Below are 72,089 nucleotides of genomic sequence, written 5' to 3' on the forward strand. Positions count from 1 at the left end.
TAGTGGAGCACAAATTGTAAACGGGTGAAGAACAGCGGCCACCTGGCTTGACAGGGATTTAGTCGTTGAGCGGACTGAAGGTAGGTGAGGTTCATGTGGTCGGTGTAGATTAGGATGGGGTGAGCTGCGCCCTCCAGCAGATGTCTCCACTTCTCCAGAGCCAATTTGATGGCCAGTAGCTCCTGATCCCCAACAGAGTAAATGCGCTCTGCAGAAGAAAAAAGTCTCGAGTAGTAGCCACATACTACTGCCTTTCCTTTGGGGCTCCTCTGGAACAGAAGTGCGCCTGCACCAACATAAGAGGCGTCCACCTCCAAAGAAAACTGTATATATACGTCAGGATGATAGAGGATTGAGGCAGAAGTAAAGGCTTTTTTGAGACTAAAAAATGTGGACTCTGCCTCTGGGGTCCACACCTTGGCGTTCACACCGTTCTTGGTAAGGGTGGAAATAGGAGATGTCAGTGATGAGACGTTTGGGATAAACTGCCGGTAGAAATTGGCAAATCCCAGGAAACGCTGTATGGACCTCAGACCTTGAGGACGTGGCCACTCCAGGACAGCTCTCACTTTCTCAGGATCCATCTTGAGACCTTGATCCGATATGATGTAGCCCAGGAAGTGCAGAGAACTCCTCTCAAAGACGCACTTCTCCAGCTTGGCGTATAAATGATTCTCCCTTAATCGTAGTAGAACTTGACGGACATGCCTCCGATGAGTCGTCGGATCTGGGGAGAAAATCAAAATATCATCGAGATAAACAACAACACAGATATAGAGGAGATCTTGGAAGATATCATTAACGAGTTCCTGAAACACTGCAGGAGCGTTACACAGTCCGAAGGGCATCACTACGTATTCGTAGTGCCCGTCACGGGTGTTAAATGCCGTCTTCCATTCGTCACCCTGGCGGACCGGAGCGGAAGTGAGATGGGGACCAGCGCTCACAGATCCATGGCTGTGGGCGTCAGGAGGTGAGTGGAACCGACGGCCCGCGGCCATAGATGCTACATGTGAGTAAACTCGCTAATATACATTCCCGTCCCCCTTGGTGCTGTTTCTGAGATTTTCATAGATTTTTATAGCGCTGATGAGGAACCGGAAGTCTAGTTGTACAGTCTTCTTTGGTGACGACACGACTCTTCGTCATGTGATCGGCCCCGCTGTACTCTATGTACTCGCTGTACTACTGCTCCTGCAGTATACGGAGCACAGCGCCGCACTCTGAGAGGTTCCTCTGAGAGGTTCCTGTTGTTTCTCCTTTGCTTTATCCAATGCTAAAAACTAATAATGATTTTTTTTTTTTTTTAAATGCAAGCCCCTCAGTTGGAGTCACTGGGACCCAACACTAGAATTTCATCTGATTTGACAGATTATGGCACAATTTTCTATGGGGAATTTATGGTGGTTATTTTGATATTCCCATACTGTTCTTTGACACAGACCACCTACCTAAACATTGCTACAGACAAATCCACCTCTTCATGGTAAAGGTATTCTCTAATGTCAGTGCTGTCTTACAGCAGGATAATGCCCCCGCCACACTGCAAAAATCGTTCAGGACTGATGTGAGGAACATGACAAAGAGTTCAAGGTGTTGACCTGGCCTCCATATTCTTAATTCAATCGATCATCTGTGAGATGTGCTGCAAAAACAAATCCAATCCATGGAGACCCCTACTCACAACTTACAGGACTTAACCCCTTAATGACGAAGCCTAGGTTGGGCCTTAAGGCTCAGAGCCCATTTGTCTAATCTGACATTATCTAAGGGGAGACATTTCCTCTACCTGTTGCAGGAAAAAAATTTTGGGCCAGTTTGTGGAAGACCCAACTAGAGGTGAAGCTCTGTTGGATCTGGTCATTTCTAATAATGCAGAGTTTGTTGGGAACGTCAATGTTCGTGAAAACCTCGGTAACAGTGATCACAATATAGTTACATTTTACCTATACTGTAAAAAACAAGACAAACGCAGGCTGGGAGGGCAAAAACATTTAATTTCCCCAGGATGAAGGCGGCAATTCAGGATATAGACTGGGTAGAACTAATGTCAAATAATGGGACAAATGATAAATGGGAGATTTTCAAATCTACTTTGGGTTATTATAGTGCAAAATGTATTCCTATAGGTAACAAGTATAAACGACTAAAATTTAATCCCACATGGCTTACACCTTCTGTGAAATGGGCAATACATGACAAAAAAAATCTGAGGGTACATCTGAAGCCTTTGTAAAATATAAAGAGCTTAATTAAATCTGTAAAAATGTAATAAAATTAGCAAAAATACAAAATGAAAGGCAGGTAGCCAAGGATAGTAAAACAAATCCCAAAAAATTCTTCAAGTATATAAATGCTAAAAAGCCAAGGTCTGAACATGTAGGACCCCTAGATAGTGGTAATGGGGAGTTGGTCACAGGGGATCAAGAGAAGGCAGAGTTACTAAATGGGTTCTTTAGCTCTGTATATACAACTGAAGAAAGAGCAGCTGATGTAGCCGGTGCCAGTGCTGTTAATATATCAGTTGATATATTGAATTGGATGAATGTAGATATGGTCCAAGCTAAATTAAATAAAATAAATGTGCACAAGTCCCCGGGACCAAATGGGATACACGCTAGAATTCTTAAAGAGCTTAGTTCAGTTATTTCTGTCCCCCTTTTCATAATATTCAGGGAATCTCTAGTGACTGGAATAGTGCGAAGGGACTGGCGCAGGGCAAATGTGGTGCCTATTTTCAAAAAGGGCTCTAGGTCTTCCCCGGGTAATTATAGGCCAGTAAGCTTAACATCCATTGTGGGAAAAATGTTTGAGGGGCTATTGAGGGACTATATACAGGATTATGTGACAAAAAATAGTATTATAAGTGACAGCCAGCACGGTTTTACTAAGGACAGAAGTTGTCAAACTAACCTAATGTAAAGGATCTGCCAGGCACAGCTTCGGGGTTAACGCCCATAGGTAATCAGTCTTCACCTGAGTCTATGTCTCTGAGACTGACTCCAGCTTCCACCACTCAGGCTGGCAGGCTTAGGAGTGGGAGAGCCTATCGCAGCCTGGCCAGACTCAGCTAGCTCCCGCCCTCTGTCTATTTATACCTGCCTTTCCTGTTCCTCCTTTGCTTGTGATTCTTCTCGTGTGGTTTCCTGGCCCAGCTACAGCTTCTGACTATTTGATCCTGCTCCATATTGACCCCGGCTTACTGACTACTCTCCTGCTCTGCGTTTGGTACCTCGTACACTCCTGGTTTGACTCGGCTCGTTCACCTCTCTTGTTGCTCACGGTGTTGCCGTGGGCAACTGCCCCTTTTCCCTTAGCTTTGTGTACCCTTGTCTGTTTGTCTCGTGCACTTACTGAGCGTAGGGACTGTCGCCCAGTTGTACACCATCGCCTAGGGCGGGTCGTTGCAAGTAGGCAGGGACAGAGTGGCGGGTATATTAGGGCTCACTTGTCCGTTTCCCTACCCCTATCACTACAGGTATGCTGTGTAAAATAACCATTAGCAAGAGGAGTGGAGTCGATACCCACTACCGGGACAGGTTTAGGCAAATCAATCAAAGGCATAGCTAGAGACATAGCAAATTCCACAGACATGATATTAGCAGAAGACCCTGAATCCACGAAGGCACTGCCGGTAGCAGACCTACCACCAAAAGAGACCTGAAAGGGAAGCAAGATTTTATTACGTTTCATATTTATGGGAAATACCTGTGCGCCCAAGTGACCTCCCCGATGATCACTTAGGCGCGGAAGTTCTCCGGCTGCATTCTTACGCTTAGGACAGTTGTTCACTTGATGCTTGACATCCCCACAGTAGAAGCAGAGACCATTCTTCCTGCGGAAATCTCTACGTTGTTGGGGGGACTCGAAGGCCCCGAGTTGCATAGGTACCTCTGAGTCTTCCGGGGAGGAACGAAGCAACGGAACCTCGGGAGGCCTCATGGGGGAGTCAGAGGAGAAAACATCAAGACGTTCAAGTCGTCGTTCCCTGAGACGTCGGTCAAGTCGTACCGCTAAAGCCATAACCTGGTCTAGGGAGTCAGAAGAGGGATAACTAACTAGCACATCTTTCAGGGCGTTCGACAGACCCAACCTAAACTGGCACCTTAAGGCAGGGTCATTCCACCGAGAAGCTACGCACCACTTAATAAAGTCAGAGCAATACTCCTCAACAGGTCTCTTACCCTGACGTAAGGTCACCAGCTGACTCTCGGCAAAAGCAGTCTTGTCAGTCTCGTCATAGAGGAGTCCGAGAGCAGAAAAGAAAAGATCAACGGAGGAAATTTCAGGGGCGTCAGGAGCCAAGGAGAAGGCCCATTCTTGGGACCCTTCCTGGAGCCGGGACATAATTATACCAACCCGCTGGCTCTCAGAACCTGAGGAGTGGGGCTTCAAACGAAAATAGAGCCTACAACTCTCCCGAAAGGAGAGAAAAGACTTCCGGTCCCCTGAGAACCGGTCGGGCAACTTGAGGTGGGGTTCAAGAGGTGAGGTGAGGGGGACTACCATGGTAGCATCAGGCTGGTTGACCCTCTGAGCCAGGGCCTGGACCTGTAGGGAGAGACCCTGCATTTGCTGAGCCAGGGTCTCCAGGGGGTCCATAGTGGTGTCAGGGACAAGGGTAGACTAGGTATGGCTTGTGATTATGTAATGACGGGGGTGGGGAGACAGACAAGTGAGCCCTAATCTACCCGCCACTCAGTCCCTGCCTACTTGCAACGACCCGCCCTAGGCGACGGGGTACAACTGGGCGATGGTCCTTACGCTCAATAAGTGCACGACAGACAAACAGACAAGGGTACACAGAGCTAGGGGGAGAAAGGGGCAGTTGCCCACAGCAACACCGTGAGCAACAAGAGAAGTGAACAAGCCGAGTCAAACCAGGAGAGTACGAGGTGCCAAACGCAGAGCAGAAGAGTAGTAAACAACCGGAGTCAAACCAGGAGTGTACGAGGTACCAAACGCAGAGCAGGAGAGTAGTCAGCAAGCCGGGGTCAATATGAAGCAAGGACAATAGTACAAGAAGCTGCAGCAGGGGCAGGAAACCAAACAAGAAGAATCACAAGCAAGGAGGAACAGGAAAGGCAGGTATAAATAGACAGAGGGCGGGAGCTAGCTCCGTCTGGCCAGGCTGTGATAGGTTCTCCCACTCCTAAGCCTGCCACCCTGAGTGGTGGAAGATGGAGTCAGTCTCACAGACATAGAAGCAGGTGCAGACTGATTATCTATGGGCGTTAACCCCGAAGCTGTGCCGGCAGATCCTTTACACCTTTCCAGAACACCTGTGGCATCTACAGGTCGTGTTGGAACGAATGGGAAAGTATGGACTCAAACTAAAACCCAGTAAATGCCGCCGGCAGATCAAGTACCTAGGCCATGTCGTGAATGCAGCAGGAATTGCACCTGACCCAGATAAGATCAAAGCCGTACAGGAGAGGCCCATTCCGCAGAACACCACGGAAATACGAGCTTATCTCGGATTGGTCGGTTACTATCGGAGATACATCCGAGACTTCGCAAAAATTGCGAGTCCCTTGAATCAGCTCCTCTGTGGACAACCCACACAAAAGAAGGGGAGTCGAAGCCCCAGGGTGGGGGACCATAGGCAAGAGCCACAACAAGCGGCATTCGAAGCGTTGAAGACTCGGCTGGTGACAGCACCCATCCTCGCGTTTGCAGACTTCACCCAGCCATTCCGACTGTACACTGACGCAAGTCTAAAGGGACTGGGAGCGGTCTTGGCCCAGCAGCAAGGAGATGTGGGGCGCGTTATCGCCTATGGTAGCCGTAGTTTGCGACTGTCAGAACGCAATCCGACCAATTACAGCTCATTCAGGCTCAAGTTGTTGGCCATCATGTGGCCTGTTACCGAACGGTTTGCCGAATACCTGGTCGGGACTCCAGTGGAAATCTACACGGATAACAATCCTCTGGCGTATCTTGGCACGGCAAAACTGGGGGCGATGGAACAACGATGGATGGCCCGACTGGCTCGATTCAACTATACCATTCGTTACAAACCCGGTAAGAACCATACCAACGCCGATGCACTCTCCCGACAGCCGTGTGAGACCCCGGGCGGAGAGGTGGACGATGAACGGGTGGAAGTAGAGATACCCCCACTACGCGTGGTTCATCCCCCAGTGCAGCAGCAACCGGTAGTGACAGCCATACAAGGGATTGGAGATTTGACTGAAATGTATGGTAGGGCCAAGTGGAAGAAGCGGCAACATCAAGATCCAGACATCCAACTAGTCGATGAGTGGGTGTGTCGACCGGGAAGGCCTACGGCAGCAGAGCGAAGCAGGTTGTCAGCACCAGCTAAAGCATTGGTTCGGCAGTTGGAACGACTAAAACACCATGATGGAGTGTTGTATAGAAGAGTGTGGGCCCCATGGGAACATCGTGACATATGGCAATTGGTCTTACCCATAGCAGACGTGAAGCCAGTGTGTAAGTGGATGCACGAGAACCAAGGTCATTTTGCAGTGGAAAAGACTGTACAGATCATCAGGAATCACTTCTATGTTCCAAACCTGGAATAAGTAATGAGAGATGTCTACAAGGAATGCACCGAGTGCGTCCTACACAAGGCAACAGTACAGTCGGAGAGACCCATGACCATTGTGACGGGTGAGCCACTAGAACTACTGACGGTAGACTTCTTAACAGTCCAGGAAGTTACCTCGGGGCACGGATATGCGTTAGTATGCTTGGACCATTTTCAAAATTTGCCGTGGTGATACCTACGTGGGATCAGACCGCTCCGATGACCGCAGCTGTGTTCTGGAAGCATGTTATCCGTCCGTATAGGTGCCCCAGACGCATCTTGTCAGATCAAGGACCGAATTTTGAGTCGGATCTCTTCCGTGAGCTGTGTATTTTACACGGAATTCGAAAATCCAGAACGACTCCGTATCACCCACAAGGGAATGGGGCTTGTGAGCGGTTCAATCGCACCTTGCTCGGACTATTAAAGACCATGGGGGACGAACGGCAAGAACGGTGGCCTGAATATGTAGACGACCTGGTATGGGCCTATAACAACACTGTGCATAGAGCTACCGGGTATACACCATATAAATTGATGTTCGGCCGACCCAGCTGGGTTCCTTTGGATCTTTTGTTAGAGACGCCGGAGGTGGAAGTCAACCGTTCCCCATCGCAATGGGTACAGGAACACCAACGGCGGTTGAGTGCAGCGAAGGGCGTCATGGAAAGAGCTAGGCCCACGGAGAGCCTGCCCCCTATGGAAGAACGCCAGCGAGCATTTCATACTGGGGACCGAGTGTTGGTGCGGAATCGCAGGGCAGTACTTGGCTGTAAGCTGGAGCCCCAATGTGAGAGGGAACCATATGTGGTGATAAACCGCGTCGATCCCGGGCTTCCTGTGTATGAAGCGCAACCAGAGAGTGACCAGGGACCGAGCCGGAGGCTGCATCGCAACCTGTTGCGGCCATGTACCTTTCTGACACCAGAAGCAGTTATGTCAGCAAGACAAGAAGACCCGCAGAATACGCCACCGACAGATACTGACGGAGATTGGTGGTTGATGGTTCCATCCAACGGCCCTAGTGTAATCTGCGAACCACTACCGACAGAGACAGGCCGTCCAACGGAGTGGGCGGAGATCCCTGCAACGGAAGTGAATCGTGAATTGCGTTACCCTCAGAGGTGTAACCGCAACCGACAACCGGACTATTTGCAAGACTATGAAGTTTAGTGCAGAGAAATGCACTTGATAACCAGGGGGGAAGTGTAAGGGTGCACCTGTACTTACCTCTCCCCGGGGGCCAAAGCAGGGACACGGGCTTGCCAGGTGGCTCGGGAGTTTGGCTCCGGAGCGGACGAGCGTCTTGGGCGTCATGGCGACGGCCGCACTGCCGACAGCCATGACGCATGCGCCCAGCAGTGAAGCAGGGCGAAGTCTCGCGATGCCGGGACTTGGGGAGGAGGAGGAGACCGGATGAAGAGAGAGGACGGGAGAGGCGAGCGGAAGTTAGGGAGCGCGGCTGGAGAGAGTGTGGAGGAAGGAGCAGGGGAAGCCAGAGCGAGAACGCTAAAAGGGGGAAAGTAAGGTCAGGTGACCGACCCCAGCCGAACGAGCAGAGGGGAACCCACAGCGTGGATACAAGAGGCAGAACCACAGAGGGCTGCCGGATCAGCGACAGCAAGGAGGGAAATCAGTGTGGCAGCAGCAGAGGACCGACAGGAGGAACGTGTAAACAACTGTAACATTTGCATGGAACTGTTGTTGATGAATCACCGCCTGTTACATTTGCATGGAACTGTTGTTGATGAATCTTGTTGGATCAGAAGCAGACAGAAGGAACGATCGGGTTAACGGGACTTTATTGGACTATTAGCTGGACTTTGTGAAACCTTAGCGTCAACCCGCAGGTACAGTTGCGTCCTAGGGGGTCCACCGTTTGGACCGCCGACTGAGGAGAGAGAGGGTTTGTCGCGAAAGGTAGCGGATAGCTCCGCAAGCACCCGTGACGGTGCCAGTAGGTACGGGTAGTACACTGATTCCCACAACGCGACCCATGGGCCGGGGGTGTGACTCTTACCCTGGTAGCTCCCACCGTGACTGACAGCGGCGTGACCGTAGCCAAGCCTGGCAACGTGGGGTCAGGCACAACCTCTCTCCGGGGGACTTCCAGCGGGATCGAAAGTCCTCAACCTCAGGATTCCTGTCTGCTCCATACAAGAGAAATTCCTGTTACCTGTTCATTGCAGTAAAGAAGTTGAACAAAAGAAGTTGTGTCTCTTGCATTGCGTACCGACAGTGGTAATTCCTCCTACGCGTGTCCCAAAAGAGGGATAACGCAGAAAAAAAGAGAGTCTCCAGGGGCGCTGCTGCACTAAAGAACGTAAATAGGCATGGAATGCAAATGGTATAATGGATGATTTATTAGGTACAAGAGGCTACGCGTTTCAATGCCGCACCGGCATCTTCATCAGGCCATTGAAACGCGTAGCCTCTTGTACCTAATAAATCATCCATTATACCATTTGCATTCCAAGCCTATTTACGTTCTTTAGTGCAGCAGCGCCCCTGGAGACTCTCTTTTTTTCTGCAGCATCAGCACACCTTCTGCGGTTTTCCCTGGAATACCGGCGCAGAGTCCTGGCAGCAGCAGCAACCATTCTCTCAACTGTTTGTCGTCCACATACCCTAGGTGAGCACCAATTTGGACATTTGGTATTTTGCACCTCTGTTGCCCGGTTAATCTACACTATGTGGCGCTGTGTTTTCTATCTCCTATCTGCAAAAGAGGGATAAGAAAGGACACCATCTATCAGTGAGACACATGCCCGAAAATACCTGACCTGTCCATAAAGGATTCCGTCATAGCGTACCACACACATCTATGTATTATCCTGGTGCTGATAGCGTGCCACTGCCTTCTAAAATAGACATCATGGACCGCTTGTTAAAAAGCCATTGCTTTTTCCGATACTATCGTGTGTGTATAAACACCGTCAGGCATCACCGCCAAAAAGGGATCATTTTTGGACCGTTTTATTTAAGTTTAAAAAGCATAAAATATATGACAGTACAATGTTTTAAAACAGGCTGTTATTACCACCGGCTACCAGTCATTTACCCATAGCCATATACTGTGTGTTGCTGTCACATTGATGTCACTAATGCTGCCTTGGCATTGAACAGCTCGATAGAGGTTGGATATGATCCTAATTGACCTTTCAGAGAAATCGTGGCACAATCGATTTGAGACAAATTTATTCTGATCTAATCGAATCTGACGGCCAGTTTGATACGGGAAATTCACTCATTACCGCTCACAAGTTTTTACTAAATAACAGCCCTCGTATGCAGACATGCAAAATATATATAAGAAAAAATTATATATTTTATAGCAGCCAAAATAAAAAAAAATTACGTTGATGTAAGACAATTTTAAAGTTTTGCAATTTAACAAACAAAAAACAAGAGTATTTTGCAATATTATTCTGAAAGAAAATGGACTACTGATGGCAGTTGTCAGAAGGCTCATATCAGCAAATTTTTAATTGCTTAATCTTTTAGTCTCTTGCACAAGGTTTGTTGACAATGCATTTCTGAAATCTACAGAATTTCATTAAATTTTACATAATCTAAATTTTTTGCAATGAGGAAAAGCAGACACTATAAAGGAAATCTATATAAAAAGGGAAGAACATACAAACTCAGTGGGGGTTAAATGGGTTGTCTCTGGATTTGACGCCTCATTTTCAAATAACGGCGCGTAAAAAGAAGCCCCGTAAAAAGAAGTGTATGTCACTTCTTGAGCCGTTTTGTTTGTTTGTGTAGCATACCCACAGAAGCAGCACAGACAACATCATACAGCAGTAATGAGCAGTGTAGCTGTGAATAAAACAGGGGGAGGGTAAAAGTGGCTCATAAGTGCAGAAAGAGGCAGTTTTCCCTAATAAGACATATTACAAAGTCTCTAATATTTGCTTGTACTATTGATTTATGCAAACATTGTTCATACTACAGTGACCATCTAAATCAGAATTTTACATTTTTGTAGATGAAAAAACAAGTAATTTCAACACTAAACACAATTTTTGGGAATTAAAGTGGTTTTCCTCGCATTTAAATAAATAACCCCTTAATGACATGCCACGTACATGTACGTGACAGCCGTTAAAGGGAAGTATGGAGCGGGCTCACGGGCTGAACGCGCTCTATACTTAACAGGTGAAGGCTGTGTAATACAGCCAAAACCTCACTGCAACGGGCGGAGTCAAAGATCACTATGATTTTGCCCGTTTAACATCTTATGTGGGACACGGTCAATCGCAACCACAGCATTTAAATAGATAGATTCACAGGGGCGTCTCCCTCCAACATGCCATCGCCCCGCCCCCCGCATGATGCATGTTATGGCAGCCTGGGGGCCCCCTGCTCTGCCATCTTTTTACTCCTTTGAAGCCCTGCCTCTTGCAGGGCTTTAAAGGAGACTGTCAGTATAGCGATATACTGCAATACATTAGTATTGCAGTATATCATGCAAGCGATCCAATGATTGCTGGTTTAAGTCCTCTAGGGGGACTAATAAAAAAAATAAAAAAAAGTTTTTCTTAATGTTGCAAAAAAAAAAATGTTTAATGTTCAAACACTCCCTTTTTCCCATTTTTTCCATAAAGCAATGTTAAAAAAAATTAAAGTTAACATAACTAGTGTCGCGGCGTCCGTAAAAAGTCTAATATAGCAGTAAATAAATATTCGGCACACAATGTGATGATTTTAGCTAATCTTTCGGTTTTATTTTATCAAAACTTAATGCCAGAGGTTTAGTGTGACGTTTCGGTCGTATATTAGACCTTCATCAGGCGCTTGTACTTCCTGGTGTCTGGTTCATCCAGTCGTTGGCGCTGCGTATATTAGTAGCAGTTTACTGCTTTCTTATGGCTCTACTAATATACGCAGCGCCAACGACTGGATAAACCAGACACCAGGAGGTACAAGTGCCTGATGAAGGTCTAATATACAACCGAAATGTCACACTAAACCTCTGGCATCAAGTTTTGATAAAATAAAACCGAAAGATTTGCTAAAATCATCACCTTGTGTGCCGAATATTTCTTTACTACGTAATTGGGTTGGGACCCTATTCGTGCACCTACCGGATCTTGTGCGCTCGGAACCACTACATATCATAATATAGCGTTGGTGAAAGCAGTAAAAAAAATATATATATACAAATATATAAAATATAAAAAGCAAATTGCTGTTTTTTGGTCACCTTAGCGCTCCAAACAAATAGAATAAAAAGTGATCAAAAAGTCGCTTGCACCCCAAAATGGTATAGGTGAAAACTACAGCTCGCCCCACAAAATGTAAGCCCTCACACCGGTATAGTGACGGAAAAATAAAAAAAGTTATGGCTCTCAGAATAAGGTGACAGAAAACATTATTTTTCTTTAGCAAATAGTTTTATTTTTTCTAAAAGTGGTAAAACGTAAAACAAAACATAACAATGTGGTATCGCTGTAATCGTATCAACCTGTAGAATAAGTTAAACATGTAGTTTTTTACCGCCTGATGGACGCCGTTAAAACAAAACCCCCCAAAAAATGGCGTAATTGATGTTTTTTGCCTATTTGACATCAGAAATATTTTTGATTCAGCTTCCCAGTATATTATGCTGTAGAATAAATGGTGCCATGAAAAACTACAACTTGTCCCGCAAAACACAAGCCCTCATATGGCTACGTCGACGAAAAAATACCAAAAAAGTTATGGCTTTTGGAAGGCGGGAAGGAAAAGGCTAAAATGAAAAAACTCAAATTGGTCGTGTTCTTAAGGGGTAAAAGTTTATTCAGTAGGGGGCGGAGCTTGCCGAGCAAGGTGATGGACGTGTAATCCCGGCGCTCCACACTACATCCACCGATTCCTCAGGTTATTGCCCACTTTTTCTGCTACAATGGTGAAGACAGGTCGGGACAAGACTAAGGACCATACAGGTACCCCCAGATCCCATAAACAGTCGTCCGACATGGACAAATACTACGGCAAAAAGCTGACGCCTGTAGAGGGCAGATCCAAGATGGCGCCGGCATCCTCTCACTGTGAGCAGGGAGAGGACCCAGACAGCTCATGTGCGCCTTCAGACTCGGCGGGGGATGCAGACTCTGTACCGATATCTAGGGCTTATCTGAAGAAAACACTGCTCCAGGCACTTATGCCTGTGATGAAGGACTTATCGGACATCAAATCCGATATGCATCACATTGGCCACAGAGTAATGGCGCTGGAGGAAGCTCACATTTCTACTGTTAAATTTGGCGCTTCAGTTCATCAGGAGCTCTCTGCTCATCACATGCATTTGAATAATCTATATCTTCACATGGAAGATCAAGAAAACCGTAGTAGACGGAGGAATGTCTGCCTACGGGGTATTCCCGAAACGATTGACCATGATGCCTTACCTGCTGTGGTGGAATCTATTTTTCGCCCATTAGTGGGATCCGAGCTGGCTTTGGATATCACAGTTGAAAGGGTGCATCGAGCCCTTCGTCCCAGGCCTGGGGATGGTGAACCTCCGTGTGACGTCATTTGTGGGATTTTGAGCTATGTCCACACGGCGGCCATTTTAAGAGCTGCAAGAGATGCTCCGGAAGTAGTGTATGAAGGGACTAAGATCTTACTCTTCCAAGACCTGGCTGCGAGCACATTGGCCAAACGCCGTATTCTGAAGCCGGTTACAGAGGCTCTTCGTGCTAAGAAATTACCTGTTCGTTGGCTTTACCCATTTGGCCTTGCTACGATGAAAGATGGTCGGCAGATCACCATCCGCACACCTGAAGATCTGGATACCGCATGGAATAAGCTTGGGATAGAGCCTATAGAGATTCCGTCCTGGATGCCAGTGTCGCTGGATCTGGAAATGCCTTCAGTGCAGGAACCGTGGCACCCTACTCCCAAGCCCAAGTCTCCGAGAGGCAAGAAGACGCGTATGGCAGAGGACACTTGAATGATGTCTTAAAGTTATTTATATAAGTTTCAATTTCTTCACAGAAATGTTGCGATCGTTTGTACATGTTGGGGCATTATATTTTCTTCATGTAAACCCAATACATTGTGGCAAACTCACCGTGATAAGGGGGAGGAAGGTGGGTTATTGTTATATTGAGGGGTTGGAAAAGATTGTTATATAGTGGGTAGGTGAATAATTTTGGCCATTACTTATACCCCCTATGTACAGTGAAGGAAATAAGTATTTGATCCCTTGCTGATTTTGTAAGTTTGCCCACTGTCAAAGACATGAACAGTCTAGAATTTTTAGGCTAGGTTAATTTTACCAGTGAGAGATAGATTATATTTAAAAAAAAACTGAAAATCACATTGTCAAAATTATATATATTTATTTGCATTGTGCACAGAGAAATAAGTATTTGATCCCTTTGGCAAACAAGACTTAATACTTGGTGGCAAAACCCTTGTTGGCAAGTACAGCAGTCAGACGTTTTTTGTAGTTGATGATGAAGTTTGCACACATGTTAGATGGAATTTTGGCCCACTCCGCTTTGCAGATCATCTGTAAATCATTAAGATTTCGAGGCTGTCGCTTGGCAACTCGGATCTTCAGCTCCCTCCTTAAGTTTTCGATGGTATTAAGGTCTGGAGACTGGCTAGGCCACTCCATGACCTTAATGTGCTTCTTTTTGAGCCATTCCTTTGTTGCCTTGGCTGTATGTTTCGGGTCATTGTCGTGCTGGAAGACCCAACCACGAGCCATTTTTAATGTCCTGGTGGAGGGAAGGAGGTTGTCACTCAGGATTTGACGGTACATGGCTCCATCCATTCTCCCATTGATGCGGTGAAGTAGTCCTGTGCCCTTAGCAGAAAAAACACCCCCAAAACATAATGTTTCCACCTCCATGCTTGACAGTGGGGACGGTGTTCTTTGGTTCATAGGCAGCATTTCGCTTTCTCCAAACACGGCGAGTTGAGTAAATGCCAAAGAGCTCAATTTTAGTCTCATCTAACCACAGCACCTTCTCCCAATCACTCTCAGAATCATCCAGATGTTCATTTGCAAACTTCAGACGGGCCTGTACATGTGCCTTCTTGAGCAAGGGGACCTTGCTGGCACTGCAGGATTTTAATCCATTACGGCGTAATGTGTTACCATTGGTTTTCTTGGTGACTGTGGTCCCAGCTGCCTTGAGATCATTAACAAGTTCCCCCGTGTAGTTTTCGGCTGAGCTCTCACCTTCCTCAGGATCAAGGATACCCCACGAGGTGAGATTTTGCATGGAGCCCCAGATCGATGTCGATTAACAGTCATTTTGTATGTCTTCCATTTTCTTACTATTGCACCAACAGTTGTCTCCTTCTCACCCAGCGTCTTACTTATGGTTTAGTAGCCCATTCCAGCCTTGTGCAGGTCTATGATCTTGTCCCTGACATCCTTAGAAAGCTCTTTGGTCTTGCCCATGTTGTAGAGGTTAGAGTCAGACTGATTAAATGAGTCTGTGGACAGGAGTCTTTTATACAGGTGACCATATTAGACAGCTGTCTTTAATGCAGGCACCAAGTTGATTTGGAGCGTGTAACTGATCTGGAGGAGGCTGAACTCTTAATGGTTGGTAGGGGATCAAATACTTATTTCTCTGTGCACAATGCAAATAAATATATATAATTTTGACTATGTGATTTTCTTTTTTTTTTTTTTTTTATATAATCTATCTCTCACTGGTAAAATTAACCTAGACTAAAAATTCTAGACTGTTCATGACTTTGACAGTGGGCAAACTTACAAAATCAGCAAGGGATCAAATACTTATTTCCTTCACTGTATATGTATTTCTCCCAACTCTCTAATATATCCATGAGGTGACTCAGTTTAGTATTAATATGTGGATCAGTATTGGGTTTATGTCTTACGAGTTATGAAGAATTGGTGCAATGTTTTGTACAAAATGGCAATTTTCTTCTCCCCCCCGCCCCCCCTCTGGCAGGGGATCTGTTGGATGCTTAGTTGCATCATGATAGCACCTCCTATTTCCGGGATAATATGGAGGTTTGCTTTTGATACCATTTCTTATTGTTTTGTTACTAGTCGTTTTATTGTTAATTTTGTCTTATCTCCCTGGTGGTGGCACTTAGCAAACGTACCTGCGGTCCGATTGGTTCTAAATGTAAAATATCATGGGTAGACTACGTATTTGTTCCTTCAATGTGAAGGGGTTGAATTCTCCCCAAAAGAGGTCTCGTATTTTTAATTCCTTAAGGTTTAATACTCCAGATGTCTTAATGTTGCAAGAAACTAATTTCAGGCCTACACATATTCCAAACTTGTCTACACAACCATATACACAATGGTTTCATAGCACTTACTCCTCTAAATCGAGGGGGGTTTCTATTGCTATACACAAAGACACTCCATTTAGAGTAGAAGCTTCTTTGCTAGATCCTATGGGAAGGTATGTTTTCTTGAAGGGACACATCTCCAACACAAAGTTTACGATTGCAGCTGTATACGCACCTAATGTTGGACAATTGACGTCGTTGCGTAAAACTCTTTGCTCTCTTAAAATGTTTAGTGAGGGATATCTTGTTTTTGGGGGAGACCTTAATGTATCTTTGGACTTCGCTTTGGATTCTACCTCTTCTAGTACGAGGTTTTCCATATCTGCTATGCGTCGCCTTAAACTTATCTTGTCACAACTAGGTATAGTAGATGCCTGGCGTGTTAAGAATCCGTCCTTAAAAGACTTTACTTTTTACTGTAAACCACACGAGACATCATAGAATTGACTATATATTCATTCCTATGGTCCTTGTTCCCTCATTACTTCAAGCGGATATAGGAAGTATTACAGTTTCAGACTATGCTCCGATCTCGCTTTCCTTAGAATTGTTTAATTTACCTCGTAGGGAATGGACCTGGAGATTGAACGATACCATTATTGCATAGTCAAGCACTTGCCCTAAAACTAGAGGAATTCTATGGCTTTAATGATAATCCGCAAATTTCTAGACCCATTCTCTAGGAGACGCAAAAAGCCTTTATGAGAGGAGAACTTATTGCAACAAATGAATGCTCAAATTCTAGACTTACTCCATAAAATAACCCAAATGGAATTATCGCATAAAAACTCTAACTTGACTGAGGATTATAGGGAATTATGTCAGTTACGGCAGGAACTTAAGGACCATATGAATGTAAAAGCGGCTAAGGCTTTTTTGGCTGCTCAAAGTCACATGTATCTTCATGGAGACAAAGGCTCTAAATTGATGACCCGTCTGATCCGACAAAAACAGTCCAAAACATTTATAGAGACCATAAAAGATGACAAAGGGGCAAGGGTGACTACCACCCCGCTTATAGCAAAGACCTTTCAATCCTTTTATTCTTCTCTATATAATTTGGGTGACTCGGTGGGGAATTTGGGGTTGACGCCTCAGGAGAAGACGAGCAAAATAGGGAGTTTTTTAGATTCTACCTCGGTACCTGGCCTTTCTGAGTTGGACTGTGGAGTGCTCCTGGCGCCTATCACTAAAGAGGAGGTTGAGAAAGTATTGCATTCAATACCGTCTGGGAAGAGCCCGGGGCCGGATGGTCTCCCTATTTCGTTCTATAAAAAATTTAGTCAGCAATTAATACCGAAGTTTGTGGAAGTATGCAGTTCTCTGATGAAGGGTGCTTTATTACCTAAGCAAGCATTGGAAGCTTTTATAACTATTCTTCCTAAAGAGGGGAAGGATCTGGAATGCTGTGGGAGCTATAGGCCTATCTCGCTTTTGAATTGTTATGTGAAGTGGTGGGCTAAAATTCTGTCTCTCCGCATTCAACCACTATTGCCGAAACTAATAAATGAAGAGCAGGTGGGATTTGTGAAGGGACGGGAAGGTAGGCACAATGTGAGTAGGGTATTGCATGCTATATGTCAAATAAGGCGCCGGGGGCATTCTATGATCCTCCTTGGTACTGATGCAGAGAAGGCGTTTGATAGGGTCTGTTGGGAGTACATGAGAGCTAAGTTTAATTTTCCTCCTGTGTTTATTAATGCTATATTTTCTCTGTATACCTCCCCATCTGCTAGAATTCAAGTGAATGGTTCTTTGTCAGATTACTTTTCTATTACAAATGGAACTCGTCAAGGTTGCCCTTTGTCCCCGTCTCTGTTTTGTATGGTGATGGAGACATTACTTGCGAAATTACGACAGACCGTTGAGATTGAAGGACTGAGGATGGGGAGTTATACTCATAAGCTGGCAGCCTTTGCAGATGATTTGCTATTGATGGTTACGAATCCACTTGAGGCCTTTCCAAAAATAATAGACGTCTTTAATAAATTTGGAGAGATATCTCATTTTAAAATTAATTATGATAAGTCGGAGGCCTTAGGCATTAATGTACCGGTTGGTCAGCTTTTGGTTTTTAAATCTATGTCGCCCTTTAAATGGCCTTCGCATGCTATTAAGTACTTGGGGATAATGATTTCAGCTGATGTGTCCCAGCTTTTCGTACTTAATTTTAAACCCCTCCTCTCCAAGATTCATAGATATATATCCCAATTGAACATACCTTATGTCTCTTGGATAGGACGGAAAAATTTATTGGCGACTTATGTGCTCCCACAGATCCTATACATGCTGCAGAGTCTGCCTATTGAGCTGCCAAATAGCTTTTTCAACAGTTTCAAGAGCCTTTTTGTTAAGTTCTTGTGGAAGGAGAAGCATTCCCGGTTGGCTTATCGGCTCCTTACTCTTAAAAAAGTGCAAGGAGGGATGGCATTACCTGATTTAAAGACATATTATGAAGCGGTCCAACTGTCTCACTGGTCACAATTAGCCAATTTGTCTATGGGGGCTCTTCATCTGGATATGGAAAGAGCGTTCCTCTCGGAGGACTTAGCTCACTTGTTGTGGGTGAAATTACCATTACCTCCGCCAAAGGCATTAATTAGTGTACTGACTAGGGAAATGCTTAAAGTTTGTCAGAAATCGGGCGCTCTGGCCATGTCTAGTGGAAATCTCTCTTCATTGGCTCCGCTGGCTGTTCTACCACATTATGTCAATAAAATGCTAACTGTGAGTTCTTCGATGTGGCAGACACTTAAAACATATAAGGTAGCGGAGATATTAGATTCAGCAGCTCTACCTGATTTGGAGGCTCTTAGGACAAGACTTAGAACGCTTCTCTTCATAAGGTTAGGGTCTCCTTTCTACATCAATTTAATTTTAAATTAGTATGTCGTAAATTTTTGTCGGCTAATCCAAGCTCGTATCCGGACCCCACGTGGCTTGAAAATTATTCTCTTTTACCCAGTACCCCAACTAAGCCTCTGTCTAAGATACATTCTGGTCTCCTCCTACAACGAGCTCCATCTAAACCACACTTCATTAGAGAATGGGAAGTTGAGCTGGGCTCTACCTTTTCGCAGACAGAGATTGATCTGATACTATATCACTCTCATGGGTTCTCTAGATGTGTGCAGTACCAGGAAAATTTGTACAAATTGGTGACAAGATGGTATAGGACACCTGCTTATCTTTATAGAATACATCTAGTTAGCACAGACGTTTGTTGGAGATGTGGCCTAGAGACAGGGACGCTCGCACACATATGGTGGTTTTGCCCTAAAATTAAGAATTTCTGGAGGGAGGTGGAAATAGCAATAGGCAAGATCACAGGAAATAATATCCGGTTGACCCCGGAGCTGGTTTTGTTGTGGTTACCAGTGAAAGATTTTACGCCTTCGAAAAAGAATTTGATTACTTTCCTGGTGTCCACTGCAAAACTTCTAATTCCCTTGTATTGGAGGAAAACAGATCCCCCTACGATAGAGGTTTGGTGGTCTAAAATGCATCAACTATATAGACTTGAGGAGTTGGTGGGCTGGAATACTTTCACAAGGGACAGCTTTCTTAAAACATGGCAACTTTGGAAACAATATTTAGAACAATTATCCAGTAACAATATATTGACAGGGGACTAGCTAGAGATAGGCATATCTCAAGAAGCCCTTTCTAAATTAGGTAAACTAGTATCTAGGGGATTAGGGTATGAATAATTTCTATCTCATGACACTTGATTTATTTTGAAGGACGAGATCAGGGACGTTATAAGGTGCTGACATTCCATACTTTCCCACCACCAGGGAGACTGTATCTTTTGTACTGTATCTACCCTTTTATGTAATTATTATTTTCTTTCCTTCCCTTTGTGTTCTTTTACGAATACAGTAGGTTACTGATATTTGATCCTCGATGAGAGGGTTTTCGTTCATCAGGTTATAATATAGGGAAGTGAACCCCCTGGCCCACTCTCTGTAATGCATGTCTTTATTTTTCTTTCACACTTTATTTCATGCCGTTATGTCGGGATTTATCCCATTCGCTCTTAGACAAATTTTCTAAGGACATTTGATTTACGTAGCCTGCTGATACATTGTAAGAATGTTATTACGATGGATGTAAGTTTTGTTTTTCTTGTTGTTTTGTATGTTAAAACCTTTAATAAAAGAGAATTTATAAAAAAAATAAATAAAAAAAAAAAGTTTATTCAGTATACAGTAAACATTTCTACAACTTTCTAATATACTTTGTGTTTCATTGTTCGGTCATTTAGAGGCTAAAAATCTGTGACAGGATCCATCAGGCCGTCGTGGGAACGGGTAAGGTGAGTTTTCTTTTTACTGGTGCAAAGGGGGCCTAACTTATCTATGGTAAAACACAGGGGGCCTAACTTATCTATGGTAAAACACAGGGCGCCTAACTTATCTATGGTAAAACACAGGGGCCTAACTTATCTATGGTAAAACACAAGGGGCCTAACTTCTCTATGGTAAAACACAGGGTGCCTTACTTATCTATGGTAAAACACAGGGGACCTAACTTATCTATAGTAAAACACAGGGGCCTAACTTATCTATGGTAAAACACAGGGGCCTAACTTATCTATGGTAAAACACAGGGGGGCCTAATTTATCTATGGTAAAACACAGGGGGGCCTAACTTATCTATGGTAAAACACAGGGGGGCCTAACTTATCTATGGTAAAACACAGGGGGCCTAATTTATCTATGGTAAAACACAGGGGGCCTAACCAGGGCCGGCCCTAGGATAGATGGCGCCCTTTGCAAAATGATCTTTCGGCGCCCCACCCCATGCACCAGTCCTCTGGAATGCGCTACCCCAATCAGATTAATTCCCAATATCCACAGTTTTAAATGTGCCCTGAAAACACATCTATTTAGACTGGCCTATAACATTCCCTAATCTGACTCCTTTCCATGGCCCTCCTTTTAGATTAGTCATCAGAATAAGATTCCCTCACACTCCTTCTCTTCATGTCAGTCATACACGGAGACTGGCTGGTGACAGGCTCATGCAGCTTTATGTTACCACCCCATGTGTATAAAAATGGCCGGACTATTGTACAGAACAAACTGTTAAACGTTGTGTCTCCTTTATTTCCTCATAGATTGTAAGCTCTTGCGAGCAGGGTCCTCACTCCTCAGGTTTGAATTGTAAATTAACTTTGTCACTATGTAATGTCTGATATTGTTTGTTTCATGTTCCCTCTAAATTGTAAAGTGCTGCGTAATATGTTGGCGCTACATAAATAAAGATTATTATTTATTATTATTATTATTATTATTATTATTATTATTATTATTTATTATTATTATTATTATTATTATCATTAAAAATGCCCCATAAAAAAAATTATAATGCCCCTTTAGTGCCCCCAGACAGTATAATACTAATAATATTTAACAATATAATATATTACAACCCCTTCAAGGACACAGTATTTTGTCCTCTAATTGTGCCCACAGTATTTTGCCCCCTGTAGTACCTCTACACAGTATAATGTCCGCGTAGTGGCCCTACACAGAATAGTGCCCCCCCCCTGTAGATTTTGCCATATAGCCTCCCTCTAGACAGTGCCATAATCCCCCACCGCCTTTTTGCTTTTTGTAGATCGTGCCATACAGCCCCCCACCTCCCCCTTGTAGACAGTGCCAGACAGTCCCCCACCTCCCCCTTGTAGACCGTGTCCCCAAACAAAAACAAAAATTGTACTCACCTAGGCCCCGTTCCCATGATGTACTGAGCTGCTCCACGATGGGATCCTGTGGCCTAGTACAGAGTTTCTCAACCTTTTCGGACTCCAGGCAGCACTGGAAAAATAAAATTTCCTCAGGGCCCCCCTACCAAAAATTGTTTTGAGAAAGACAGAAAAAAGGCTGAGAACAAGCACTACACTCGTAGGGTTTGTTCACACACGTTTTTTGTAAGGCAAAAAAATCTGCCTCAAAATTTCTTCAGGAACTAACAGCGTTGTTTGACCTTGTTTTTGTGTTTTTTCTTAAGCTGTTGAAGCGAATGCAAAAAACGCAGAAAAAAAGCTCCAAACGAGCGCCGCAGGTATTTTCTGCCTCCTATTAATTTCAAAAAGAAACCACTTGAAGACCATCAGCCCCCCACTCACAGTAAAATGACCATCAGCCCCCCACTCACAGATTACCCCTGTAGGTAGCGCCACACAGCCCCTTGTAGGTAGCGCCACACAGCCCCTTGTGGGTAGCGCCACACAGCCCCTTGTGGGTTGCACCACACAGCCCCTTGTAGGAAAGACCACGCAGCCCCCTTGTGGGTAGCGCCACACAGCCCCTTGTGGGTAGCGCCACACAGCCCCTTGTGGGTAGCGCCACACAGCCCCTTGTGGGTAGCGCCACACAGCCCCTTGTAGATAGCACCACACAGCCCCCTTGTGAGTAGCGCCACACAGCCCCTTGTGGGTAGCGCCACACAGCCCCTTGTGGGTAGTTCCACACAGCCCCTTGTGGGTAGCGCCACACAGCCCCTTGTAGGTAGCACCACACAGCCCCCTTGTGGGTAGCGCCACACAGCTCCTTGTAGATAGCGCCACACAGCCCCCTTGTAGATAGCGCTACACAGCCCCCTGTAGGGAGTGCCACACAGCCCCATGTAGGGAGTGCCGCACAGCTCCCTGTAGGGAGTGCCGCACAGCCCCTTTTGGGTAGTGCCACACAGCCCCTTGTGGGTAGCGCCACACAGCCCCTTGTAGATAGCACCACACAGCCCCCTTGTGGGTAGCGCCACACAGCCCCTTGTGGGTAGCGCCACACAGCCCCTTGTGGGTAGTGCCACACAGCCCCTTGTGGGTAGCGCCACACAGCCCCTTGTAGGTAGCACCAAACAGCCCCCTTGTGGGTAGCGCCACACAGCTCCTTGTAGATAGCGCTACACAGCCCCCTGTAGGGAGTGCCACAAAGCCCCCTGTAGGGAGTGCCGCACAGCCCCCTGTAGGGAGTGCCGCAAAGCCCCCTGTAGGGAGTGCCGCACAGCCCCCTGGTAGGAAGTTCCGCACAGCCCCCTGGTAGGAAGTGCCGCACAGCCCCCTGCTAAGGAGTGCCGCACAGCCCCCCTGCTAGGGAGTGCCGCACAGCCCCCTGCTAGTGAGTGCCGCACAGCCCCCTGGTAGGGAGTGCCACACAGCCCCCTGGTAGGTAGTGCCACACTGCCCACAGCCCCCCTGTAAGTAGTGCAAGGACTACGAAATGACCCTGATAGCTGGCGGGCAATAGACATTCAAAAAAGGACAACTGTGCAGGAGCACACAAAATACAGCCCCCTGTAGGGAGTGCCGCACAGCTCCCTGTAGGGAGTGCCGCACAGCCCCTTTTGGGTAGTGCCACACAGCCCCTTGTGGGTAGCGCCACACAGCCCCTTGTAGATAGCACCACACAGCCCCCTTGTGGGTAGCGCCACACAGCCCCTTGTGGGTAGCGCCACACAGCCCCTTGTGGGTAGCGCCACACAGCCCCTTGTGGGTAGCGCCACACAGCTCCTTGTAGATAGCGCTACACAGCCCCCTGTAGGGAGTGCCACACAGCCCCCTGTAGGGAGTGCCGCACAGCCCCCTGTAGGGAGTGCCGCACAGCCCCCTGTAGGGAGTGCCGCACAGCCCCCTGGTAGGAAGTTCCGCACAGCCCCCTGGTAGGAAGTGCCGCACAGCCCCCTGCTAAGGAGTGCCGCACAGCCCCCCTGCTAGGGAGTGCCGCACAGCCCCCTGCTAGGGAGTGCCGCACAGCCCCCTGGTAGGGAGTGCCACACAGCCCCCTGGTAGGTAGTGCCACACTGCCCACAGCCCCCCTGTAAGTAGTGCAAGGACTACGAAATGACCCTGATAGCTGGCGGGCAATAGACATTCAAAAAAGGACAACTGTGCAGGAGCACACAAAATACCCAGCATTCCCAGCTATCAAATAAATGTGTGGAAATAAAAGAAGATATAACTTTTATTTAGTCTAGCTAAAGGATTAATCCTTTTAGCTAGATTAAATAATAGTTATATCTTAGTTTATTTCCACAGATTTATTTGATAGCCGGGAAAGCTGGGTATTTTGTGTGCTCCCAGTTGTCCTTTTTTGTAGGTAGTGCCACACAGCCCACAGCCCCCCTGTAGATAGCAACCCCCCCCCCCACTTTCCAGTATAGATAGCGCCACAGTAGTTCCCTGAAGGAGCGGAATCCCTGTGTGGCTGGGGATTCCGCTCCTGGAGCGCTGCTTGGTGCTTCTGTCCATATATGGACAGTGACATCAGGGGAAACTCCTGAAGCGGAATCCCCGGTCACAGCATGGCTCACGCTGTGACCGTCGATTCCACTCCAGGAGAAGCTCCTGTCGTCTGTGTCCATGACGTCATTGGCTTCTCCTGGAGTGGAATAACTGGTCATAACGTCTGCAACGCTGTGACCGGGGATTCCGTTTCAGGAGTTTCCCCTGATGTCACTTTCCATATATGGACAGAGACTTCAAGCAGCACTCCAGGAGCGGAATCCCCAGCAGAAGGGGGATTCCGCTCCTTCAGGGAGTTACAGTGGCACAAGTAGATAGCAGAGCAGGGAGATACCTCCCTGCTCTGCTATAGTGCCGTCGCTACCGCTATAGCAGCCGCAGCAGCTGCTAGCGACGCCACCACCCTCATGCCGCTATGGCTGATACAGCGGTAGCGACGGCCACTAAGTGAAGAAGCGCCCGGGTGGAAAGGCGACTGTAGTGAGTGTGTGTATCCCCACTGCTAGTTGCAACGGCGCGTGGATACACACACCTGCTGGCGCCCCTCTTGCAGTGTGGCGGCTAGCGCCCTGTGCGACCTCCCTGGTCGAACGTATCTAAGGCCGGCCATGGGCCTAACTTACCTATGGTAAAACACAGGGTGCCTAACTTATCTATGATAAAACGCAAGGGGCCTAACTTATCTATGGTAAAACACAGGGGGCCTAACTTATCTATGGTAAAAAACAGGGGGCCTTACTTATCTATGCTAAAACACAGGGGGCCTAATTTATCTATGGTAAAACACAGGGGACATAACTTATCAATGGTAAAACAAAGGGGGCCTAACTTATCTATGGTAAAACACAGGGGGCCTAACTTATCTATGGTAAAACACAGGGGCCTAACTTTTTCTTTTTGGTGTCTAGTTTCTTCCATTTTACTGCTGCTGCCGCCGCCGAGTAAGTTGCACCGCAAAAGGGGTCACTAAGACCATGTTCACACAGTGGATTTTCTGCAGTCAGCCAAAATATTCCTACTCCCATTCACCTCAGATCGGGCAGGACGCTTTTTTTATCCGCTAGCTGAAAAAATCAGCTAGCGGTAAAAAGAAGCATCCGCCTCCCACTGAAATAGAGATCTGCAGAACATTGCTCTCTCCTCTCTACCGCCTGACAGATACATAGTGATATATTCTGCAAATTATTATACAACTGATCTCTCTAGAGATCTGCAGATCATTACTCTGTCCTCTCTACCTCCTGACAGATACATAGTGATATATTCTGCAGATTATTACACCACTGACCTCTCCAGAGATCTGCAGAACATTGCTCCTCTAACACCTGACAGATACATAGTGATATATTCTGCAGATTATTACACCACTGACCTCTCTGGAGATCTGCAGAACATTGCTTTGTCCTCTCTACCTCCTGACATACATAGTGATATATTCTGCAGATTATTACACCACTGACCTCTCTGGTGAGCTGCAGAACATCGCTCCTCTACCTCCTGACAGATACATAGTGATATATTCTGCAGATTATTACACCACTGACCTCTCTATAGATCTGCAGAACATTGCTCCTCTACCCCCTGACAGATACATAGTGATATATGCTGCAGATTATTACACCACTGACCTCTCTATAGATCTGCAGTACATTGCTCCTCTACCTCCTGACAGATACATAGTGATATATTCTGCAGATTATTACACCACTGACCTCTCTAGAGATCTGCAGAACATTGCTCCTCTACCTCCTGACAGATACATAGTGATATAGTCTGCAGTTTATTACACCAATGACTTCTCTAGAGAACTGCAGAACATTGCTCTGTTCTCTCTACCTCCTAACAGATATATAGTGATATATTCTGCAGATTATTACACCACTGACCTCTCTAGAGATCTGCAGAACATTGCTCCTCTACCTCCTGACAGATACATAGTGATATATTCTGCAGATTATTACACCACTGACCTCTCTGGAGATTTGCAGAACATTGCTTCTCTACCTCCTGACAGATACATAGTGATATATTCTGCAGATTATTACACCACTGACCTCTCTGGAGATCTGCAGAACATTACTCCTCTACCTCCTGACAGATACATAGTGATATATTCTGCAGATTATTACACCTCTGACCTCTCTGGAGATCTGCAGAACATTGCTCTCTCCTCTTTACTGCCTGACAGATACATAGTTATATATTCTGCAGATTATTACACCACTGACCTCTCTAGAGATCTGCAGAACATTGCTCCTCTACCTCCTGACATATACATAGTGATATATTCTGCAGATTATTACACCACTGACCTCTCTGGAGATCTGCAGAATATTGCTCTGTCCTCTCTACCTCCTGATAGATACTTATTAATATATTCTGCAGATTATTACACCTATGACTTTTCCACACCCTTATGATCCCTGTAGATAAAAGGCTCCCGGGATAAATTCCCCAATATATATATGAAAACACTGAAAATTGTAAAGAAAATATATGTTTATTCCAGAATCCAGTAGAATTGCTGTGCGGTTTTCTCCGGCCCTTTAACATGTGATGATCTGTGAAATGAAGAAGAGGAGGGTCCTTCTTCACACGTGGATATGGCCGCCAGTCCACCCTTACACAGCTCAGTCCTGGATCATAAGAGAGCGTAAAACATTTTTAACATTTTTTCACAGTTGTATTCTAGAAAAGAAAAATAAATTCTGAATTAGCCCAAAAATTCACAAAACCTTCACCACAAGGAGATGAAGACGGAGCAGAAGACGTCGGACTTACCGGATCTCGCTTCTGTTCTGCGCGTCACTGGTTCTCAGCGCTGGGGAGTCTTCATGGCAAATTCAGATGGTTTAGGTGGTAAAGACCACCATGTTGGGGCGACAAAAGATGGTGAATGGGCCCCGAGCGACAGATGGAACTGAACAGGTCTCTTTCTCTCCCGGGGGTTCGGGGCCCTGATGGTAAATGGGCCCCGAGTGGCAGATGGAATTAAAATGGCCACTTTCTCTTCCGGGGGTTTGAGGCCCTGGTGGTAACAGTAACCCCTGAAAGGTCCTCCATCTCCACATCCTCTGGAAGTTGGCGTCCGCGAACTTCCTTTTTGTTTTTCTCATCCTCCATATCCTCCATCTCTATATCATCAGGAAACTGGCGTCCGCCAACCTCCATTTTCTTGTCCTCCTCCACGTCCTCCATCTCTACATCATCGGGAAATTGACGTCCGCCAACCTCCATTTTCTCTACAATCCTCATCTTGAAAAAAGTCTTCACTATCCTCCTCTTCTTCAAAGACACCTTCATGATGAGAGCCAGCAAGAGAAACCGACACCGTGGTCAATGTGTGACCCCAATTTATAGACTTGATGATGTCATAAGATGTTTACACATCCAGATTAAGAAGTGTAGAGAAATAGAATTTGCCCATATTCTAGATGACATCACAAGAAGCGTATCTCATTGAACCGGTGGCCATATAAAACGTAATATGGTACAAGAATACAGACAGTAGGGTCAGACTACACCCTCTGGGGAAGTTTCTATCATCTCAAAGAATTCTCAAATCAATGTGGTCAATTCCACTGGCTTTCTTAAATGTTATCGCACACATAAAACGTACAACACGGGCATTTACATATACAGTAAAAATGAAACAAAACCATTTTTTTCATAAAAAGTGGGTTTTATTTTGTACAAGTGGGAAAAAAAATACACATATATGGTATCACCACGATCGTAACGACCAGAGCAATAAAGTTAACACAGTATTTAAACAGCATGGTGAAGACCGTAAAAAATAAAAAATAAATAAAAAAAACATGGCAAAAGAGTTTTTTTTTTACCCCCCACAAAAAATATAATAAAAGTTAATCAATATATCATATGTACCCAAAAATGGTGCCATTAAAGAAAATAACAAGTCTGGCAAAAAAAAAAGCCTTTATACAGCGATATTGACGGAACAATTAAAAAATTACGGCTTTTGGAAAGCGGAGATGCAAAAACCAATTATTTTTGTTTCAAAATATTTTTAATGTGCAACTAAAATTTATATTCACCCAACCCGGTGAATTGCACAACAAGCAGAGCAGATGAGGCCTCTTTTAGCCTTTAAGATTAACGGGCAGGAGCGGCGGCGTGATACAGTGATTGTAAGTCAGTATCCTACAAAACAGAGAACGGCAGGGGTCTCTGTCATAGGTTTCAACTAGAACCGCCTCCTGATAGGCCGTATAACCCCTAAGTCGACAAAGTCAATAGCGAGTGCAGCATCTAAGTGGTTGAGAGAAGGAGAGGGCATCATCTGTACAATAGCAGGCGATTGCGGGGGTGCCAATGGTTGCTATTGCAACTGGAGGCCTAACAATGGTCTCCTGGCCTGCCATGTACAGAAGCCTATTAGGCCCTGCCAGAATGCAGTGTATTATACCAGCTAAGAGGTGATCGGATCCTCAAGTCCCCTAGTGGGACAAAAAACGAAAAAAAATGCTTTAAAAAAAAATAAAAAAAAATTGCCACTCTCTCTTTATAAAGTCATTATTAAAAAAATATATAAACCTATACACAACTGGTATTGCCACATCCATAAATACACAAAAATAATCACATCATTTATCCTGCGCGGTAAACTTTGTAAGAAAAATATTTTAAAAAAATACAGATATTCTGTTTTTTGGTCACATCTTCTCCAAAACATTGGAATATAAAGCTACCAAAAAAATGTACCCCAAGATAGGTGCAGGCCACAAATTTTAGCTTAGGGGGGCAAGCACACAGCACTGGACCAAGAGTAGTGGCCCGTCCTTAACCTGTTTACCTCCACCTATGCTATAAAGGCGGCAGAGGTAACTGGGCTTTAAATTGTTAAAAGACGGCAGCTGGTTGTGTTTTCAGGTTGGGATTGTACACGCAAACTAATCCCGCTTCAGGCCTGTTCACACCTGCGTCAGTGTTTATGTTGAGGACTAGAACCACAAAATGACCGTCTGGTTTCCGTCATGGTGTCCGTGGTTATACCAAAAACAAAAGCGCAGCAGGCTGCGCTATGGTTTCCGGTATTTTCGTCCAGATCTGTCACAGAGCCTCCAACGCAGATGTGAATAGGCTCTTACCTGCATAGTTACTCAATACTTCCGCCACACAATGACCACATAGTGACTGAATAATATTACCATACTGTTACTGAATCAAAACCACTGAACAAAAACCAATATCACCACCTTATAGTGACCATATAGTCATAGATGCCGATCCTAAACAGGGGCTCTACAGACCATATAAGTGATTACAGTACAATGACATCCAGTGACCATATAGTGGTAGATACCAGTCCTACACAGGAACTCTACAGACCATATAAGAGATTACAGAACAGTGACATCCAGTGACCATATAGTGGTAAATACCAGTCCTACACAGGAGGGTTGTAGACCATATACAGCACAGAGACATCCAGTGACTCACAGGTGGCGTTGTAAAGGTTCTGCCAGGCACAGCTTCTTTATCAACACCCATAGGTAATCAGTCTGCACCTGCTTCTAGGTCTGTGAGACTGACTCCATCTTCCACCACTCAGGATGGCAGGCTTAGGAGTGGGAGAGCCTATCGCAGCCTGGCCAGACGGAGCTAGCTCCCGCCCTCTGTCTATTTATACCTGCCTTTCCTGTTCCTCCTTGCTTGTGAATCTTCTCTGTTGGTTTCCTGGCCCTGCTGCAGCTTCTTGTACTATTTATCCCTGCTTCGTATTGACCCTGGCTTACGGACTACTCTCCTGCTCTGCGTTTGGTACCTCGTGCTCTCCTGGTTTGACTCGGCTCGTTCACTACTCTCCTGCTCTGCGTTTGGTACCTCGTGCTCTCCTGGTTTGACTCGGCTTGTTCACTACTCTCCTGGTCTGCGTTTGGCACCTCATACTCTCCTGGTTTGACTCGGCTCGTTTACTACTCTTGTTGCTCACGGTGTTGCCTTGGGCAACTGCCCCGTTTCCCTTAGGTTCTGTGTTCCCTTGTCTGTCGTGCATTTATTGAGTGTCGGGACCGTCACCCAGTTGTACCCCTGACGCCTAGGGCGGGTCGTTGCAAGTAGGTAGGGACTGAGTGGCGGGTAGATTAGGGCTCACTTGTCTGTTTCCCTACCCCCATCATTACATATTCATAAGTCTATATACCTAGTCTACCCTGGTCCCTGACACTACTATGGACCCCCTTGAGACCCTGGCTCAGCAAATGCAGGGTCTCTCCCTACAGGTCCAGGCCCTGGCTCAGAGGGTCAACCAGCCTGATGCTACCATGGTAGTGCCCCTCACCTCACCTCTTGAACCCCACCTCAAGTTGCCTGACCGGTTCTCAGGGGACCGGAAGACTTTTCTCTCCTTTCGGGAGAGTTGTAGGCTCTATTTTGGCTTAAAGCCCCACTCCTCAGGTACTGAGAGCCAGCGGGTGGGTATAATTATGTCCCGGCTCCTGGAGGGGCCCCAAGAATGGGCCTTCTCCTTGGCTCCCGACGCCCCTGAACTTTCCTCTGTTGATCTTTTCTTTTCTGCTCTCAGACTCATTTATGACGAGACTGACAAGACTGCCTTTGCCGAGAGTCAGCTGGTGACCTTACGTCAGGGTAAGAGACCTGTTGAGGAGTATTGTTCTGACTTTAGGAAGTGGTGCGTAGCTTCTCGGTGGAATAACCCTGCCTTAAGGTGCCAGTTTAGGTTGGGCCTGTCGAACGCCCTGAAAGACCTGCTAGTTAGCTACCCCTCTTCTGACTACCTAGACCAGGTTATGGCTTTAGCGGTACGACTTGACCGACGTCTCAGGGAACGACGACTTGAACATCTTGGTGTTTTCTCCTCTGACTCCCCCATGATGCCTCCCGAGGTTCCGTTGCTTCGTTCTTCCACGGAAGACTCGGAGGTACCTATGCAACTCGGGGCCTCCGTGTCCCCCCAACAACGTAGAGAGTTCCGCAGGTAGAATGGTCTCTGCTTCTACTGTGGGGATGACAAGCATCAAGTGAACAACTGTCCTGGCCGTAAGAATAAGCTCCTAAGTGATCATCGGGGAGGCCACTTGGGCGCACAGGTATTTCCCGTAAATATGAAACGTAATAAAATCTTGCTTCCCTTTCAGGTCTCTTTTGGTGGTAGATCTGCTACTGGCAGTGCCTTCGTGGATTCAGGGTCTTCTGCTAATATCATGTCTGTGGAATTTGCTATGTCTCTAGCTATGCCTTTGATTGATTTGCCTAAACCTGTCCCGGTAGTGGGAATCGACTCCACTCCTCTTGCTAATGGTTATTTTACACAGCATACCCCTGTTTTTGAACCCCTTGTTGGCTCCATGCATTTGGAGCAGTGCTCTGTACTGTTAATGCAGGGATTATCGTACGATTTGGTTTTAGGCCTTCCCTGGTTGCAGTTGCATAATCCCACGTTTGACTGGAATACTGGGGATCTTACCAAATGGGGTAATGAATGCTTGACGTCATGTTTTTCTGTCAATTCTATTTTCTCCCCCTGAGGAGGTGAACACGCTACCTGAGTTTGTTCAGGACTTCGCTGATGTTTTCTCTAAGGAGGCCTCCGAAGTGTTACCCCCTCATAGAGAATACGATTGCGCTATCGATTTGGTACCAGGAGCTAAGCTCCCTAAGGGTAGGATATTTAATCTCTCTTGTCCCGAACGTGAAGCCATGAGAAAGTATATCCAGGAATGCCTGGCCAAGGGTTACATTCGCCCCTCTACTTCTCCGGTAGGTGCTGGCTTCTTCTTCGTTGGGAAGAAGGATGGTGGTCTTAGGCCATGCATTGACAACCGAAACTTGAATAAGGTCACTGTGAGGAACCAGTATCCCCTTCCTTTGATTCCTGATCTCTTTAATCAGGTTCACGGGGCCCAATGGTTCTCTAAGTTTGATCTACGGGGGGCTTATAACCTTATCCGCATCAAAGAGGAGGATGAGTGGAAGACTGCGTTTAACACGCCCGAAGGTCATTTCGAATACCTCGTCATGCCCTTTGGGTTGTGTAATGCTCCCGTGGTCTTCCAGAATTTCATAAATGAGATTTTAAGAGACTATCTGGGGGTATTTCTTGTAGTGTACCTTGATGACATACTTGTGTTTTCCAAGGACTGGTCCTCCCACATTGAGCATGTCAGGAAGGTGCTCCAGGTCCTTCGGGAAAACAAACTGTTTGCGAAGACCGAAAAATGTGTGTTTGGGGTGCAGGAGATACCATTTTGGGGTCAAATCCTCACTCCTCATGAATTCCGCATGGACCCCGCCAAGGTCCAGGCTGTGGCGGAATGGGTCCAACCTGCCTCCCTGAAGGCGTTACAGTGCTTCTTGGGGTTCGCTAATTATTACCGGAGATTTATTGCTAACTTCTCGGTCATCGCTAAGCCTCTTACGGATCTCACTCGCAAAGGTGCTGATCTCCTCCACTGGCCTCCTGAAGCTGTCCAGGCTTTTGAGGTCCTTAAGAAGTGCTTTATCTCGGCCCCGGTGCTGGTTCAGCCCAACCAAATGGAGCCATTTATCGTGGAAGTTGACGCATCCGAGGTGGGAGTGGGGGCTGTCTTTTCCCAGGGTACCAGGTCCCTCACCCATCTCCGTCCCTGTGCCTACTTCTCCAGGAAGTTTTCGCCCACTGAGAGTAACTATGATATTGGCAACCGCGAACTCTTAGCCATTAAATGGGCATTTGAAGAGTGGCGCCACTTCCTGGAGGGGGCTAGGCACCAGGTAACGGTCCTTACCGACCACAAGAATCTGGTGTTCCTAGAATCTGCCCGGAGGCTAAACCCGAGACAAGCTCGATGGGCGCTATTTTTTACCAGATTCAACTTTTTGGTTACCTATAGGGCTGGGTCTAAAAATATTAAGGCCGATGCACTGTCGCGTAGCTTCATGGCCAGCCCCCCTTCGGAGGAAGATCCTGCTTGTATTCTGCCTCCTGGTATAATCATTTCTTCTATTGATTCTGATTTAGTCTCAGAAATCGCGGCTGATCAAGGTTCAGCTCCCGGGAACCTTCCTGAGGACAAGCTGTTTGTTCCCCTGCAATTTCGGCTAAGCGTACTTAGGGAAAACTATGACTCCGCACTATCTGGTCATCCAGGCGTCCTGGGTACCAAACACCTCATTGCCAGAAACTATTGGTGGCCTGGGTTGCCTAAAGACGTTAAGGCCTATGTCGCCTCTTGTGAGGTTTGTGCTAGGTCCAAGACTCCCAGGTTCCGACCAGCGGGCTTACTACGTTCTTTGCCCATTCCCCAGAGACCTTGGACCCATATCTCCATGGATTTTATCACCGATTTGCCTCCATCTCAAGGCAAGTCGGTGGTGTGGGTTGTAGTAGACCGCTTTAGTAAGATGTGCCACTTTGTGCCCCTCAAGAACCTACCCAATGCCAAGACGTTAGCTACCTTGTTTGTCAAAAACATCCTGCGTCTCCATGGGGTCCCTGTCAATATTGTTTCGGACAGAGGGGTACAATTTGTTTCATTGTTTTGGAGAGCCTTCTGTAAAAATTTGGAGATTGATCTGTCCTTCTCCTCTGCCTTCCATCCTGAAACTAATGGCCAAACTGAGAGGACTAATCAATCTCTAGAACAATATTTAAGGTGTTTTATCTCTAACTGTCAATATGATTGGGTCTCATTCATTCCCCTCGCCGAATTTTCCCTCAATAACCGGGTAAGTAACTCGTCAGGGGTCTCCCCCTTTTTCTGTAATTTTGGGTTTAATCCACGGTTCTCCTCCGTTTCACCTGGTAGTTCCAACAATCCCGAGGTAGAGGTCGTTCATCGGGTACTGTGCACAGTCTGGGCCCAGGTTCAGAAGAACCTAGTGGCGTCCCAGAGCGTACAAAAAACTCAGGCTGATAGAAGACGTTCTGCTAACCCCTTGTTTATGGTCGGGGATCTGGTATGGTTATCGTCTAGGAACTTGCGCCTTAAGGTCCCGTCCAAGAAATTTGCTCCCCGGTTTATTGGGCCGTATAAGGTCATTGAAGTCCTCAATCCTGTCTCCTTCCGACTGGAGTTGCCCCCATCTTTTCGAATACACGACGTGTTTCATGCCTCCCTCCTTAAACGCTGCTCCCCGTCCTTAGCTCCCTCGAGGAGACATCCTGTTCCCGTTCTCACCCCTGAGGGGGTGGAATTCGAGGTGGCCAAGATTGTGGACAGCAAGATGGTCCAAGGCTCCCTCCAGTACCTGGTCCATTGGAGAGGATACGGGCCTGAGGAGAGGACTTGGGTACCCGCCCGGGATGTTCACACTGGGGTATTGGTCAGGAAGTTCCACCTTCATTTCCCCAATAAACCAGGTCCACTTAGAAAGGGTCCGGTGGCCCCTCATAAAAGGGGGGTACTGTAAAAGATCTGCCAGGCACAGCGGGGTTAACGCCCATAGGTAATCAGTCGGCACCTGAGTCTATGCCTCTGAGTCTGACTCCAGCTTCCACCACTCAGGCTGGCAGGCTTAGGAGTGGGAGAGCCTATCGCTGCCTGGCCAGACTCAGCTAGCTCCCGCCCTCTGTCTATTTATACCTGCCTTTCCTGTTCCTCCAGTGCTTGTGATTCTTCTCGTGTGGTTTCCTGGCCCAGCTACAGCTCCTGACTTTTTGATCCTGCTCCATACTGACCCTGGCTTACTGACTACTCTTCTGCTCTGCGTTTGGTACCTCGTACACTCCTGGTTTTACTCGGCTCGTTCACCTCTCTTGTTGCTCACGGTGTTGCCGTGGGCAACTGCCCCATTTCCCTTAGCTTTGTGTACCCTTGTCTGTTTGTCCGTGGGGACCGCCGCCCAGTTGTACCCCGTCGCCTAGGGCGGGTCGTTGCAAGTAGGCAGGGACAGAGTGGCGGGTAGATTAGAGCTCACTTGTCCGTTTCCCTACCCCTATCATTACAGCAGCCTCCTGAATACAGCTGGGGTCGAAAAACATTCCGACCCCAGCTGTTTAACCCTTTGATCGCTGGGGCATGAACAAAGGGGACTCCCCTCTGCGATTGAAGACTGCGTAATCCGTCTGCAGTCAGCCGTGGGGACCTACAGAGGACCCCACGGCGGTCTGTTCAGTTTGCCTGCTGTTGTGGCACATTATGTGATGCCCTAACAGCAGCCTGTGTCATAGTGACACCGAAGATCATGTATTAGCATATAAGAGTATGCTAATACATTATAAGTGAATAATATAAATAAAGTTATCCCTTAATGGGATTAAAACAAAATATTTAACAAAAAATAAACATATTAAAAAATCTCAAAAAAAAGTCATTATTTTGCCTAAAATAAATGTTATTGCCCATACATAACATAAAAACAAAAAATCCTACCCTTATTCGGTATCTACACGACCATAAAAACTTGAAGAATTAATTTAACAGGTTATTTAGCGTGAAACATGAACGGGATAAAAAATAAACAAAAAAGACAATGCCGAAAATCAATTTTTTCCTACATTCACGCCGTAAAAATAAATTATAGAACTTACACAGTGATTGTTTTTTACCCCCAAACTGCGCAGAAAAAAACAAAAACAATTTCCCGCATAAAACAAGGCCTCCTACAGCCACGTCAATGAAAAAATATAAAAGAGTTATGGCTGCTGAAAAGCAGAGAGGCAAAGACGGAAAAATTTAGCTGGTCATTAAGGCCTTTTCAGGCCCGGGTATTGAGGGGTTAATAGGTCCACTATCTGATGATTTAATCATCTGTAAACTGCTATGTTTCTCACCAGAGAAGTGGATCCTCAAATCAGTTTGGACCTGGCAAAACTAGGGTGCAGAGTCCAAGGTATCCTCCTGTTCCTACACCCTTAACCCCCACAAGGAGATATAGACCTTCATGGTCGGGATCCCAGTTTGCGATACCGAGAATAGTCACCGATTGGCGGCAGGAGCAATGATACAACTTTAGCCTATTTAGGAAGGGGTCATAGCCAGGGGTCATCACCAGGATAGTGGTCAGAATACGACAACCAGAGAATGAGACAGAGACATAGTTAGAGTACAGGCCAAAGGTTAAAATCAGGAGTAGAATAACCGGTACCAGGTGACAAATCCATGGGATGACACAGAAGCGAAATCCGGAAAGCCAAGGTCAGGATCAGAGTCAATAGCAAAGGATATACGTTAATAGAGAATCTGAGACGTCACCGGTGAGTCACTTAATGTAAATGTTTATTCTGCCTCTAATCAGCACTGTAGTCACTGTATGATCTGCAGCGAGATGATGGGTGGTATGATTATGATAGGATTTATTTTTTGTGAAACGGCATCTCCCAGCATATCCTTATCATTGTTTGGGCCATGCTGGGAGCTGTAGTTTTACGCCGTACACACCTATACGGCAGGAGTTGCACTAAATTGAGCTGTATTTGTGCTGGTGTTGTATATATGTAGTGAGCTTGGTTCTGGTGTTGTGTATAGAACCATATTGCTTGCAAAATGTACAAATGTTTTTATGCTCGCGTTACATAAAAATAAATGACACGTCGATTGGTAGAGAAAACAAACACGGTGAGGGGGAAGGAGATGTCGGGAAAGAGGCTGGTGGGGGGGGGGCGCCAAACTGAATCTTTGCCCCGGGTGCTGGAGAACCTAGCTACGCCTCTGCATTATCTGTAAACTGCTATGTTTCTCCCCGGAGAAGTGGATCCTCTAATCAGTTTGGACATGGCAAAACTAGGGTGCAGAGTCCAAAGAATCTTCCTGTTCCTACACGCTTAACCCCCACAAGGAGATATAGACCTTCATGGTCGGGATCCCAGTTTGCGATACCGAGAATAGTCACCGATTGGCGGCAGGAGCAATGATACAACTTTAGCCTATTTAGCCTATTTAGGAAGGGATAGCGGTCAGAATGCGACAACCAGAGAATGAGACAGAGACATAGTTAGAGTACAGGCCAAAGGTTAAAATCAGGAGGAGAATAACCGGTACCAGGTAACAAATCCAAGGGATGACACAGAAGCGAAGGCCAAGGTCAGCATCAGAGTCAATAGCAAAGGATATACGTTAAAAAAAAGACAAGGCTTTGAGGCTAGAGTCCGCTTTAAATAAGCTACCAGAGTGATGTCATCTAGGAGGGTTCGGTTGCCATGGCCCGCCAGAACTGCCAGCAGGAGGCATCGCCGGAGGGGGGAGAAGTCATTCAGTTTGCAAGGTAACTTGATGCAGCCTGTGGCTAGAGCCACGGCTGCCACTGGGGACCCGCTGCTGGAACAGGGTAAGGCCTCATGCACACGAACGTATTTTTTTACATCCAGGGAGGCCGTACTGGAGGAAGAAGTAGGGAGTTCTGGGTAAGTATGAACTTCTATTTTTTTTACATGTTGATCTATATTGTGATCGGAATTCACTGTCCAGGGTGCTGAAAGAGTTACTGCCGATCGTTTAACTCTTTCAGCACCCTGGACAGTGACTATCCCCTGACGTCGCCTAGCAACGCTCCCGTAATTACAGGTGCACACACGTAGTCACCAGTATTTACGGAAGCCCCATAGGCTTCTATGGGCCTGCCCGTGCAATTATTACGGCCTGAAATAGGACATATAAATAACATATCTATATATAGCAGGTGGGTATTACCCCTAGGTAGTCACTCAGGTTATTTTTAAGATCACAACTGGATATCTGCTTTTACCATATTGATCTAGAATGAGATGCGGTGAAACCAAACCTTTTTCTATTGATTACATGAATCCTTACATATGATATAGGGCTTTTCAGACCTTCATATTACAGCTCCATGTGGGGTCAGACGCCGATCAGCCAGAACATTAAAACCACCTGCCTAATATTTTGTAGTTAATCTCATACTGTCAAAGCATGTCATGCATGGACACCAAAAAGACATCTGAAGGCGTCCTGTAGTATCTGGCAGCAAGACGTAAGATACACTATATGGACAAAAGTATTGGGACACACCTCTTATTAATTAAATTTAAGTCGGTCCCATTGCTACAAGTGTATAAAATCCAGCACTCGCCATGGAGTCGCCTTTACAGCCATTTGTGATAGAACGGGTCGTTGTAAAGACATCACTGAATCCCTGCGCGGTCCTGTAATAGGATGTCACCGATGTAACGAGTCAGTTCATGAAATTTCATCCGTCCAAGTTATTCTACCATCACCTGGGAGCGATATTATTGTAAAGTGGAAGCGTATAGGAACCACAGCAACTCAGCCACGAAGTGGGGACCACGTAAAGTTACAGAGCCGAGGGCTGAGGCACATAGTGCATAAAAGTCACCAACGCTCTGATGACTCAATAACTGCAGAGCTCCAAACCTCCTCTGGCATTAATATCCACACAAAAACTGCCCCGGGAGCTTCATGGCACGGGGGCCGAGCAGCTGTATGCCAGTCTTACATCACCAAGCACATGCCAAGCGTCAGATGGAGTGGTGTAAAGCCGCCGCCACTGGACTCTGGAGCGGTGGAAACGTGTTCTGTGGAGTGATGGATCACGATTCTCTATCTGGAGTCTGATGGACGAGTCTGGGTTTGGTTAATGCCAGGAGAACGTTACCCACCTGTCTGCATTGTGCCAGATGTAATGTTTGGTGGAAGAGGATAATGCTATGGGGATGTTTTTCAGGTGTCGGCCTCTTCGTTTCTGTGAAAGGAAATCTTAATCCTTCAGCACACAAGACATTTATGATAATTGTAGCTTCCAACTTTGTTGGAAAAGATTATTAAAGAGAAGGCTTAAGGCCCCAGGCATTTTGCATCTACAGGCTCCTATGTCCCATACAAATTTACTTCTTTTTTTTCTGCAGAGTTTACTAAAGGAACCTTCTATTGACTGTAACCCTGGGTGGTCCGCTAATTTATTGCAGACCCAAATCAGGCCACTTTAAAGCCCCTTTAAATTGTACCTCTAGTTATACTGACTCATGTACTGACTGCAGGTGACCGTGGGTAGTTTTAGCAGCTGGATATCCAGGGGATATATTTACAAAGGGGGCTGTTTTGTTGAATTACCCTTAAAGTGGTTGTCCACTACCAGACAGCCTATCCAATGGATAGGTCATCAGTATATGATCTGTGGGGGTCTGACACCCAGACGCCGCACCGATCAGCTTCTCCGACTGCCTGCGGGCACCGGACGTCCATGCCGGAAGCAGATGGCTCCGGTCACGAAATAGCGGCCGATTCAAGTGAATAGGAGCAGAGCTGCAGCTCGGCCCCTATGCAATGTATGGAGCCAACTGCTTCCAGCCCCGTACATTGCATACTGTGCAATGACATCTGATGCCTGCAGGCAGACTGAGCAGCTGATCGGTCCGGGGCCCAGGTGTCAGACCCCCACAGATCATATACTGATGACCTATCCGGTGGATAGGTCATCAGTTGTCCGGTAGTGGACAACCCCTTTAATGTAATTAAATTCTAGCTGCCTAAAGTCACCACTAGAGGGAGCATATTTTGCACTTATTTATATGGAGGTGTGTAAAGGATCTGCCAGGCACAGCTTCGGGGTTAACTCCCATAATTAATCAGTCAGCACCTGAATCTACATCCCTGAGACTGACTCCAGCTTCCACCACTCAGGCTGGCAGGCTTAGGAGTGGGAGAGCCTATCGCAACCTGGCCAGACTCAGCTAGCTCCCGCCCTCGGTCTATTTAAGCCTGCCCTTCCTGTCCCTCGGTGCTTGTAACTCTTTTCGTGTGGTTTCCTGGCCCAGCTACAGCTCCTTCTATTTTGATCCTGCTCCATACAGACCCTGGCTTACTGACTACTCTTCTGCTCTTCGTTTGGTACCTCGCACACTCCTGGCTTGACTCGGCTCGTTCACCACCCTGGTTGCTCACGGTGTTGCCGTGGGCAACTGCCCCTTTCCCTTGCTTGTATTTCCTTGTATGTTTGTCGTGTTTGTCGTGCACTTACTGAGCGCAGGGACCGCCGCCCAGTTGTACCCCGTCGCCTAGGGCGGGTCGTTGCAAGTAGGCAGGGACAGAGTGGCGGGTAGACTAGGGCTCACTTGTCCGTTTCCCTACCCCCCGTCATTACAAGGTGTATACATTTGTATATGGTAAGACCCTAGTGGTGGCTGAAGAATTGCATTATTGACCTCTAGAACTATATGTATGGAGCTCTGTATAAAAAAAAACAAAGCTGCATCCTCTATAAACATATTTTATTTCATAATTCTTTATAGAAGTTTGATGCCCTAAAAATTAAATGTTTAAAGCTAAAACTAGAACTAATGAATATTAGGATTATAATAAATATGCAGATATTTTGAGTTTAAAGGCTATGTACACCTTCACCATCATTTTTTTGTATTGTCCCAAAGCATCTAAAATGTAAAGTGAAGCAAATTTGCAAATAGTCCTGATTCAAAATTTTGTTTTATGTCAGGCATGTGTCTCCATGGTAACAGACTACAAGTAAACCCTATGTAGTCTGATCTCGCAGCTATGCTATCTAACATCTGTCCCCAACCTATTGCTAGCCTACCACAGGCAACTTTTCTTTATTCATTACGGGGGGGAAAAGAGCAAGCTGTCTCTATAGAACCACCTATAGGTGACTACCCAGTAAGTCAATGTCTAACCAAGGAGTATCTGTACCTTCCCAGATCTGCATTAAAGGAGTCTCACACAATTGTGCTGTCTAAAATAGGGTATCTCTAGTTTGGCTATTAACCCAAATCTTGTTTCAAGTCTCTAGAAAGTTTCGGGCATTAGGTTACAGAATAGTCACCTATAGGTGGCACTAGACAGACAGTTTTCCTCCTTCTGGAGTACCGGTATTTTGTATACATTTTCCCAGGTAACATTGCCTTTAAGACTCCCTGCCAGCAAGAAGAATCAGCACTTTCCAAGAGAAAAAAAAGGAGAAGACTCAAAGTTATGTTTATAAATTTTTATTTATTTCCTACCATTATTACCCTATAATTATTAATATAATATTACTAGGATTATATTACTGCTATCATTATTACCCTAACACTATGAGATCCCTATTCCTAAAGCTGTTGATCCAGAAGAAGGCGAAAAACCCTGGACAATTTGAGCCAATTCATGTCACAGGGGGAAAATTCCTTCTTGACCCCGGGAAAAGGCGATCAGTCCGAGAACCCTGGATCAAAGCTGCTAATTCCTATTACAGTTTACTAATTATTACAGTTAATTAACCTAAATTATAATGAAATTTAATTATTATATTGTTAGTATTACTTTGGTGTTGTTAATAATAATAATATAATGATACTACTATTGCTATCACTAATATCTAAGTCCCTATTCCTAAAGCTGTTGATCCAGAAGAAGGCGAAAACCCTGGACACATTCAGCCAATTCGTGCCACAGGGGGAAAATTCCTTCTTGACCCCGGCAAAAGGCGATCAGTTCGAGGACCCTGGATCAAACTCGCTGCTAAATATTATAGTTTACTTTATTTTATAGTTAATTTCCCTAAATATGTTATTATTATATTAATTTGTTATTATTAGATTATTATTATTATTATTACTATTATTATTATTATTATAGTGATATTTCCATTACACATTTTTTAATAAGACTATACTATAATTATTAGTTTATTGAGACTATTCTATTTTTTATATCATCTTATTACTACTATATAACTACTAATATTACTAACATTTTTATTGTTATTTTCTTATTTATATTTATTATATCCCTAATCCTAAGCTGTTGATCCAGAAGAAGGCGAAAAACCCTGGACAATTTGAGCCAATTCATGCCACAAGGGGAAAATTCCTTCTTGACCCCGGGAAAAGGCGATCAGCCCGAGAACCCTGGATCAAAGCTGCTGCTATTATTATATAATTATTTTTGTTATTACTCTCTTATTAGTATACTATTTCTAATATTACTGCACTCTTGCTACCAATATTAATATGACTGACCTTTTTAATCTAACAATTATTAATATTATTATTATCATATTATTAATATTACTGTTGTTGCTGTTGATGTAATAACAGTTAAGATGTTTCCATACAAGTCTTCATCTTCTCATTGGTCTGACGAGGATGGTCCAGATGATGTTCCTCTTCCCTCTGATGTTCTTCATCATATCATGGAGGAAGGAATGCTGGCGGATTTCCTTTCTTCTTCCTGTCTGACACTGAATTCTTCTCATCGCCATGCTGACTTCTTCCTTGGTTTCTTCTTGCTCTTTAACCGTTTTCTCTTCCTCCTCCTCCTCTTTCTCTTCAACCACACTCTCTTCTTCTTCATCCTCGTTGTCTGATTTCTCATCAACCTCCATGTCTTCCACTTCATTGTCTACCTCCTCCTTGTCTTCCTCCTCCATGTCTTCCACTTCATTGTCTTCCTCCTCCTTGTCTTCCTCCTCATGGTCTTCTTGCACTTGTTCCTCCTCGCGCTCTTCTGCCTCTCCTTCCTCCTTCTTGACCTCCTCTTCCTTCAGATCCTCACACAGATGGCTTGATAAAATATTCAGTCAATTGTCTATTGAAACGTTCCAATAACATTTTTCCATCTATAGAAAGAACATGGATAAATCTGTTATAGAGAGACCATAATAACCAGTATGATCACTGACCTCCATCTTGAAGATTGGGGATGGTAAGAATTTCGTGCAGTAGATCAGGCGCTGTAGATCTCTCTCCTCCGTGGTGCTGGGGTAAGCTGAAGAGAGAAACAACCAGATAATGGGATCAGTCATAAAACGACACCATTAACCATAAGATAACATTACAAAAATATTCCTTTAATCTGTCATCAATGGAACATGACAGGTGCTTTATTTTAAAATATTCTGGATTATTGGACGGGCATAGAAAAGTAGAGAAATCTTAGTTTCAATCTTCAATTTCCTTACTGGTTCTCTCTGCTCGGTCTTCCACATTATAGTACAGTTCTGTGCTAAATGACCACATTTTCGGGATTATCAGATACAAAGGAATTTTACTGTATTTTGAGATCATCTATTAATCACTTTCTTGTGGTAAAGTCTAATTATTTAAAAAAAACCTCACTTATGAAGGGTCTAAGTCCAAAAGCCGATTCCTGCTGCCGATAGATGTCCTAAAGAGAAGAGAATCCAGTAAGTGACCACTTATCCCTCCTCAGGAATGGACAGAAGGACAAGGGGTCAGTTTTACAAAAGAGCAGCCGGTGATTTGTGGACTTGTTACCTGTCCGGGGCTCGTACTCAATAAGCCGCTACTTGTCTGAGTGGACAGCCGGCCACATGGACCTCTCCTGCTGGATCCAAGTCTCCTGCTACATGTCCATCACAGGGAAGGAAAAAACAAGACAATGAAGCCACTGACCTCCAGAGATCTGCTGCCCGCTGCCATCCTGTACCCGTCCTGAACTGTAGAATTCAAATCACAATCTGAAACACAAAAAAGAGATGTCGTCCCCGATCTGATAAAGACCCAAAATCCTGCAACTTTCCACATGTATTAATAGTGAATGTCCAAAAATATATATATATTTTTTTTAATCTAAAACGATACAAAATTCTGAGTTGAATAATTAATTGTTTGGGACGCCAATTGCATACGGTACCTTCAAGTTTGTGGCCTGTGATTGGTGCCTCATGTCACATGATCTATGACCCATAAGGAATAGCAGTGCACAAGTACAGACCGCGCAGTGCCATAATCTGGGCAGTGCAGCGCTTGGCGGTCCTATAGCTCCCATAGATCTTGTATGAGGTGTCAGTGTGCGGCTGCATCTTTTCTAACAATCTCCTCCACACTGCGGTCGTCCGGTTGTGGAGGAGAGCAGGGGCGTAGCTATAGGGGTGCAGAGGTAGCAGTAGTACCCAGACCCTGATGCCTGAGGGGACCAGAGGCTAAAAAAGAAGACACCAGTATGACAAACATCACATAGTAGATGGGGGCCCTGTTATAAATATCACACTGGGCCCCAGGAGTTTCACAATATGCCTCTGGAGAAACGGATACTGGGGACCCCAGTACTATTGATCGTGGGGGTCCCGGCAGTGATTAAACATGTATAGCCCCTCCGGTGTATAGGTGAGAAATGTTTCTGGTGGGAGAATCTCTTCATCATGTGCGATCATCGTTTTCTGCGCTGTTTATTTCTTACATCTTGACATTATAGAACATTTATCTCTGGAAATCTTCATGTAACATTCTCCACGGTGGATTTTACTGTATTTTGGGCTTTGTACTCTCATATATATATATACAGACAGTGATAATACATTGGAGTGTGGCCTGTACTGGTATTTGTAGCCGTATAGGAGGAGGAATATAGGTAATACTGGACACAAATACATATGCTATATGGGATTTCATTGCTGCCCTATAAAGATATATGTATAATATTTTGTCTATGTTAATTCCATTCACAAGTACAGAATACACCCCAAAACATCAACCAAAGAGTCCCCATTTACAGCGTCATAAGAGTGACCCTATAAACAGTTCCAGCAGACCGCCCTCATTAAAAATAATGGCAGCAATGCCCCCACATAATGCCAGCAGAGTGTCCCTAATAAACATTACTACTGGCAGCAGAGAGTCCCTAATAAACATTACTGGCAGCAGAGAGTCCCTAATAAACATTACTGGCAGCAGAGAATCCCTAATAAACATTACTGGCAGCAGAGAGCCCCTAATAAATATTACTGGCAGCAGAGAGTCCCTAAGAAATATTACTGGCAGCAGAGAATCCCTAATAAACATTACTGGCAGCAGAGAGTCCTTAATAAACATTACTGGCAGCAGAGTACCTAATAAATATTACTGGCAGCAGAGAGTCCCTAATAAACATTACTGGCAGCAGAGAATCCCTAATAAACATTACTGGCAGCAGAGAGTCCCTAATAAACATTACTGACAGCAGAGAGTCCCTAATAAATATTACTGGCAGCAGAGAGTCCCTAATAAACATTACTGGCAGCAGAGCGTCCCTTATAAACATTACTGACAGCAGAGAGTCCCTAATAAATATTACTGGCAGCAGAGGGTCCCTAATAAATATTACTGGCAGCAGAGAGTCCCTAATAAACATTACTGGCAGCAGAGAATCCCTAATAAACATTACTGGCAGCAGAGAGTCCCTAAGAAACATTACTGGCAGCAGAGAATCCCTAATAAACATTACTGGCAGCAGAGAGTCCCTAATAAACATTACTGGCAGCAGAGGGTCCCTAATAAACATTACTGGCAGCAGAGGGTCCCTAATAAACATTACTGGCAGCAGAGAGTCCCTAATAAACATTACTGGCAGCAGAGGGTCCCTAATAAATATTACTGGCAGCAGAGAGCCCCTAATAAACATTACTGGCAGCAGAGAGTCCCTAATAAATATTACTGACAGCAGAGAGTCCCTAATAAACATTACTGGCAGCAGAGAGTCCCTAATAAACATTACTGACAGCAGAGAGTCCCTAATAAATATTACTGGCAGAAGAGAGTCCCTAATAAACATTTCTGGTAGCAGAGAGTCCCTAATAAACATTACTGGCAGCAGAGCGTCCCTAATAAACTTTACTGACAGCAGAGAGTCCCTAATAAATATTACTGGTAGCAGAGAGTCCCTAATAAACATTAATGGCAGCAGAGAGTCCCTAATAAACATTACTGGCAGCAGAGGGTCCGTATTAAACATTACTGACAGCAGAGAGTCTCTAATAAATATTACTGGCAGCAGAGGGTCCCTAATAAATATTACTGGCAGCAGAGGGTCCCTAATAAATATTACTGGAAGCAGAGAGTCCCTAATAAACATTACTGGCAGCAGAGAGTACATAATAAACATTACTGGCAGCAGAGAGTCCCTAATAAACATTACTGGTAGCAGAAAGTCCCTAATAAACATTACTGGCAGCAGAGAGTCCCTAACAAACATTACTGGCAGCAGAAAGTCCCTAATAAACATTACTGGCAGCAGAGGGTCCCTAATAAACATTACTGACAGCAGAGAGTCCATAATAAACATTACTGGCAGCAGAGAGTCCCTAATAAACATTACTGACAGCAGAGAGTCCCTAATAAATATTATTGGCAGCAGAGAGTCCCTAATAAACATTACTGGCAGCATAGAGTCCCTTATAAACATTACTAGCAGCAGAGTCCCTAATAAACATTACTGGCAGCAGAGGGTCCCTTATAAACATTACTGGCAGCAGAGAGTCCCTAATAAACGTTACTGGCAGCAGAGGGTCCCTAATAAACATTACTGGCAGCAGAGAGTCCCTAATAAACATTACTGACAGCAGAGAGTCCCTAATAAACATTACTGGCAGCAGAGGGTCCCTAATAAACATTACTGGCAGCAGAGAGTCCCTAATAAACATTACTGGCAGCAGAGGGGCCCTAATAAACATTACTGGCAGCAGAGGGTCCTATATAACCAGTTCCAGCAGATGCTTCCCATCACACAGCCATAGAATAAATGATAAAATGCTGGTTGCCTGCGGCCACCACTAGGGGGAGCTCACAATTTCAATTTTTATACAGGTTATATAGAAGTTATTGGGGGTAATATAAATACAATGTGACAGCTCCCCCTCGTGGTGGTTTCCAGCACACTTTGTGGGGGACTTGTCTGCTGTGTCAGGAGATCTCCCCTATTTCTGGAAACTCACAGACAATCCGGGATTTGGGGTAAATGATAAATTCCTAATAACATGAATGAAGCATCATGGGAGATGAGATAAATGGGGGTCAGTTATATCACATTATGGGGGAACTCACCGACGTCCAACTTCACTCGCCGTTGTCCTGTAACACACTGAGGACCACTGAGCGGTTGTTGTTTCAAATCCAGCGATCCCATTGGCTGCTGCTCAGTGATGTATGTAACAGTAAATTTAAAGGGACATGACTCTTATTTCACGAGACTGCATTTATGATATGTTTGCTATAATTCTGCTTATAACATGAAGCTGTGGAGATAATCTGCAGGGACGGGTTATATTTCTCTTAATATTGGGATTGGGATTAGAGTTTATATCATTTTCTATCCTGTATCAGGACACTTCTTTTATAATTTGACATATTATTAACTATCAATGTGCCATGAAGGATCTGATATCAGAAATCACAGTTGTTTAATGGACGTTGCAGTTTAACCCCTTCCTGAGCAGGTTATTTGGGGTGATCAGATCTCGGGGTTTCCATCTCTTTATCATTCCAGTGTTTGGTTTATTTCTATCATTTTATTGTAAATGATAATGGAAGTCGGATGACGGCAAATAAGCAGCGAGACCCTCTGTGCTAAGTGGTCAGGTGTGTCGTGGTCTCATCCAGCATCAGAAGGGGGCGCTGTTTTTCTCTTTGCTATGAGGTCCCATCAATTCCTTCAGAAACATTTGTGCTGCCGATCAGAGAGATTTACCATTCAGGAACATAATAAATCTGGGTGACAAGTCCTATGTGCGCTGTAATGGCAGCTGTACTGGTTGTCACCCAGCTTTCCCAGTCTCCTGAATGACAAGTCTGCCTAATTATACAGTGACCCTGCCCCTGCTGTTATACTGCTGCATTATTAGGTAGGTTTACCCTTCAGGGGTCTAGGCAAGTTGGGTAACAACCCTTATGGAGGCCGTCGTTCTCACCCAGCTTTTCCAGAAACAGAAAAAAACAAAAACATAAGGCCTCGAGCCGCCCACAAATCGCGGCCGTGCACATGGCCACGGCCATTATTTTCTATGAGCCTGGACCGCAGAAGACGGCCGTAATAAGACATGCCCGTTCTTTCTGCGGTCCGGGCTCCTGGGCCATGTACGGACCGTGGAAACTATGGTTGTGTGCATGGCCCCATAGCAATGAATAGGGCCGCAATTCTCCCGAGGATTTTCAGGGGAACTGCGGCCGCAAAAGCACGTTCGTGTGCATGGGGCCTAAGGAAAGCAGAGAGAACGGGCAAGCCTTATTACGGCCTGTTCTGCGGTCTGGGCTCATTAAAAATAATGGCCGCGGCCATGTTCACGGCCCGCGATATGCGGGCGGCTCGCAGCTGTCACTCCGTGGCCGACCCGAAAATGGCTGCCGTGCACATGGCTACTGTCGTCTACATGAGGCCTAATATAAACATTGTACCAAAAACATGTAAAAAACAAAGTAATGAGGATCCCGGGGTGTGATGTGATGGGGCAGATCAGAAGCGTGTAAGTGATTGTTGTAAAAGGCTGAGCCAACATAATGCTCCGTCTATTAAATAATTAGGACATTGCCAGCGGGCAGGGAGTGGGCATGTAAGGGGCAGGTGCCACACAGGGATAACTCCTTGGCAGAACGCCACTTATTAGGGATAATTGTAAAGTACAGAAGCCAAAACAAATAAGACTGGATAATATCTGTGTACAATCCTAATATATATATATAATGTACCGGCCGCTGGAGTCACATATTATATCTATCTATCTATCTATCTATCTATCTATCTATCTATCTATCTATCTATCTATCTATCTATCTATCTATCTATCTATCTGTCTGTCTATCTATCTATCTATCTATCTATCTATCTATCTATCTATCTATCTATCTATCTATCTATCTATCTATCTATCTATCTATCTATCTATCTATCTATCTATCTATCTATTCATCTATCTATCTATCAATTCAATTCAAAGAAGCTTTATTGGCAGGACCAAATACATATTAGCATTGCCAAAGCAAGTAAGAAGTAAGGGAATGAGGGATAGGGACTGAGGGATAGGGACACATCTAGGGTCGGGGTTATACAAGTCCATGGCATATCATGTCTCTCTCAGTCTATGGCATGCAGTGACATATTGTGCCGCTTTGCCCACTGTGGTTTCCTCTTCACCCAGCAGGATGTAGAGTTTCTCTTCCTCTTCCATGGAGCTGAAGTCCGGTAAGAGATCAGAGAGTCTCCTGAAGTGAGTGTCCCTCACTGCTGAGTATTTGAACCAGTGCAGCAGGAAGTGGGCCTCATCCTCCACGGCCTCCTGGTGGCACTGTTGGCACAGTCGGCTCTCCCTGGGCTTGTACGTCTGTCTGTGGCGATCGGATTCGATGAGCAGGTTGTGGGCGCTCAGTCTGTAGCGGCTCAGGATCTGTCTGTCTCTGGGGTTTGGCAGTTTCTCCAGATATGGCGCCAGTTTATATTCTCGCTGTAGACTCCGGTATATTGTCAGTTTCTGGGATGTATTTATGTCGTTCCTCCAGTCACTGATATACTCCTCTTGGCCTTTGTTTATTGTCTCCTTGATTTCGGCTTTTGTGAGGCCGCGCTGAGTGACATTTTCTTCAGGCCGGGTCAGGGTGAGATGTTCTGGGGGGCCTGGTTTACCTGCGACCCCTTGGTGTAGCAAGGCTTTATGGTGATAGGAACTTTGCCTGCTGCTGTGTAGATGGGCCCAGAATGATAGCGCCCTCTTCTGGATTGTGAGGTGTAGTGGGAATCTGCCCAGTTCTGCCCGACAGGCACTATTTGTGGTGCTCCGATGGACTTGGAGAAGGTGTTTACAGAATTCTAGGTGGAAAATTTCTGTTGGGCTGGAATCCCACCTTGACCAGTTTGGGTATGTGTCCGGACCCCAGACTTCACTGGCATACAGGAGGATTGGGGAGATGATGGAGTCAAAGATTTTCAGCCAGACCGTTACTGGTGGTTTGAGGTGATAGAGTTTTCTTCTGATGGCATAGAAGGTTTTGCACGCCTTGTCTTTCAGAATCTCGATGGCTTGTTTAAAGCTTCCTGATTGGTTGATTTCTAGGCCCAGGTAGGTATACCTGTCTGTCGCTGTGAGTGTGGCGTTATTTAGTGTGAAGGTCGGGTTCCTGGGGGACTTTGAGTTTCTCTTCTGGAACACCATGATGTTGGTTTTCTTTGCATTGATGGGTAGTGCCCACGTGGAGCTGAATTTTTCAAGGATTTGCAGGTTGTCTTGGAGACCTTTCTCGGTTGGCGATAGCAACAGAAGGTCATCTGCATACAACAGAAATGTCACCTGGGTGTCATGGAGGGTGAGACCTGGTGCTGAGGAGGATTCCAGAGCTGTGGCCAGTTCATTGATGTAGATGTTGAAGAGCGTTGGGCTGAGGCTGCAGCCCTGTCTGACTCCTCGGCTCTGCTGGAAATCAGCCGTTCTTCTCCCGTTCACCTTCACGCTGCATCTGTTCTCTGTGTAGGAGCTTCTGATGACGTCATAGGTTTTACCTCCTATTCCGCTCTCCAGCAGTTTCAGGAATAGGCCCGGGTGCCACACTGAGTCGAAGGCCTTCTTAAAGTCCACAAAACAGGCGTAAATCTTCCCATGCTTTGTATTGTGGACGTGGCCCTTGATGAGGCTGCGCAGGGTGTAGATGTGGTCAGTGGTGCGGTGGTTTGGCATGAACCCAGCTTGGCTTTGGTGGAGGACATTGTGCTGGGTGAGGAAGCTGAGGATTCTCTTATTCAGGATGGTGTTGAACAGTTTCCCCAGGTTGCTGCTGACACATATCACTCGGTAGTTGGCTGGGTCGTACCTGTCCCCACTCTTGTGGATTGGTGTTATAAGGCCTTGGTTCCAGATTTGAGGGAAGTAGCCGGCATTCAGCACCATATTAAATAGTTTTACTATTGCGGCCTGTATTTCTGGCGAGCTGTGTTTTATAATTTCTGGTGAAATTCCGTCTAGGCCGCTGGATTTTTTACACCTTATGTCTGCGGTTCTCTCTGTTACTTCTTGCAGTGTTATTGGTGCGTCCAGGGGGTTTTGAGAATCTTTCAGTGTTTCCTCCATCGCCTTCAATTTTGATATTATTTGTTTTTGTTCTTGGCTTTGTTCTTCTTTCGGGATATCTTTGTAGAGGTCCTTGAAATATTGGAGCCAGATGTTGCCATTTTGAATATGAAGGTTGTTTTTCTTGCAATTTTTGCCCATGTGTTTCCATAATTCCCAGAACGAGTTGTCATGGAGGGCATCTTGGAGTTGGGTAAGTTTGATGGAGATGTGCCTTTGTTTTTTCTTTCGGAGGATGGTCTTGTATTGCCTCTGTATGTTGCTGTAGGCCTCCTTCAGACCGGTGTTGTTTGGGTCTCAGTGTTTCTTATTTGAGGCATTTCTTAGGGTTTTCCGTACTTCTTTGCACTCACGGTCAAACCAACCGTTAGGATGTATTTCTTGTGGCCTCTTGTAGTCACATCTTTTCAGGTCGGACTTCTCTGCCATGGTATAGAATATATTATTGAGGTAATTTAAGGCCTGATTTACCCCTCCTGGGCTGGTCTCATACAACTTGTTGTAGAGGTTGTGAAGCATCTCCTGCATTTCTAGTCTGTTGATTGTCTCTTTATATTTTATAGTTGACGTTTTGGACCATTTAAAAGATGGCGGCAGGTTGAAGAGGCCGGTTTGATGTGGTTTTTGTGAAGATGGTTTGTTTGTGGATTTGATGTATAGAAGTAATTGGTTGTGATCTGACAGGTGCGTTTGTGGAGTGACTATGAGTGCGCCAATGTTGGCAGGGTCCATGTCCGTGATGGCATAGTCTACTACAATGCTGCCTACATGGAAGTTTAGTGTATACCTTCCTAAAGAGTCTCCCTTGGTGCGGCCATTCAGTATGTGGAGACCTAAGCTTCGACATAGATTCAGTAGTTTTTCCCGCTTTTGTTGACGGTGCTGTCATAGCTGTTTTTCTCTTTCTGTAGGGAGTTATGACAGTCGGCCTCTGCTCCAAAGATCAAGATGTTTCCATCATTGGTCAGGTAGTCTTTATCTCTCCCCGTTCTTGCATTGAGGAGTCCGTAGATGAGAATGCTGCCCAGGGTCTGGAAATGGGCGGCTTCCCTTTGTATAATCTCAAAGCTGTCTGGGTTGGAGTACGGGGACTCTGGCGGTGCGATGTACGTTGCGCAGAGGTATATGTCAGACTGAGAGGTGAGGATGGAGCTGCCTATTCTTATCCAGATGTGGCTGTCTCCTCGCTTCACGGCTTTGATCTGCTCATGGAGCTCCTCTTTGTACCAGACTAATATTCCTCCTGAACACCGGCCCTGCTTGATGTTTTTATTTTTCAGGGCGGGGACAGAGATTTCCCTGTATCCAGTGGGCACCAGGGACTCATTCTCTGTCCTAGTCCATGTTTCCAGGAGGATTTGTATATCAATATTTTTCAGTCTTTGGTTGAAGTCTGGGATCGTTAGTTTTGCATCCAAAGGCTGAGGCGTTGAGGCCTTGAATATTCCAGCTGCTAATTATAAAGGACGTCATTGTGTGTCCATATACCTTGTAATGAGCGGCACTGTGTAGGACGGGCTGGAGATGTGACTGCTGGATGTGTTGTAGATGTTCTCGTGTTGTACAGTCACATTAGTTTTCTACATAGAGTGCTGAGCAGGGTCTTTATCTCCTCCATGTCTCTGCTCTGCGTGTCTCTGTGTGAGGCAGGGGGTTTCCTCCATGTCTCTGCTCTGCGTGTCTCTGTGTGAGGCAGGGGGTTACCTCCATGTCTCTGCTCTGCGTGTCTCTGTGTGAGGCAGGGGGTTTCCTCCATGTCTCTCCCCTGCATGTCTCTGTGTGAAGCAGGGGGTTTCCTCCATGGCTTTTGCCTCTGTTGGTCTGACCTTGGGTAAAGGGGTTTTTCTCCTGGGTGTAGTGAGGTGTGTGGGGTTTGAGGTCTTTTCATTGTTAGTGATGTCTATCTATCTATCTATCTATCTATCTATCTATCTATCTATCTATCTATCTATCTATCTATCTATCTATCTATCTATCTATCTATCTATCTATCTACAGTGGAGGAAATAAGTATTTGATCCCTTGCTGATTTTGTACGTTTGCCCACTGTCAAAGTCATGAACAGTCTAGAATTTTTAGGCTAGGTTAATTTTACCAGTGAGAGATAGATTATATAAAAAAAAATAAAGAAAATCACATAGTCAAAATTATATATATTTATTTGCATTGTGCACAGAGAAATAAGTATTTGATCCCCTACCAACCATTAAGAGTTCAGCCTCCTCCAGATCAGTTACACGCTCCAAACCAACTTGGTGCCTGCATTATAGACAGCTCTTACATGGTCACCTGTATAAAAGACTCCTGTCCACAGACTCAATGAATCAGTCTGACTCTAACCTCTACAACATGGGCAAGATCAAAGAGCTTTCTAAGGATGTCAGGGACAAGATCATAGACCTGCACAAGGCTGGAATGGGCTACAAAACCATAAGTAAGACGCTGGGTGAGAAGGAGACAACTGTTGGTGCAATAGTAAGAAAATGTAAGACATACAAAATCTGATCTGGGGCTCCATGCAAAATCTCACCTCGTGGGGTATCCTTGATCCTGAGGAAGGTGAGAGCTCAGCCGAAAACTACACGGGGGGAACTTGTTAATGATCTCAAGGCAGCTGGGACCACAGTCACCAAGAAAACCATTGGTAACACATTACGCCGTAATTGATTAAAATCCTGCAGTGCCCGAAAGGTCCCCCTGCTCAAGAAGGCACATGTACAGGCCCGTCTGAAGTTTGCAAATGAACATCTGGATGATTCTGAGAGTGATTGGGAGAAGGTGCTGTGGTCAGATGAGACTAAAATTGAGCTCTTTGGCATTAACTCAACTCGCCGTGTTTGGAGGAAGAGAAATGCTGCCTATGACCCAAAGAACACCGTCCCCACTGTCAAGCAAGGAGGTGGAAAAATTATGTTTTGGGGGTGTTTCTCTGCTAAGGGCACAGGACTACTTCACCGCATCAATGGGAGAATGGATGGAGCCATGTACCGTCAAATCCTGAGTGACAACCTCCTTCCCTCCACCAGGACATTAACCCCTTAAGGACGCAGCCTAGTTTGGGCCTTAAGGCTCAGAGCCCATTTTTCAAATCTGACATATTTCACTTTATGTGGTAATAACGTCGGAATGCTTAAACCTATCCAAGCGATTCTGAGATTGTTTTCTCGTGACACTTTGGGCTTCATGTTCGTGGTAAAATTTGGTCGATATATTCAGTCTTTATTTGTGAAAAATTGCAAAATTTAGAGAAAATTTACAAAAAATAGCATTTTTCAGAATTTAAATGCATCTGCTTGAAAACCAGACGGTTATACCACCCAAAATAGTTACTAGTTCACATTTCCCATATGTCTACTTTAGATTAGCATCGTTTTTTGAACATTATTTTATTTTTCTTGGACGTTACAAGGCTTAGAACATAAACAGCAATTTCTCATATTTTTAAGAAAATTTCAAAAGCCTTTTTTTTAAGGTACCTCTTGAGTTCTGAAGTGGCTTTGTGGGGCCTATGTATTAGAAACCCTGATAAAACACCCCTTTTTAAAAACTAGACCCCTCAAAGTATTCAAAACAGCATTTAGAAAGTTTTTTAACCCTTCAGGCATTTCATAGGAATTAAAGCAAAGTGGAAATGAAATTTGCAAATTTCATTTTTTCTGCTGAATTTCAATTTTATTCATTTTTTTTTCTGTAACAGAGAAGGTTTTACCAGAGAAACACTACTAAATATGTATTGTCCAGATTCTGCAGTTTTTATAAATGTCCCATATGTGGCCCTACTGCGCTCGTGGACTAAAACACAAGCCCTAGAAGCAAAGAAGCACCTAGTGCATTAGGCAGCATGCCAGGTTTGAAGAGGTGTTGAGGTATCAAAACAATGGAAACCCACCAGAAGTGACCCCATTTTGGAAATTACACCCCTCAAGGAATTAATTTATGGTTTTTGTTATCATTTTGACCGCACAGTTTTTTCACAGCACCTATTTGAATTGGGCTGTGAAATGAAAAAAATGATATTTTTTCCAATAAGATGTCATTTTTGATCAAAATTTCTTATTTTCACAGGGAACAACATACCCCATTTTGTTGCCCAATTTGTCCTTATTGCGGCAATACCCCATTTGTGGTGATAAACTGCCGTTTGGGCCCATGGGAGGGCTCAGACGGAAAGGAGCGCTATGTGTTTGTTGGAGTCCAGATTTTGCTGGATTGGTTTTCGGGTGCCATGTCACATTTGCAGAGCCCCAGAGGTATCAAAGCAATGGAAACCTACCAGAAGTGACCCCATTTTGGAAACTACACCCCTCAAGGAATTCATTTATGGTTTTTGTTATCATTTTGACCGCACAGTTTTTTCACAGCACCTATTTGAATTGGGCTGTGAAATGAAAAAAATGATATTTTTTCCAATAAGATGTCATTTTTGATCAAAATTTCTTATTTTCACAGGGAACAACATACCCCATTTTGTTGCCCAATTTGTCCTTAGTGCGGCAATACCCCATTTGTGGTGATAAACTGCCGTTTGGGCCCATGGGAGGGCTCAGACGGAAAGGAGCGCTATGTGTTTGTTGGAGTCCAGATTTTGCTGGATTGGTTTTCGGGTGCCATGTCACATTTGCAGAGCCCCAGAGGTATCAAAGCAATGGAAACCTACCAGAAGTGACCCCATTTTGGAAACTACACCCCTCAAGGAATTCATTTATGGTTTTTGTTATCATTTTGACCACACAGTTTTTTCACAGCACCTATTTGAATTGGGCTGTGAAATGAAAAAAATGATATTTTTTCCAATAAGATGTCATTTTTGATCAAAATTTCTTATTTTCACAGGGAACAACATACCCCATTTTGTTGCCCAATTTGTCCTTAGTGCGGCAATACCCCATTTGTGGTGATAAACTGCCGTTTGGGCCCATGGGAGGGCTCAGAAGGAAAGGACCACCATTTGGCCTACTGGAGCTTTTCTGGTGCTAAGTCATGTATGCAGAAGCCCCTGAGGTACCAGTACAGTTGAAACCCCCGAGAAGTGACCCCATTTTAAAAACTACACCCCTTAAGACATTCATCTAGAGGTGTAGTTAGCATTTTGACCCCACAGGTACTGTGTAAAAGATAATGCGCAGCAGATGGTGCAGTGTGAGATTTGCAATTTTATATATATATATGGCATGTCAGTGTCCAATATAGTGTGCCCAGCATGCGCCACCGGAGATATACACCCCTTAAATTGTAATGTGGGTTCTCCTGGGTACGGCAATACCCTACATGTGGCTGTTATCAGCTGCCTGGGCATACGGCAGGGCTCAGAAGGGAAAGATGAGGGGGGTAAGCTGTGCGGAGTGCATCAGGGTAAATTAAAAATCAAGGGATGTATGATACATTTTAAAACAATCTTTCATACAGAGCCCTGGTTTTTCGGGACACGTGTCGCATTGGTATATTGTGTTCTTCCTTATCCCCCTCTTATAGCAGACTCTGCACCTCTTTTGACTCTTTCCCTTTCCACCGGTTTGGGGAACTTCTCCTGGAAAGTGTTGCCCTGGTACGATGCGTGTGGCCCCGCTTCCAGAAGTACTGGGTGCCCCCCCTTCCTGGTCCCTAAAGATTAGATCTTGAAATTCCAGGAAAGTTCCCCTCTGGCCTGCACATCGACGTAGCACGTACGCATTGTACAAAGCCATCTGTATGATGTGCACGTCCAGCTTCTTATACCACACCGCATGGCGCTGTAGGGCTTCAGGACTTGATTTGACAAGTCCACCCCTCCCATGTACCTATTGTAGTCCAGGATGCAGTCTGGTTTGGGGGTGGCCTTTCCTTCATATATCCTAAATCTGTAGGCACAGCTTATACATCTTCACGCCATACCTTGCCCTCTTACCCGGCAGGTACTGGCGGAATTGAACCCTCCCTTTAAAATGTACCAGGGACTCATCAATATAAATACACTTCTCGGGGGTGAATGCTTGGGAAAACCGGGCACTGAAACGGTCTAATAGGGGTCTCCGTTTATACAAACGGTCAAAACTGGGGTAATCTCGGGGTGGGCACGGCTCATTATCAGTATAATGTGAGAAGCGAAGTATTGCCTCATTTATTTATTTTTTTAGGTTCCAGTTCAGTTCTGAAGTTGCTTTGAGGGGACTATATATTAGAAACCCCCATCAAACACCCCATTTTAGAAACTAGACCCCTCAAAGTATTCACAACAGCATTTAGAAAGTTTATGAACCCTTTAGGTGTTTCACAAAAATTTAGAGCAAAGTAGAGGTGAAATTTACTTTTTTTTTTTTTGTCAGAAAATACTCTTTATACCATTTTTTTTATAACACAAAAGGATTTATCAGAGAAACGCAACTTAATACTTATTACCCAGATTCTGCAGTTTTGATAAATACCCCACATGTGGCCCTCGGGCGGTAATGGACTGAAGCACCGGCCTCCGAAGCAAAGGAGCACCTAGTGGATTTTGAGCCCTCTTTTTTATTAGGCACCATGTCCGGTTTGAAGAGGTCTTGTGGTGCCAAAACATTGGAAATCCCCCAAAAGTGACCCCATTTTGGAAACTAGACCCCTTGAGGAATCCATTGTAGTTTTCTTGGGGTGCATGCGGATTTTTCATCAGTTTTTATTCTATTTTTAGATGGCGTGGTGACTAATAAACAGCAATTCTACTATTGTTTTTTTATTCTTTTTTTTTTACAGCGTTCACCGTGCGCTATAAATGACATATTCACATTATTCTGCGGGGCGATACGATTACGGCGATACCAGATGTTTATAGTTTTTTTTTATGTCTTATGGCGTTTGCACAATAAAATATGTTTTGTAAACAATCATTCACTTTTTGTGTTACTTTATTCTAAGAGCCATAACGTTTTTATTTTTCAATCAATAAAGCCGTGCGAGGACTTATTTTTTGCGTAACGAACTGTAGTTTCGATCAGTACCATTTTTAGGTGCATGCGACTTTTTGATCTCTTTTTATTCCATTTTTTGGGAGGTGAAGTGACCAAACAATTGTGATTGTGGTACGGTTTATTAATATTTTTTTTTACGGCGTTCACCGTGCGGGATAAATAACAAAATAATTTTGTAGTTCAGGCCGTTACGGACGCGGCGATACCAATTATGTATAGTTTATTTGTTTGTTTATATCTTTTTATTAATAATAAAGACTGATAAGGGAAAAAGTGGGACTTTTACTTTTATTACTTTTAAAACTTTTATTTTCTTATTTTTACACATCTTTTTTTAACTTTTTTTTTACTGTATTACTTTGTCCCACTAGGGGACATGAGGGCAGGAGGCTCTGATCGCTATTCTAATACACTGCACTACATGCGTAGTGCAGTGTATTAGAACTGTCAGCTACTCACTGACAGCAAGCATAGTGGGTCCTGACGTTGTCAGGACCCACTAGGCTTCCGTCTATGGCATAGCCGGACGCCATTGTTTGGTGTCCGGTTGCCATAGTCACCATCGCCGGCCGCTATCGTGTAGCAGGCCGGCGATGGCGGATTAACCCCTAAGAAGCCGCGATCGCTATTGAACGCGGCTTCTGAGGGGTTAATCGGCGGGGGAGCTCCGCGATCGGTCCCGGCACATTGAGCAGTGATAGTCTGCTGTCGGAAACAGCAGCTATCACAGCTCATGAACGCGCCCCGCGCGAACGGCGCCGTGTTTACTCCATGACCTACTATTAGGTCACTGAGCGCGAACGCTACAGTTAGCATGACCTAATAGTAGGTCATGGAGCGTTAAGGGGTTAAAAATGGCTCGTGGCTGGGTCTTCCAGCTTGACAATGACCCGAAACATACAGCCAAGGCAACAAAGGAGTGGCTCAAAAAGAAGCACATTAAGGTCATGGAGTGGCCTAGCCAGTCTCCAGACCTTAATCCCATCGAAAACTTATGGAGGGAGCTGAAGATCCGAGTTGCCAAGCGACAGCCTCGAAATCTTAATGATTTACAGATGATCTGCAAAGAGGAGTGGGCCAAAATTCCATCTAACATGTGTGCAAACCTCACCATCAACTACTAAAAACGTCTGACTGCTGTGCTTGCCAAAAAGGGTTTTGCCACCAAGTATTAAGTCTTGTTTGCCAAAGGCATCAAATACTTATTTCTCTGTGCACAATGCAAATAAATATATATCATTTTAACAATGTAAAGTATAGAAAAAAAGGGGACCGATGCAAGGCGCTGCTAATATCAATAAGGATGTTTATTAACGATGGGAAAATGGTAGGCTACGCGTTTCGACGCAGGAATTGCGTCTTCATCAGGCCATGAACCTACGTTCACCGGCCCTTGGACCTTGGCAGCAGCTACAGATCGCATTTGGCTGGACACACCTTGGGTGTGTCTCCTGACTTCGCATCTCTATAGCAGTGTGCTCCCTGGAGATCGTTCCACACCCTCCAACAGTGTTATGCCTGGTCAGCATAACCCAACTAGGTGAGTGCAAATCACCCTAGCATCTATTGTTGTTTTTTGACCTCCGGATAATTGCACTATGTGGCGCCGTGTGTTTTTTCTTCTTTTCTAGTATTTTAACAATGTGATTTTCTTTTTTGTTTTTATATAATCTATCTCTCACTGGTAAAATTAACCTAGCCTAAAAATTCTAGACTGTTCATGTCTTTGACAGTGGGCAAACTTACAAAATAAGCAAGGGATCAAATACTTATTTCCTTCATTGTATCTATCCATCCATCCATCCATCCATCCATCCATCCATCCATCCATCTAGTGGCGTAACTACCGCTGTAGCAGCCGTAGCAGCTGCTACAGGGCCCGTGGCATGAGGGGGCCCGTGTCGCCCGCCGGCACGGGCCCCCACCATTGCCGCAGCCTCCGCTAGCAGCCGCTATGGCTGCTACAGCGGGACGCCACTGAATACTACGGCAGAGCAGGGAGGTATCTCCCCGCTCTGCCATTAACAAAATACATGTATCCCCTATCCACAGGATAGGGGATACATGTGTGATCGCTGGCACTGATAGGGAGAACGGGGGACTGAAAGTTCCCTGAAGTTCTCTATCACAAACCTCGGACTTCCGGGTTCTGTGTCGGCAGCTCCGTGGAAATGAATGGAGCGCCGGTCGCGCTTGTGCGCATGCGTGACCAGCGCTCCTTTCATTTTTATTGAGCTGCCGACACAGACACCGTAAGTCAGAGGTTAGTCATGGAGAACTTGGGGGGACTTTCAGTCCCCCGTTCTCCCTATCAATGCCAGCGATCGCACATGTATCCCCTATCCTGTGGATATGGGATGCATGTTATTTGTAGGACACAACAACACTGTAGGACACATTTTTTGTGGGGGGGTTGAGGACGCTGTATGGCGTTCCCTGCAGGGGGGGGGCACTGTATGGCGTTTCCTGCAGGGGGGGTGGCGCTGTATGGCTTTCCCTGCAGGGGGGGTGCTGTATGGCGTTCCTTGCAGGAGGGGCTGTATGGCGTTCTCTACAGTGGGGGCTGTATGGTGTCCTCTACAGTGGGGGCTGTATGGCGTTAGCGCCATACAGCCCCCTCTGTAGAGAACGCCACACACTCCCCCTGTAGATAACGCCACACAGTCCCCCCTGTAGATAACGCCACACAGTCCCCCTGTAGATAACGCCACACAGATAACGCCACACAGTCCCCCTGTAGATAACGTCACACAGACCCCCCTGTAGATAACGCCATACAGCCCTCTCCCTGTAGATAACGCCACACATCCCCCTGTACATAACGCCACACAGTCCCCCCTGTAGATAACGCCATACAGTCCCCCCTGTAGATAACGCCATAGAGTCCCTCCTGTAGATAACGCCATAGAGTCCCTCCTGTAGATAACGACACACAGTCCCCCCTGTAGATAACGCCACAGTTCCCCCTGTAGATAACGCCACACAGTCCCCCCTGTAGATAACGCCATACAGTCCCCCCTGTAGATAACGCCACACAGTCCAACCTGTAGATAACGCCACACAGTCCCCCCTGTAGATAACCCCACACAGTCCCCCCTGTAGATAACGCCACACAGCCCCCCCTGTAGATAACGCCACAGTCCCCCCTGTAGATAACACCACACAGTCCCCCCTGTAGATAACGCCACACAGTCCCCCCTGTAGATAACTCCACACAGTCCCCCCTGTAGAAAACGCCATACAGTCCCCCCTGTAGATAACGCCATACAGTCCCCACTGTAGATATCTACAAAGGGGGCTGTATGGCGTTATCTACAGGGGGGGCTGTATGGCGTTATCTACAGGGGGTCTGTATGGCGTTATCTACAGGGGGGGCTGTAAAAAAGGCACTATCTACAAGGCGGGGGGTTGTGTGACTCCCAGGGGAGGGGGGGCCCCAGTCAAAAGTTTGCTATGGGGCCCAGTCTTTCCTAGTTACGCCCCTGTATCTAACTATCTATCTATCTATCTATCTTATATCTCATATCTATCTATCTATCTATCTATCTATCTATCTATCTATCTATCTATCTATCTATCTATCTATCTATCTATCTATCTATCTATCTATCTATCTATCTATCTATCTATCTATCTATCTAGCAGATATAAAAAAATGGCGACAGCACCCTGCAACACTAATGCCACCTAAACCACTAAATATAAATAGATATGCACTAAAGCTAAATCTACCTACAAATAGGGAGGTTCTTAGTGCACATTTTGATCAAAAAGTGTTAGCCCACCTGCCACGACAAGGCGACCTCTGTAAGGTGGGAACCTACGCTGCACATACACCCAGAACTGGGACTAAGCCTACATATATACCTGGGGATGGTAGGATCCAGCATTGAACTGATTAAAATCACCCAGGGCAGAGTGGGAGGAGTGCAAGAACAACAAGTGGAGGCAGTCACTAACCCCACATATATGGATACCATAAACACAACAAAAATTGAACAGCACATCCAACTAAATGATACAAAATACGCAGGTGCAAGAACACCTATGACTGCAGATATACAGCAGATATAAAAAAATGGCGACAGCACCCTGCAACACTAATGCCACCTAAACCCCTAAATATAAATAGATATGCACTAAAGCTAAATCTACCTACAAATAGGGAGGTTCTTAGTGCACATTTTGATCAAAAAGTGTTAGCCCACCTGCCACGACAAGGCGACCTCTGTAAGGTGGGAACCTACGCTGCACATACACCCAGAACTGGGACTAAGCCTACATATATACCTGGGGATGGTAGGATCCAGCATTGAACTGATTAAAATCACCCAGGGCAGAGTGGGAGGAGTGCAAGAACAACAAGTCTATCTATCTATCTATCTATCTATCTATCTATCTATCTATCTATCTATCTATCTATCTATCTATCTATCTATCTATCTATCTATCTATCTATCTATCTATCTATCTCATATCTATCTATCTATCTATCTATCTATCTATCTATCTATCTATCTATCTATCTATCTATCTATCTATCTATCTATCTATCTATCTATCTATCTATCTATCTCTTTTCCCATTACATACTTTTATGGCTTATTGATTCGATTTATCACCAAAAAAATTGCCGCTCCAGTGTTGCTCCAGGCATTGGGAACCCAAACAAAACCTGTTTCCTTATCGCTCATTAACTCCCATCAACAAGATTGTTGGAGGTCCGGGTGGTCAGACCCCGCTGAGCAGTTTTATTTTATATCCTGTATAATCAATATGGTCTGTCATGGGAAAAATATCCTTGAAATGTCCCTGGAGGACCCATGACAATTTGATAATCCAAAACCAAAACCATGAAAAATCCAGTAATCTAGATTTTATAGGTGTTGAGAATATCAAAAAAGAAATAAAAATACCTCTGGCTGCCCAAACACATACAATGGCTGTCGGTCGATACCCCCATACACATTAGATAGTCGTCAGACTTTTTTATGTTATGTGTTTGGGAACCTTTAGGACATGTTCACACAGCTTTTTTTTTTGAGCATTACTTCCCATCCCAAGTAATGAAATCATAAATCTGATTCTCGGCATAGAAGTAATGACGGATAATATAGATGATATCAGTGGTGAGTAATGGAAGGCGAATTACCAATAAATCGTATTTTTGGAATTCATCTCTAACATGTATATTTTGAGTCTACATCAAATATGTAATCGGAGGTTCACTATATGGACAAAAATTGGGACCCAGCTCTTAATCATTGAATTCCGGTGTTTCCTTCAGTCCCTCAGGTGTATAAATCCAGAACCCGCCGTGCAGTCGCCATTACAGACATCTGTGATAGAATGGGTCATTGTAAAGACATCACTGAATCCCAGCGCGGTCCTGTAATAGGACGTCATCGATGTAACAAGTCAGTACGTGATATTTCTTCCCTCCTAGATATTCCACCATCAGCTGAGAGTGATATTATTGTAAAGTGGAAGCTTCTAGGAACCACAGCAACACAACCACGAAGTGCAGACCACGTAAAGTTACAGAGCCGGGCGCCGAGTGTTGAGGCGTATAGTGTATAAAAGTCGCCAACGCTCTGCTGACTCAATAACTGCAGAGTACGAAACCTCCTCTGGCATTAATATCTGCACAAGCACTACGCCCCAGGAGCTTCATGGCACGGGGTCCGAGCAGCTACAAAGTCTAAAGTGTTTTACTTTATTTTAGCTTCTAAGTGAAATTCGCGGGAAAATCTGCAGCGGCTAATGCACACTGTTTTGGGTAGCAAATTCGCACCAGTATTTTCTGGATATGCGACGGGTGTGGATTTAGTCTAACACAGTCTATCAGTGTTGTCTGAAGTGTTCCCTTAAAGGGGCTGTCCAAGATTAGAAAAAGGGTCTGGATTTTTTCCAGATACGGCGCCCCTCTTGTCTAATGGTTTTATCCGGTAATACGTTCTTTTGGATGGGAATAAGCTGTAATACCAGACACAGCCCAGAAACAGCGCCACTTTTGTTCATGGTCTGTATCTAGTATTACACTTCAGTTCCATTTACTTTAATGGGAATGGGCTGTAATACCATATACCGCTTCTGGACAGGAGTTATAGGTTTAGGTTATAGTTCTGTGATAAGGAGAAAGATCTCCAAGTTATACAAGTGTATGCTGGATTTTTATGTTTGTAAAGAGTAAAACGCTAACATCTATATGTATAGTAGATGGGGATTACAGTTGTAATGGCCGCCGCTCCCACTGTTCCCCGTCGTCATATACTGACCTCTCCATGGCATCCTCTAGCTCTTGGTGGAGACCACGTTCCTGCCTCACTCTTTTCTAATTGCGGCATCCCATGCTGCTCTCTCCTTCTGTGTTTCATACACTACCTACTGCGTGCGCTTGCTGACTCCGCCGGTCTTTAGGGCCAGCGTGCACCTACTACTTAATTCTCCCAGGGTATAAAAGGAACCTCCCCCTGTCCACCATTGCTTGAGCAATTTGGATCCTCCTAGCTTGCTAGTGATATCTGATCAATTATTTGTTTTTCCTGTGTCTGACCTCAGCTTTTACCTTGACTCTCCTTGCCTGCTGCCTGTCCTGACCTTCCTAGTGACCCGTGGCGTACCTCTGCCGCCTGCCCTGACCTTTGGCTTTACCAACCGTGCTCGTCTGCCGGTCTATGCTATACCTAACCCGGCATTCGTCTGCTGTTCCTTTACCATAACGACGGCCATCGCTAAGGGTGACTTCTCTGGGATGTAGTGAATACCTGGGGTTCCCTTAGATTCCGCTATCTGGTTTAGCCCCATGTGACCCTTGATGACACAGTGGGTTCCCACCATCCTCTGTAGGCCCTATGACAGTCTCTCTATCCACAGGCCCCGTTACAACATTCAATAGATAAATGTTACAGATACATTATGAATTGGTTATTGTACTACTTTACTGTTACACTAGGCTCTATTGCCACATGCAGGGTCATTTTAACAACTTTGTGGGACCCGTGGCAAAGATTTAAAAGGCAAATCGGCCCACACCCAGAAGATGTTCATACCACCCCTGTTATCCCACAAAACAGCTCTCAAGGGTTTATGCAATTGTGACCCAAAATAGGCGTTTATGGGAGGGTCTGTGGGTGTTCCTGGGTGGATCGAGGTAGGGCTTAAAATTTCCCTGGAATGGTGATTCAAATTTTAGGAGATCTCCACCCAGGACAACAGGCTCAAAAGCTCCATGTAGTTCCTCAGACACCGGCATAGACCGCCCCCCAGAGTGCCTGCCACTGATCGCCCACCAGAGTGCTTGTTACAGATCCTTACCCAAGCGGCTCCCTTCAGATAAGTGTATACCGCAATCAGACAGTAGATACAGCGGTCAGATAACATCACATAGCCCCAACATACATATTACACACACTGCCCAGGTGAATAGTGCCATACAGCAGAGGCGTAGCTAGGTTCTCAAGCACCCGGGGCAAAGATTCAGTTTGGCGCCCCCCCCCCTCAACCTCTTTCCCGATATCTCCTTCCCCCTCGCCGTGTTTGTTTTCTCTACCAATCAACGAGTCATTTCTTTTTATGTAACGCGAGCATAAAATTATTTGTACATTTCACAAGCAATATGGTTCTATACACAACACCAGAACCAAGCTCAGTACATATATACAACACCAGCACAAATACAGCTCAATTCAGTGCAACCCCTGCCGTACAGGTGTGTACGGCGTAAAACTACAGCTCCCAGCATGGCCAGAACAATGGTGAGGATATGCTGGGAGATGCTGTTTCACAAAAAATAAATCCTATCATAATCACACCACCATCATCTCGCTGCAGATCATACAGTGACTACAGTGCTGATTAGAGGCAGAGTGAACATTTACATTAGGTGACTCACCGGTGACGTCTCAGATTCTAGTTCTTTTTCTCCATCCGGTCCAGACCTCTATGATGACTTCTCCCGGTCACAGCCCATTTCTGCAGTTTGCCGCTCACATGTCTTCAGCTTCTCACTTTTCCAACATTTCTGCACCTATAAATAAATATAAAGTTATCATTATACCACACACTACACCCCTAAATATAATAGCGCCAAACACTGCACCTCTAATTATAATAGCACCATACACCGTGTCCCACACACACACTGTGCCCCCTGTAGATAGTGCCTGCCATAGAGCCCCCTGTAGATAGTGCCTGCCATAGAGCCCCCTGTAGATAGTGCCTGCCATAGAGCCCCCTGTAGATAGTGCCCCCATATAGACCACCCCTGTATATAGTGTCCCACAAATAACTCCCCCTATAGTGCTCTACAGATAGCCCACCCCTGTATATAGCCCCCTGTAGATATAGCCCACCCCTGTATATAGAGCTCTACAGATAGCCCAACCATGTATGTAGCCCCCCTGTAGATATAGCCCACCCCTGTATATAGTGCTCCGCATATAGTCCCCCCCTGTATATAGTGTTTCACAGATAGCCCACCCCTGTATATAGCCCCCCCCTTGTACATATAGTCCACCCCTGTATATAGTGCTCCACTAGATAGTCCACCCCTGTATATAGTGCTCCACAGATAGCCCACCCCTGTATATACTATATACAAGGGTGGGCTATCTGTGGAGCACTATATACAGTGGTTGACTATATGTACAAGGGGGCTATATACAGGGGTGGGCTTTCTGTGGAGCACTATTGGGGGAGCTATTTGTGGGATACTATATACAGGGGTGGGCTATATCTACAGGGGGACTATATACAGGGGTGGGCTATATCTACAGGGGGACCATATCTACAGGGGGACCATATCTACAGGGCTGGGCTATACACAGGGCTGGGATATACACAGGGGGGCTATATCTACAGGGGTGGGCTATACACAGGGGAGCTATATCTACAGAGGGGGGCTATATACAGGGGTGGGCTATACACAGGGGGGCTATATCTACAGGGGTGGGCTATACACAGGGGGGCTATATACAGGGGTGGGCTATATACAGGGGTGGGCTATATACAGGGGGAATATATCTACAGGGCTGGGCTATATCTACAGGGCTGGGCTATATCTACAGGGGGGCTATATACTGGGCTGGGCTATCTATGGAGCACCATATACAGGGGTGGGCTATATCTACAGGGGGCTATATACTATATAGCCCACCCCTGTATATGGTGCTCTATAGACAGCCCACTCCAGTATATAGCCCCCCTGTAGATATAGTCCCCCTGTATATAGCCCAGCCCTGTAGATATAGTCCCCCTGTATATAGCCCACCCCCTGTAGATATAGTCCCCCTGTATATAGCCCAGCCCTGTAGATATAGTCCCCCTGTATATAGCCCAGCCCTGTAGATATAGTCCCCCTGTATATAGCCCAGCCCTGTAGATATTGTCCCCCTGTATATAGCCCAGCCCTGTAGATATAGTACCCCTGTAGATAGACACCCCCCGTAGATAAAGTCCCCTGTGTAGACAAAGTCCCCCCCCCCCCCCCCACAGATACAGCCACACTTCTATTACAATTAAAAAAAAAAAAAAAACATTTCAAACTCACCTTATTCCCGCTCCCACGCCGTCCGGCAGCCATGGAGATCTGCTCTCTCCTGCACAGGTCTCCAGGGGGTTGAACGCAGCGTTTATGAAAGGCGCTGATTGGCTGGGCAGGATGACTTTCCCTGTCAGTCAGTCAGCGCCTTTCATCGACGGAAGCGTCACTGGTACAAAAGGACACCAGTTTTCCACCCGTATTTATGGGCACGTTTTCGCTTCAAAATTGCACTAATCGGCAGCCCCTTCTCTCTAGCAGTGCAGGGTAGAGAGAAGGGGCAGCCCTTTCCATAGTAAAAGTAAAAGAAATTCATACTTACCCGGCCGTTGTCTTGGTGACACGTCCCTCTTTCGACATGCAGCCCGACCTCCCTGGATGACGCGGCAGACCATGTGACCGCTGCAGCCTGTAATTGGCTTGTGATTGGCTGCAGCGGTCACATGAGCTGAATCGTCATCCCGGGAGGCCGGACTGCAGGAAGAAGCAGGGAGTTCTGGGTAAGTATGACCGTCTATTTTTTTTACAGGTTGATCTATATTGGGATCGGAAGTCACTGTCCAGGGTGCTGAAACAGTTACTGCCGAATGTTTAACTCTTTCAGCACTCTGGACAGTGACTATCCCCTGACGTCACCTGACGTCACACGTAATTACGGAAGCCCCATAGACTTCTATGGGCCTGCCCGTGCCGTTATTACGGCCTGAAATAGGACATGTTCTATATTTTTCAATGGCCCGGGCACCTTCCCGTACGCATACCCGTGGCCAATAGAAGTCTATGGGCCCGTAATTATGGGCCGTAATTACGGGCCATAATTGCAGGCTTTTTTACGTTCGTGTGCATGGGGCCTATGGGAAAATATTGAAATTCAACATCAGGAAGAATGGCAGCCAGTAGAACCAAGTGACTATGGGGATTCCAGGAGAGCTAGAAGCTCCATACATATAAATAACATATCTATATATAGCAGGTGGGTATTACCCCTAGGTAGTCACTCAGGTTATTTTTCAGATCACAACTGGATATCTGCTTTTACCATATTGATCTAGAATGAGATGCGGTGAAACCAAACCTTTTTCTATTGATTACATGAATCCTTACATATGATAAAGGGCTTTTCAGACCTTCATATTACAGCTCCATGTGGGGTCAGACGCCGATCAGCCAGAACATTAAAACCACCTGCCGAATATTGTGTAATTCCTCTCATACTGCCAAAGCATGTCATGCATGGACACCAAAAATACATCTGAAGGCGTCCTGTAGTATCTGGCAGCAAGACGTAAGATACACTATATGGACAAAAGTATTGGGACACACCTCTTATTAATTAAATTCAAATCGGTCCCATTGCTACAAGTGTATAAAATCCAGCACTCGCCATGGAGTCGTCTTTACAGACATTTGTGATAGAACGGGTCGTTGTAAAGAGATCACTGAATCCCAGCGCGGTCCCGCAATAGGACGTCAGCGATGTAACAAGTCAGTTCATGAAATTTCATCCGTCCAAGTTATTCCACCATCACCTGTGAGTGATATTATTGTAAAGTGGAAGCTTATAGGAACCACAGCAAATCAGCCACGAAGTGGGGACCACGTAATGTTACAGAGCCGAGGGCTGAGGCACATAGTGCATGAAAGTCACCAACGCTCTGCTGACTCAATAACTGCAGAGCTCCAAACCTCCTCTGGCATTAATATCCACACAAAAACTGCCCCGGGAGCTTCATGGCACGGGGGCCGAGCAGCTGCATGCCAGTCTTACATCACCAAGCACAACACCAAGCGTCAGATGGAGTGGTGTAAAGCCGCCGCCACTGGACTCTGGAGAAGAGGAAACCTGTTCTGTGGAGTGATGGATCACGATTCTCTATCTGGAGTCTGATGGACGAGTCTGGGTTTGGTTAATGCCAGGAGAACGTTACCCGCCTGACCGCATTGTGCCAGCTGTAATGTTTGGTGGAGGAGGATAATGATATAGGGTTGTTTTTCAGGTGTCGGCCTCTTCGTTCCTGTGAAGCGAAATCTTAATCCTTCAGCACACAAGACATTTATGACAATTGTAGCTTCCAACTTTGTTGGAAAAGATTATTAAAGAGAAGGCTTAAGGCCCCAGGCATTTTGCATCTACAGGCTCCTATGTCCCATACAAATTTACTTCTTTTTTTTCTGCAGAGTTTACTAAAGGAACCTTCTATAGACTGTAACCCTGGGTGGTCCGCTAATTTATTGCAGACCCAAATCAGGCCACTTTAAAAGCCCCTTTAAATTGTACCTCTAGTTATACTGACTCATGTACTGACTGTAGGTGACCGTGGGTAGTTTAAGCAGCTGGATATCCAGGGGATACATTTACAAAGGGGGCTGTTTTGTTGAATTACCCTTAAAGGGGTTGTCCACTACCAGACAGATTATCCAATGGATAGGTCATCAGTATATGATCTGTGGGGGTCTGACACCCAGACCCCGCACCGATCAGCTGCTACGGCTGCCTGCGGGCACCGGACGTCCATGCAGGAAGCAGATGGCTCCGGTCACGAAATAGCGGCAGATTCAAGTGAATAGGAGCAGAGCTGCAGCTCGGCCACTATGCAATGTATGGAGCCAACTGCTTCCAGCCCCATACATTGCATACTGTGCAATGACATCTGATGCCTGCATGCAGCCGGAGCAGCTGATCGGTCTGGGGCCCGGGTGTCAGACCCCCACAGATCATATACTGATGACCGGTAGTGGACAACCCCTTTAATGTGATTAAATTCTAGCTGCCTAAAGTCACCACTAGAGGGAGCATATTTTGCACTTATTTATTTGGAGGTGTATACATTTGTATATGGTAAGACCCTAGTGGTGGCTGAAGAATTGCATTATTGACCTCTAGAACTATATGTATGGAGCTCTGTATCAAAAAAAACAAAGCTGCATCCTCTATAAAAATATTTTATTTAATAATTCTTTATAGAAGTTTGATGCCCTAAAAATTAAATGTTTAAAGCTAAAACTAGAACTAATAAATATTAGGATTATAATAAATATGCGGATATTTTGAGTTTAAAGGCTATGTACACCTTTACCACTATTTTTTGTACTGTCCCAAAGCATCTAAAATGTAAAATTAAGCAACTTTGCAAATAGTCCTGATTAAGAATGTCGTTTTATGTCAGGCCTGTGTCTCCATGGTAACAGACTACAAGTAAACACTATGTAGTCTGATCTTGCAGCTATGCTATCTAACATCTGTCCCCAACCTATTGCTAACCTACCACAGGTAACTTTTTTTTATTCATTACGGGGGAAAAAAGGGCAAGCTGTCTCTATAGGACCACCTATAGGTACCTTCCCAGAGCTGCTTTAAAGGAATCTCACTCAATTGTGCTGTCTACAATAGGGTGACTCTAGTTTGGCTATTAACCCAAATCTTGTTTCAAGTCTCTAGAAACTTTCGGGCATTAGGTTACAGAATAGTCACCTATAGGTGGCACTAGACAGACAGTTTTCCTCCTTCTGGAGTACCGTCATTTTGTATACATTTTCCCAGGTAACATTGCCTTTAAGACTCCCTGCCAGCAAGTAGAATCAGTACTTTCCAAGAGAAAAAAAAGGAGAAGACTCAAAGTTATGTTTATAAATTGTAATTTATTTCCTACCATTATTACCCTATAATTACTAATATAATATTACTAGGATTATATTACTGCTATCATTATTACCCTAACACTATGAGATCCCTATTCCTAAAGCTGTTGATCCAGAAGAAGGCGAAAACCCTGGACACATTCGGCCAATTTATGCCACAAGGGGAAAATTCCTTCTTGATCCCGGGAAAAGGCGATCAGTTCGAGAACCCTGGATCAAACTCGCTGCTAAATATTATAGTTTACTTTATTTTATAGTTAATTTACCTAAATATGTTATTATTATATTAATTTGTTATTATTAGATTATTATTATTATTATTATTATTATTATTGTGATATTTCTATTGCACATTTTTAATAAGACTATACTATAATTATTTTTTTAATGAGTTTATTCTATTTTTTATATTATCTTATTACTACTATATAACTACTAATATTACTAACATTTTTATTGTTATTTTCTTATTTATATTTATTTTATCCCTATTCCTAAAGCTGTTGATCCAGAAGAAGGCGAAAAACCCTGGACAATTTGAGCCAATTCATGTCACAGGGGGAAAATTCCTTCTTGACCCCGGGAAAAGGCGATCAGTCCGAGAACCCTGGATCAAAGCTGCTAATTCCTATTACAGTTTACTAATTATTATAGGTAATTAACCTAAATTATAATGAAATTACATTTAATTCTTATATTGTTAGTATTACTTTGGTGTTGTTAATAATAATATAATGATACTACTATTGCTATCACTAATATCTAAGTCCCTATTCCTAAAGCTGTTGATCCAGAAGAAGGCGAAATCCCTGGGCACATTCAGCCAATTCGTGTCACAGGGGGAAAATTCCTTCTTGACCCCGGGAAAAGGCGATCAGTCCGAGAACCCTGGATCAAAGCTGCTGCTATTATTATATAATTATTTTTGTTATTACTCTCTTATTAGTATACTATTTCTAATATTACTGCACTCTTGCTACCAATATTAATATGACTGACCTTTTTAATCTAACAATTATTAATATTATTATTGTCATATTATTAATATTACTGTCGTTGCTGTTGATGTAATAACAGTTAAGATGTTTCCATACAAGTCTTCATCTTCTCATTGGTCTGAGGAGGATGGTCCAGATGATGTTCCTCTTCCCTCTGATGTTCTTCATCATATCACGGAGGAAGGAATGCTGGCGGTTTTTCTTTCTTCTT

The sequence above is a fragment of the Rhinoderma darwinii genome, chromosome 12 (genome assembly GCF_050947455.1).
Source record: "Rhinoderma darwinii isolate aRhiDar2 chromosome 12, aRhiDar2.hap1, whole genome shotgun sequence".
In the NCBI taxonomy this organism is placed as follows: domain Eukaryota; kingdom Metazoa; phylum Chordata; class Amphibia; order Anura; family Rhinodermatidae; genus Rhinoderma; species Rhinoderma darwinii.